Source organism: Neoarius graeffei, chromosome 9 (genome assembly GCF_027579695.1).
Source record: "Neoarius graeffei isolate fNeoGra1 chromosome 9, fNeoGra1.pri, whole genome shotgun sequence".
Lineage (NCBI taxonomy): Eukaryota > Metazoa > Chordata > Actinopteri > Siluriformes > Ariidae > Neoarius > Neoarius graeffei.
The window spans coordinates 40499156-40570742 of NC_083577.1; the positions used below are offsets into that span (position 1 = coordinate 40499156).

At 43.5% G+C, this 71587-nt stretch overlaps 4 protein-coding genes across 6 annotated transcripts in view; all 4 read left to right on the top strand.

Moving 5' to 3' along the window:
- Nucleotides 1–3738: 3738 nt before the first annotated feature.
- ercc1 (excision repair cross-complementation group 1) lies at nt 3739–23570 on the top strand. Of its 2 annotated transcripts, XM_060929481.1 has the most exons (9): nt 3739–3901; nt 13395–13829; nt 15237–15340; nt 15611–15710; nt 16340–16416; nt 19999–20098; nt 20183–20254; nt 22961–23029; nt 23174–23570. In XM_060929481.1, exons 1-9 carry the CDS (start codon nt 3839–3841, stop codon nt 23237–23239), a joined length of 1086 nt encoding a protein of 361 aa, XP_060785464.1. In that variant the 5' UTR covers nt 3739–3838; the 3' UTR covers nt 23240–23570. The 2 variants fall into 2 exon arrangements, with proteins under 2 accessions (XP_060785464.1, XP_060785465.1); XM_060929482.1 differs by lacking the exon at nt 13395–13829.
- Nucleotides 23571–36184: 12614 nt separating this feature from the next.
- Nucleotides 36185–37551, top strand: LOC132891220 (granzyme B-like). 2 transcript variants are annotated; one of them, XM_060928692.1, is made up of 5 exons: nt 36185–36261; nt 36357–36504; nt 36614–36767; nt 36849–37106; nt 37343–37551. In XM_060928692.1, the coding sequence occupies exons 1-5, from the start codon at nt 36186–36188 to the stop codon at nt 37490–37492; spliced, it is 786 nt and encodes a 261-aa protein (XP_060784675.1). In that variant the 5' UTR covers nt 36185; the 3' UTR covers nt 37493–37551. The 2 variants fall into 2 exon arrangements, with proteins under 2 accessions (XP_060784675.1, XP_060784676.1); XM_060928693.1 differs by having other exon boundaries at nt 36198–36256.
- Nucleotides 37552–64012: 26461 nt separating this feature from the next.
- On the top strand, nt 64013–66413 carry LOC132891221 (granzyme B-like). Its single transcript, XM_060928694.1, has 5 exons — nt 64013–64079; nt 64238–64385; nt 64477–64636; nt 64726–64983; nt 66129–66413. Exons 1-5 carry the CDS (start codon nt 64031–64033, stop codon nt 66276–66278), a joined length of 765 nt encoding a protein of 254 aa, XP_060784677.1. The 5' UTR covers nt 64013–64030; the 3' UTR covers nt 66279–66413.
- Nucleotides 66414–71456: 5043 nt separating this feature from the next.
- Nucleotides 71457–71587, top strand: part of LOC132891222 (granzyme B-like) — a 1351-nt gene continuing 1220 nt past the window's right edge. Inside the window, exon 1 of the mRNA XM_060928696.1 lies at nt 71457–71546. Coding sequence (XP_060784679.1) covers nt 71498–71546 — 49 coding nt within the window. The 5' untranslated portion in view covers nt 71457–71497. The remainder of the gene's footprint in view (nt 71547–71587) is intronic.

Sequence of the window (71587 nt, forward strand, 5' to 3'; positions counted from 1 at the left end):
GCACATGAATAAGGCATCTTTATTCTCCGCTCTGACCCATCCAATATGGTGGCGAGGATGACGTATGATTCTACGCGGAAGGCGGCGTCTTTAATGGTCCGGAATAAATTGAATGCTACACGTTGATGGATTAATTTGTTCTTCTACGCCCTTTTTGAGGAATGTATTGTAGGACTTAAACCAACATCTGAAGAGGTGAGATCGCTCCTTTTTTTCCCTGTTTTTGCTGGCGGGATTGACTCTGCCCTAAGGGCTATTCTCTCTCTCTCTCTCTCTCTCTCACTTTGCACCATTACACAATAAATATTCACAGTGAAAATATTTTGTAAGCGCGTTTCATGAACCAAGTTATAGGATTTGTTGACAACTCGCATCGAGTTCGTTACACTTCTACCCGGCGTGAAGCACATGTGGTTGTGACGTCATCGTAAACAAATCCGTTCTACTCATCCAGACGACTTCGCAATGGCGCTGTTGCCAGATCTTTCCACTCTGGAACCCGTTCTCAAAAGATTGCGTTTTGGGGCACCCAAAACGCCGGTGCCGTGTGGACGCCAGGCCGAAACGATAAACAATTTTATCGGATTCACCTAAATCCGTTGCCATGTGGACAGGGCCTAAGAATGACTGTTTCTTGCTTGGAATTTATCATTTTTGCACAACGTTGAATGGTCAAATTCATTAAATCATAGGATAACCCTGTCAATAAAAGACCCCACACTGACTAATTTATATATAGTAAGCTGTTATATTTTATACAACTTACAGAGTTGGTGTCTTGTATTCTTCTACACTGCAAATATTATATCTTAACAGGTTAGAATATCTTGAATATAGTTGAAACAATTGAGCATTTCCTATTAGAAGAATACAAGATACCAACTCTGAAATTATTAAAACTAGTCCTAGATTCTAACCAACTTATTCCAAGATGTCTTGTCAAGTAAATTTGTCTGTCCATGCAGCAAGATAATTTCACTAGTATTAAAGAATTTTCTCCTCAAATTCAGTTTTCAGTTTTTTTGCAGTGTATAATTATCATTACAGTTGTAGCTACAGTTGTAAGTTATTGGTATTGTGGGACTGGACAGAAGAACAAAAATTGCAAAAATAAAAAATTGCAAAACACAAGACAAAAACTTGTCTTTGTGTTTTGCAATTTTCCAAAGGTCCAAAATCAATCACTGTTTTTTTTTTTTTCTCAGATTATCAGAGATACTAATCCACATCCATAGAAAATGGCATTGGCTCCCTATCTGCGCGTGGCCTGAGCAGTGTCCCCATGGGCTCGGGATTACTTTGGCAAACCTTTGGCAAGCACAACAATATGGAGTTACATCCACAAATGCCAGTTTAAATTTTATTATGCAAAAAGGAAGCCTTATGTTAACTGTGTTTCAGAAGCGCTGTCGACTTCTCTGGGCTCAGAGGCATCTGGGATGAACCAGCACACAGTGGAAATGTGTATTGTGGTCAGACGAATCAGTATTCCAGGTCTTTTTTGTAAGAAATGGACACCATGTGCTTTGGACCAAAGACAAAAAGGACCATCCAGACTGTTACCAGCAACAATTCCAAAAGCCAGAGTCTGTCATGGTATGGGGTTTTATCAGTGCCCTTGGCAAAGGTAACTTACACTTCTGATGGCAGCATTAATGCAGAAAAGAGCATTGAGATTTAGGAGCAGCATATACTGCCTTCATGGCGACATCTTTTCCAGAGATATTTCAACAAGACAATGTAAAACCATATTCTGCACACATTACAAAGGCATGGCTGCAGAGGAAGAGGGTGCCTGTCCTGTCTGTCCCCAATAGAAAATGTGTGGTGAATTTTGAAATGAAAAATATGACACTGACAACCCTGTACTGTTATGCATTATCATTTTTGATAATTTATCATTTTTGCACAACAGTTAATGGTCAAATTCATTAAATCATAGGATAACCTTGTCAATTAAAAAAAAAGACTAAGGAATATACAGTAAGCTTTTATATGTGTAGGTGTAAGTGTAATGTTCAAAGGATTATTATAAAATACAAGCCAAGTGGTAGTAGTTAGGAGACAGCAGCACCTACAAGCAAACATCAAAATATTCAGGTAAAACTTTAGAGCACTTTAACCTGTGTAGCAGCCATTATATGATGCAGTTGGCCATCAGTGTTATATGACAACATCCTCACCGCTCCACCTCACCCCCAAAACACACACACACACACACACACACACACACACACACACACACACACACACAATCATGCCCTCTGTGTCTTTGTTTTTTAAATGGCATTGATGACAAACTCAGGGTCATTTTAGTGTGCCATCAACTGTGAACATTACATTACATTAATGGCATTTAGCAGACACTCTTTTCCAGAGTGACATACAACATACCCAGAGCAGCCTGGGGAGCAGTTGGGGGTTAGGGGCCTTGCTCAAGGGCACTTCAGCAATTCATGTTGGTCCAGGGAACCAAACTAGCAACCTTTTGGTCCCAAAACTGCTTCCCTAACAATTAGGTCATGGCTTCCCACAGACTATTTCAGCATAACTAGTCTTTGTGTTTTACAATTTTCCAAAGGTCCAAAATCAATCACTGGTTTTTCTCCGATTATCAGATATACTAATCCACATCCATAGAAAATGGCATTGGCTCCCTATCTGTGTGTGGCCTGAGCAGTGTCCCCATCGCCTGCCTAGCAAGCTGCAAAGACAATGAAGTAGGCTAGTCTTACTGACTGTGGTGGCCAGAGGGGCCCTTAGCTACACCTACACATAATATCAGTAACATCACCAAACGCGGGCGGCACGGTGGTGTAGTGGTTAGCGCTGTCGCCTCACAGCAAGAAGGTCCGGGTTCGAGCCCCGTGGCCGGCGAGGGCCTTTCTGTGCGGAGTTTGCATGTTCTCCCCGTGTCCGCGTGGGTTTCCTCCGGGTGCTCCGGTTTCCCCCACAGTCCAAAGACATGCAGGTTAGGTTAACTGGTGACTCTAAATTGACCGTAGGTGTGAATGTGAGTGTGAATGGTTGTCTGTGTCTATGTGTCAGCCCTGTGATGACCTGGCGACTTGTCCAGGGTGTACCCCGCCTTTCGCCCGTAGTCAGCTGGGATAGGCTCCAGCTTGCCTGCGACCCTGTAGAACAGGATAAAGCGGCTAGAGATAATGAGATGAGATTCCGGATCTTTTCAGTGAGTCAGATCATTTGGCCAATAAGAGTCGACTCTTTCATTTTCCACACCGCTCCTTGCCATTTTTCTTTTAAACTGGGTTTGTGATATTTTCACCAGTGATTATTCTTCTTATCCTTTAGAAACACCACTCAAACACATCTCACCTTCCACGAGTCGATTCTCAATCGGCGTTCAGTAAAAGAGTCGACTCGTTAGTGAACGACACATCGATAAATTGCACATTTTGTTTTATTTTGCTTTCTAATAATGTTTTAATTATTTTTATTACATTTGGACTATTACAGGACAAGACAGATACAAATGAACAATATTAAACAAGTCTTTAATGATGTTTATTAATCTTATCTGTACTTTGTCCCGCCTTCTTACTCCACGAGCAACTGCTCGGGCACTCATGATTGGCCGATACAAATTGTGACATACTATTATATGATTGGTTGATGCTGCAAGTGACGTCCAGTGACTCCTCCTACTGTTTCCAGTGTACAGAGGGACTAAAAAGAGAAGTCCTCTGGCGCCCTCTGTTGGACGAATACTAATGATGCAGTTTGTGGCCAGCGGTGTTTCTGCAGTCGGCACAGCGGCCTGGGCTGGATTGGATTACAGCCGGTATTGTTTGTAGTCCGAGGTGTTGGAGTGGTGGGAATGGAAAACAAGAAATTTAAAATTAATTTGGACGATTCTGCGTTCAACAGAGAAAGAAGTCCGGTAAGTAGGGAGTAATGTGGCTTAATTACAGATTTGTAACTGCTATAACTACAGCAGCACAAGCTAGCTAGCTATACTTGTTTGCAAGCTAGCTAGCTAACTATACTTATTTGCAAGCTAGCCAGCTATACTTGCTTGCAAGCTAGCTAGCTATACTTGTTTGCATGCTAGCTAGCTATACTTGTTTGCATGCTAGCTAGCTAGCTATACTTGTTTGCAAGCTAGCTAGCTAGCTATACTTGTTTGCAAGCTAGCTAGCTAGCTATACTTGTTTGCTAGCTAGCTAGCTATACTTGCTTGCAAGCTAGCTAGCTATACTTGCTTGCAAGCTAGCTAGCTATACTTGCTTGCAAGCTAGCTAGCTATACTTGCTTGCAAGCTAGCTAGCTATACTTGCTTGCAAGCTAGCTAGCTATACTTGCTTGCAAGCTAGCTAGCTATACTTGCTTGCAAGCTAGCCAGCTATACTTGCTTGCAAGCTAGCCAGCTATACTTGTTTGCTAGCTAGCTAGCTATACTTGCTTGCAAGCTAGCTAGCTAGCTATACTTGCTTGCAAGCTAGCTAGCTATACTTGCTTGCAAGCTAGCTAGCTAGCAATACTTGCTTGCAAGCTAGCTAGCTAGCAATACTTGCTTGCAAGCTAGCTAGCAATACTTGCTTGCAAGCTAGCTAGCTAGCTAGCTATACTTGTTTGCTAGCTAGCTATACTTGTTTGCAAGCTAGCGAGCTAGCGATACTTGCTTGCGAGCTAGCGATACTTGCTTGCGAGCTAGCGATACTTGCTTGCGAGCTAGCGATACTTGCTTGCGAGCTAGCTATACTTGCTTGCGAGCTAGCTAGCGATACTTGCTTGCGAGCTAGCTAGCGATACTTGCTTGCGAGCTAGCTAGCTATACTTGCTTGCGAGCTAGCTAGCTATACTTGCTTGCGAGCTAGCTAGCTATACTTGCTTGCGAGCTAGCTAGCTATACTTGCTTGCGAGCTAGCTAGCTAGGTATACTTGCTTGCGAGCTAGCTAGCTAGGTATACTTGCTTGCGAGCTAGCTAGCTAGCTATGCTTGCTTGCGAGCTAGCTAGCTAGCTATGCTTGCTTGCGAGCTAGCTAGCTAGCTATGCTTGCTTGCGAGCTAGCTAGCTAGCTATGCTTGCTTGTGAGCTAGCTAGCTAGCTTTACTTGTTTGCAAGCTAGCGAGCTAGCTAGCTATACTTGTTTGCAAGCTAGCGAGCTTGCTAGACTTGTTTGCTAGCTAGCTAGCTATACTTGTTTGCAAGCTAGCTATACTTGTTTGCTAGCTAGCTAGCTAGCTATACTTGCTTGCTAATTAGCTAACTATGGACCCTAGATATATGTGGTAGTATTTATTACACAGAATTATAAAGTCTCAGCCACAGCAGAGCACCGTTTGCTGCAAACTTGTTGCACTGCAGCTCAGACTGTAAAATGTTTTTTTCTGTTGCATTGGTGGTTTCTTTTGCACATGCAGGCACACAGTGTAGGCCTACTCTTCTGTGGCAATAATTATTTACTTTTGGCTGTAATTTGCTGTGTAAGTATATTATTGCACTGTAAATGAGACTGAAAAATGGTGCTCACAAAATAGAGCTTGAGGTTACCTGCTACTTACTGTCTGCCTGAAGGGTTCCTACACAGTATGGAAAAGGATGGAGTTTGATTTTAGTACTTTCCAGGTCTGTATAAGCTTGGAAAAAGGAGACTAGCGTATGGAAAAATATTTCTGTTTCCAGGCTATTGCCCCTACTTTTTTTTTGTTCCTAAAATATAAAATTAAGCCAAAATATTCAAATTGGTGTGAGTTTGATGTTGAATTTCAGCAAGGTGGGGCATCTGCCATCAGTGAGCTCTGACATCAGCACATTGGGCTACGTCGTACCAGTGCAGGACTGGGGGAAAAGTCCGTCCATTATCTCTAGCCACTTTATCCTGTTCTACAGGGTCGCAGGCAAGCTGGAGCCTATCCCAGCTGACTACGGGCGAAAGGCGGGGTACACCCTGGACAAGTCGCCAGGTCATCACAGGGCTGACACATATGGCCCTTTTCCACTACCCTTTTTCAGCTCACTTCAGCTCGCTTCAGCTCACTTCAGCCCGACACGGCTCGCGTTTCGACTACCAAAAACCAGCACGACTCAGCTCGTTTCAGCCCTGCTTAGCCCCTAAAACTCGCACCGTTTTGGAGTGGGGCTGAAGCGAGCCAAACCGTGCCGAGTGAGGCTGGGGGCGTGAGCAGACACTCCCCTGTGCACTGATTGGTGAGGAGGAGTGTCCTCACACGCCCACACACGCCCCGCGAGCGCGCTGGGATCTGTAAACGCCGCAAACCCGGAAGAAGAAGAATTACGAATTACGAGAATTTCTGAAGCCTTATGCGCCTCGCCTCATCTATACGCTCTTGCCAGTATCTGTTGGCGTTGTCGGTGACAACAAGCCACAGCACCAAGACCAGCAACACTAACGACTCCATGTCCTCCATGTTTATTGTTTACTATCCGGGTCGTGAGACTACCGCTGAAAAGCTCACTGAATCAGTGACATACAGAGCATCGTGGACGAGTTCGCGGAGCGCAAGGCTCGCCGTATGCCCTTCAAATAATGCGCGCAGTAGGCTATTGATGTTTTATTATGAGCCATGTACAGTATGTCGCCTAATGTTTTTTTGTTTCTGAGTTACATGTTCGTTTGAAGGACTTAATGTACAAAATAACATAGTTGCACCCCGTAGTGTTGAAATTGGTAAACACAGTGCATTCAGTGAGGTTTGCACCGCCCTCCTTTTATTTCTGACTCTTCCTGTCACCGTTGCAACCTCTGAGCGCTCATTCGTATGCCCTTCAAATAATGTGTGCAGTATAGGCTATTGCTGTTTTATTATGAGCCATGTACAGTATCCTAATGTTTTTTGTTTCTGAGTTACATGTTCGTTTGAAGGACTTGATGTACTAAATAACATAGTTGCACCCGGCAGTGTTGAAATTGGTAAACACCGCAGTTGCGGACATTTTGTAGCCTAAAATGATGTTATGATAAGCTTTAATAAAGGGCCCGGTCATTTGCCCCGCCCCCGGCCCGGCTCTGACTTGTTCTGCCACTGTCACTGATGTCACTGTTTGCGCTGCTTAACGACATCACGTGACGTCCACCCACTTTCGCTAACTCCACCCAATGTGTCCACCCACTTCCAGCCAGCACGGTTCAGCGCGGTTGTAGTCGAAATGCAACTCCAACAGCCCCGCTCAGCTCGACTCGGCACGGCACGGCTCAGCCGCGTTTGTAGTGGAAAAGCGGCATTAGACACAGACAACCATTCACACTCACATTCACACCTACGGTCAATTTAGAGCCACCAGTTAACCTAACCTGCATGTCTTTGGACTGTGGGGGAAACCGGAGCACCCGGAGGAAACCCACGCGGACACGGGGAGAACATGCAAACTCCGCACAGAAAGGCCCTCGCCGGCCACGGGGCTCGAACCCGGACCTTCTTGCTGTGAGGTGACAGTGTTAACCACTACACCACCGTGCCGCCCTATCTCAATCAATCAGAGCGAGCGCACTTTGCAACACCACAAGTGTGAGAATTTGTAATTGCAAGTTTTCTGAGAGCTGGCAAGTTTTGCTGCTGTTGTGGGGCTGCCCCTGGTGTGAATGATGGCAAATAGTGGTGTGTGTGTTAGTTTTAGAACAGTTTTGTGTGTGTGTGTGCGCGCATGCGAACATAGTTGCCCCTTACTTATTTGTGTTACACTTCTTAGCCTGATAACTGTCTTACTACCATGTTTTATCTTATTTGAACATGTGTGTGTATGGATGTCTCGGTCACTCACCCAGTTTGTACAGAGTTTCCCAAAAGCGTCGTAACGCAGAGATCTTCGTTATATGGTAGCGTCAGCAGCACAATGAACACACTCTCCTTGTTAAGTTGCTCTTAGTGTTAAGAGGCTTTTTGGGAAACCCACCACTGTGCAGCGCCTGGTTTCTTCTCTGTTTCTGTTGCTTACATACTTGCCAACTCTGCCGATTTTGACAGGTGAATACCGCTTCCCGCTTTTAGTTCTAAGAAATACAGCATCACAAAATAATTCATGAACACTGTTGGATTTGCTCTTCTGTTTTCGGTACAGGGGACCCAAATATACAGCGTCAAATAGTCATGTTATAAGTGAAGCCGAGAGCCAATGAAACAGCGCGATAATGTTGAGTCTAAATTGTATTGTTTTTATCACACCATTCCATTGGCTCTTGTTATGGTTCTAGTCAATCAGCAATGAGGTCACATACTACAACAAGTCACACTAGTGTTTGTAAAAAAAAAAAACATACTCTGGTGATCCTGAGTAATGAATTCTCCAAAGGAAAAAAGATTTGCTATGACAAAGTTCAAGGCGACTTGGTCGTCAGATCATCCGTGCATCGAGGCAAAATGAGTCTCAGCATTTTGTGAAGTATGTTAGTCTGATTTCACAATCAATTTTCTTCAAATATGGTGCTCAGAATGCACCGTTTAACACTTTTGTGTGTGTGTGTGCGCGTGTGTGTGTGACATGACTGTCACACAATCTGATCTACCACTTTTTATTTTCTCGGGGTTGGCGAGTGTGTGGGGGGGATGATAAAAAAAAGGCAAAGAAAGAGAGTGTGAGAGAGTTCTAAACTTTTTGTGGCCAATGATTTTACATTTTATTCTCAGTTCTATGTTAAGTTTTCAAAGTGCATTCTTTTAATGTCTGAATTTTTAGTTGGTTTATAGTTCTGTGTTAAGCAGCATTTGCACTAAACAATTTTACTGCATCTAAGGGTGTATTCAGACCAGGATAGTTCGATAGTTCACTTGCTTTGGACCGAACCAAATGTTTTTTTTATTTTTTCATTTTGGTGCGGTTCGCTTTCACACTGTACATTTTAGTAAGCGGACCAAAATCTGTCAACAAAGCCACGCGCCCTGAGGTCGTTCAGCTATTGGTCAGAGACGACACGCGCACAAAGCGTTAAGTTCAAAAGTAGTCATGGAGGCTTTCCGTGCTGTTATTCTTTTTAATGTCATCAAAGCTATATGTTTTTTCCAGTTTTTACTGTTTTCACAATTGTGCGATTACTATGCTGTTGTACAAGTAATTTATCAACGACGACGACAAAGGGCAAGGCGGCTACGGAGGATAGCGCTGATGAGCGCACACCATGTGACAGTTCTGGCTCTTCACGCAATAGATGAATTTCTTTTTTGCGTCGCTAGTACCGCCACTTTTTGAAAGAATGTCCCTGATTTTAATGTAGGTCTGATGGAGTTTCTTCACTTTTAGCCGACATTGTTCTGGGGAGCGCGTGAACCCCTTCATTTTCTCACTGAATACAGCAAACACGTTGGCATTTTTGTGTGTTCTCTCCAAAAGCTCAGATATGTGGACATCTGCCCATATATCCACAAGGGTACGCGTTTCTTCCTCGGCCCACGTTTGCCCCCTACTCATTTTTTGTACTCTCTAGTCTAGCCTACCACTGGTCTGAATGACTGAACGACTGTTGTAAGGTTCCCTTGACAACCGAAACAGTGTTTGCACTTTGCGGTGGAGTGTCAAGACTCTGTTTCCCATAATGCTCGACAAACGACAGACGCTCCCGAGGTACAAAAAAGCAAAACTGTCGGATTAGGTCCGGTCTGCTTTCACACCTCCAAAAGATCCGCACCAGGGTTCCTTTGGTCCGGACCGAGTCCGACCTTGCAGCTCGGTCTCGGTCCGCTTGTTTGGTCCGGACCAGAGTTCGGTGGTTTGTATTCAGACCAACCCAAAAGGTCCGGACCAAGGGAAATTTGGTTCGTTTGGTCCGGACCGAACAACGTAGGTGTGAATACGCCCTAATATTTAATGAAGCAAAAATCACTGGACTTCTGTTTCCTTTTCTTTTGATCAGGGGTGGGTTTCCCAAAAGCCTCTTAACGCCAAGAGCATCTTCACTAGGAGAGTGAATGTTCATTGTGATGCTAGCTCTACCATTTAATGATGATCGTTGTGCTACGATGCTTTTGGGAAACACACCCCAGTTTAATTTTTTAAATTTACGTGGCAGAAACAGAATAAACACTGCATTGTTTTAGCATTGCAGCTTGAATAAAATGCTGTGCATTGAACTTGTCATCTGGACTTGGCTTTAATTGATTTGTATGAGCTACAGTACCGTGCCACAGGGAGCCACTAGAAATTTTGGGCCCTATGAAAGAATATCATATCAGCAATCGCTTGCTTCTGGCAATTATTTGGCAACATGCTAGCTTGCATACTCACAACGTAACATACATATTAACAGTTGGGTTTTAAAATCATTTATTTAAATAATAAACATCTAGTTATTTGTTCTCTGGTGTCAGATATGGTCTGAAAAATGTACTGTGATGTCTGGAAATTTGAGTATGGCAAAAGTATATAAATTTGAAATGGGAACTGTGTAGGAACCCTGTACTTGTGTGGCTTCTCTTGGGCACAAAATGCACCCTCCTGTCTGAAAATGCATAAGTACTTACAGTGCCTTGCAAAAGTATTCCCCCCCCCCCCCCCCCGGCATTTTTCAGGTTTTGTTGCCTCACAACCTGGAATTAAAATGGATTGAGGGTTTGCATCATTTCATTTACAGAACATGCCTACACCTTTGAAGATGTGATTTTTTTTTTTTTTTTTTGTGAAGCAAACAACAAATAGGACAAAATAACAGAAAACTTCAACGTGCATAACTATTCACCCCCCCAATGTCAGTACTTTGTAGAGCCAACTTTTGCGGCAATTTACAGGTGCAAGTCGCTTTGGATAAGTCTCTGAGCTTGCCACATGTAGCCACTGGGATTTTTGCCCATTCCTCAAGGCAAAACTGCTCCAGCTCCTTCAAGTTGGGTGAGTTCCACTGGTGAACAGCAATCTTCAAGTCTGACCACAGATTCTCAATTGGATTGAGGTCTGGGCTTTGACTAGGTCATTCCAACACATTTAAATGTTTCTCTTTAAACCACTCCAGTGTAGCTTTAGCAGTATGTTTAGGGTCATTGTCCTGCTGGAACGTGAACCTTCGTCCCAGTCTCAAACCTCTGGCTGACTCAAACAGGTTTTCCTCCAGAAGTGCCCTGTATTTAGTGCCATCCATCTTTCCTACAGTCCTGACCAGTTTTCCTGTCCCTGCAGATGAAAAATATCCCCACAGCATGATGCTGCCACCACCATGCTTCATTGTAAGGATGGTGTTCTCAGGGTGATGGGTTTGCACCACACATGGCATTTCCCATGATAGCCAAAAATTTAAATTTTAGTCTCATTTGATCAGATAATCTTCTTCCACGTGTTTTGGAGTTTGCCCAACAGCATGTGGCAGACTCCCCAATGTGTTTCCTTAAGCAATTACTTTTTTTCTGGCCACTCTTCCATAAAGCCCCGCTCTGTGGAGTGTACGGCTTATTGTAGCCCTATGGACAGCTACTCCAGTCTCTGCTGTGGAACTGTGCAGCTCCCTCAGGGTTACCTTTGGTCTTTGTGCTGCCTCTCTGATTAATGCCCTCCTTGCCCGGTCCGTGAGTTGTGGTGGGCGGCCCTCTCTTGGCAGGTTTGTTGTGGTACCATGTTCTTTCCATTTGATGATGGATTTGATGGTGCTCTAGGAGATCATCAAAGATTTGGATTTATTTTTTATAATCCAACCCTGACTTGTACTTCTCAACAACTTTGTCCCTGACTTGTTTGGAGAGCTCCTTAGTCTTCATGGTGTTGTTTGGTTAGTGGTGCCTCTTGCTTAGTGGTGTTGCAGCCTCTGGGGCCTTTCAGAAAAGGTGTATATACTGACAGATCATGTGACACTTAGATTGCACACAGGTGGACTTTATTTCACTAATTATGTGACTTCTGAAGGTAATTGGTTGTACCAGAACTTTTTAGGGGCTTCATAGCAAAGGGGGTGAATACATATCAGGGCTTTCCACAAGCGCCGGCTGCCGGCCATACAGCCGACTACACAATTAAGTCCAGCCGGCTACTTTAATGACTATTATTTTTGTAGCCCACAGGCTCTAAATGTTAATTTTCTATTTTAATAAAATTAAATGTTTATCTAACGGACTGACAATAATGTCAAACTGAACCGCACTCATTTAAGTTGTGATTCGCGCTGTTTGTACCGATAATAACCACAAATTCCAAGCCGACTTCGTTGATTAAGGGAGAGTAACTCATCCGCGGCCCCGACATGCGGTGTGTGCGCGCGCACTCGGCGGAGGCAGTAGTGTGTCGGGGCCGTCGGAGGCGACATTGGAGGGAACAGAAGCAGAGATAACGCTTATTTTGTCTCCGGTAAACCAGTCTTCTCTCGTTCAATTACGTGCTGGCATCAAAAGACACCGTTGGTTGTAAATGAAACCAAACTGAGTGGTTGGAGTGTATTTTCATACACAAATGGAGAAATGTTCGCTGAGTGTGTAATTGTGTAGCCACCACTGCAGACCGCTGTCGTTGTTAATTCATAGCATGCTCAGTTGCGTGAATGTGTCATGCACCGAAAATAAGAGATTTACAAGCCAGGAACGCCTCATGATGCAATATGTGAGCTTGTATAGCCTATTACTGATTATTTTCGGTGCGCAAATCACAGTTTTCATTGGTGCATTAGCGTCTGGCATACACTAATGAATAAAAAAGATGCAATATGTTGTAGTAGTAATAATAATAATAATAATAATAGAGCAAATGTCTGAGAAATTAATATAGCTTGTCTATTATGCAGGCATACTTAGGCTAATAATAATAATATGAACGGTTTTTGAATAATGCTCTCCTGCAATAAATAAATGGTCTGTGGAAAATACATTTAATCCTGGGAACTGCGTGCACAGGAGTTTATTTTGTGTTTACTCCCCCCCCCCGGCTGGCTACTTATTTGTCATGGCTGGCTAGTATGAGCCTTAGTGGAAAGCCCTGCATATGCAGATGCCAATTTTCATTTTTTTTATTTAAAAATTTTTTACAAATATTTTTTCTCATTTCACTTCACCAACTTAGACTATTTTGTGCAGATCCATTACATAAAATTCAGATTAAAAAAAAAATTACAGGTTGTAATGCAACAAAATAGGTAAAAAGCCAAAGGGGGGGGGGGGGGTGAATACTTTTGCAAGGCACATTATCTAATGCTTGCCTGATTGCATCTTTTGCAGGAAATCCACAAGAACCTGTTAATCATGTAACCATACACAACATGTTTGTGTATGAAAAGTGGTGGCTTATTGGTTAACATGTTTGTCTACTTAGTATTTGTGAATTGTTGTGAGTTCAAATTCTGGCTCTGTTAAGCTTTTCTATGGTTCTGTCCCTAAGCAAAGTCCTTAACCCCTCAACTGCCCAGATGTCTAAACTGTATATTTGTGTGTGTGTTTGGGGGGGGGGATAAAAGTGTCCACATAATGGAAATGCAATGCAGTTTATGGTAACATATCTGATGTGCCCACACAGGTGGCTTCTCTTTTCAAGCCCTCTTCCAAAAAACCCAGTGCAGAGACCTCGACTACCCACAGTGCACCTCAAGCTGGTGGCCAGCCGCTGTCTTATGCCGAGTTCGTCGTTCAGAGCAAAAGCAGAGCTAAAGAGAGACCTGGAGATCTTCCTCAGGATGTGCATAGAGCTGCAGAACAGAGATCTGACACTGCTCTTGAATGTGGATCAGTCACAAAACCTTCCACAGATGCTGGGAAAGCTCAGACTAGCACAAAAGAGAGAATGAGTCCAGAGCCAACTATAGCAGGATCGGAGACCTCTGCAGTTCCAGGAAGGTTGGAGGAGGATGTGGGACAAGGGCAGAAAATGGATGAAGGTCACAGCACAGAGAAAGGCATCATTATGCCACCAGCGATAGGGTCAGGGAGCAGCATTATTGTAAGCCCAAGACAGGTACAGGATTGTTTCATCTGTCAGGATCATGCAGTGTAAATGTTTCTGGATTAGGTAGTGCTTCTTATATTTAAGAGGGTTAAACAATGGCGGCACGGTGGTGTAGTGGTTAGTGCTGTCGCCTCACAGCAAGAAGGTCCGGGTTCGAGCCCCGTGGCCGGCGAGGGCCTTTCTGTGTGGAGTTTGCATGTTCTCCCCGTGTCCGCGTGGGTTTCCTCCGGGTGCGCCGGTTTCCCCTACAGTTCAAAGACATGCAGATTAGGTTAACTAGGTGAGGGCCATATGTATATTATCATGTGATATTTCATGCCACCCTCGATAAATAAAGTTCATTATTATTATTATTATTATTATTATTATTATTATTAATGACTTGGCCATAAGTGGGGATTAGATACTAGGCATGTTTAATGTACAGTAAGACATCACTATCGCATATGAGTGTCATTTTGTCGAGCAGAGGTTTTGTGTTTTTTTTTAAAGTGGGCTATGACTCATCCCAAACTACTTACCATCTGAAAACATTATTTTTTTTCGGTTATTTTTTGGAGTTATGGATTTACAAGGTTGTAGTTGCCAGTTGCGATTTTAAATGATTTTTATTGAGCAGTAAACATTTGATCCACAATAAGTCCAAAGTTGATGCAACCTACTTTTTATACCATTAACACATTTTCATATCCAGTACCAATCAAAAGTTTGGATGCACCTTCTAATTCAGTGGGGGTTTTTGTTTGTTTTTGTTTTTTTTAAATTCCCTGCTAGTCGAAACCCCCGAAGGGGGATTATGTCGTGGCGATGTCCGTCTGTCCCAGGAAGGGTGCTCACCTTCTGAAATCAACTCCTCTCACGATTTTTGGAGGAATTTCACGAAACTTGATAGGATTCTTTATTATGTGTCAGTAATACGCATATTGCAATTTTGTTCATTTCAGTCACATTTTACCAGAGTTATGGCCCTTGATTACCAAACTTGTACTCTGACAATTTCATGAGGGTATATTCAGCACTTATAGCACAGATAGAGTTGCCAGTGTGGGATGTTGTGCTCTCGGAGTACTCTTGTCTTTATTTTTATTAATTAAAAGACACTTCATGTCTTAAAGTAATGATGGATGTCGTTTCTCTGTACTTAGTTGATCTCAAGCACATTAAGAAGGCAAGAAATTCCACAAATTAACTTTTAACAAGGCAAACCTGTTAATTTTTTGTTTACCACATCATTCCATATATGTTCCATATGTTATTTCATAGTTTTGATGTCTTCAGTATTGTTCTACAATGTAGAAAATGGTCAAAATGCAGAAGAACCTGTGAATGAGCATGTGTGTCCAAACATTTGGCACAATATTTATAACTGTTGTTTTACTTCATTCATTCTGTTTGTGTGTTAACGTCTATGTACAGAGAGGAAACCCTATTTTAAAGTTTGTCCGGAGCGTCCCGTGGGAGTTTGGAGAGGTACTGCCTGACTACGTCTTGGGTCGAACAACATGTGCACTCTTTCTCAGGTAGGTGTCTGTCTGTTCAGAAATGTTCCAGTGCCAGCTAAGTGTTAAACCACAAAGCATCCTTCATGCTTTTGCAAAGAAGTTTGTCAGAATTGAGGTGTAGGGTTATGAATAACAAAAAGGACGTATGTGTTTCAGCCCAAACTTACAAGCACAAACGTATTTTGTAACGCTTTATGCTATACTAACTATAGTATATTGCTAGAACTTAAATTAATTTGACTCCAATCTAATTTGGAGAAACTGCAGCAATAATCTGTATCTTTTCAGTGTGCGCTACTATACCCTGAACCCAAACTACATCCACGAGCGGCTGAAGCAGCTGGGCCAAACTTTCACACTCCGAGTACTGCTCGTGCAAGTTGATGTGGTGAGACTTGATGCCATACAAGCATATTCACATCCTGTCCCAATATCCGTGTCAATGACAATACACTGCAGTTTCACATTTCAGCAAAGTGTGTGCAGAATTAAGGGTTTTCCTAAGAACTGAAATATGCTTGTCTTTTCTGTGTATCTAAAACAACATAGCAAACAGTTATAATGTTTTAAAGTCTGGTTACAAATAAAAATGAAAAGGAAGAAAATCACATTCAGTCATTTCATTCTAATTCCACTATAATACGCTGCGTCTGGCTGTGCATTTATAACCTAATCACCGTATAGGGACACAAAGTTATGGCTGAATCTTGTACAGAGGCTCTTCTGTTCTCATGCTGATGTGATGGCACAGAAGCACTGAAGATGTTTGGACAGCCAGAATCTGATTACATATTGAATTGATCAGGAGTTATTTATTTATTTATTTGTCCATCTACAGATATTTTATACGCACATGTGCTGGTGTTGTCTGTGTGTCTTTTTGTCTTTTCCAGCCTTCTCTGCCCAGCATGCCCTTGTGATTTTGCTTATTCTATTCATTGCTAAACCTCTAACTTTTTCGTCTGTACCTCAGTGTTGTGGTGCTGAGAGCTTTACGTATTAACGCTGTTTCAATAGACAGATCCTCATCATGCACTGAAGGAGCTCGCTCGAATCTGCATCATGGCTGACTGCACACTTATCCTGGCCTGGAGGTGAGCTCAGAAAATCAGTTATTAGCACTTCATGTGCCATATTGCTGTATAACATACCACAACCACAGAAGCATACCATTTTGGTCAGAGGTTTACATATGGCCCTTTTCCACTACCCTTTTTCAGCTCAGTTCAGCTCGCTTCAGCTCACTTCAGCCCGACACGGCTCGCGTTTCGACTACCAAAAACCAGCACGACTCAGCTCGTTTCAGCCCTGCTTAGCCCCTAAAACTCGCACCGTTTTGGAGTGGGGCTGAAGCGAGCCAAAGCGAGCCGACTGAGGCTGGAGGCGTGAGCAGACACTCCCCTGTGCACTGATTGGTGAGGAGGCGTGTCCTCACATGCCCACACACGCCCCGCGAGCACGCTGGGATCTGTAAACACCGCAAACCCGGAAGAAGAATAATTACGAATTATGAGAATTTCTGAAGCCTTATGCGCCTCGCCTCATCTATACGCTCTTGCCAGTATCTGTTGGCGTTGTCGGTGACAACAAGCCACAGCACCAAGACCAGCAACACTAACGACTCCATGTCCTCCATGTTTATTGTTTACTATCCGGGTCGTGAGACTACCGCTTAAAAGCTCACTGAATCAGTGACATACAGAGCATCGTGGACGAGTTCGCGGAGCGCAAGGCTCGTCGTATGCCCTTCAAATAATGCGCGCAGTAGGCTATTGATGTTTTATTATGAGCCATGTACAGTATGTCGCCTAATGTTTTTTTGTTTCTGAGTTACATGTTCGTTTGAAGGACTTAATGTACAAAATAACATAGTTGCACCCCGTAGTGTTGAAATTGGTAAACACAGTGCATTCAGTGAGGTTTGCACCGCCCTCCTTTTATTTCTGACTCTTCCTGTCACCACTCTGAGCGCTCATTCGTATGCCCTTCAAATAATGTGCGCAGTATAGGCTATTGATGTTTTATTATGAGCCATGTACCGTATCCTAATGTTTTTTGTTTCTGAGTTACATGTTCGTTTGAAGGACTTGATGTACTAAATAACATAGTTGCACCCGGTAGTGTTGAAATTGGTAAACACCACAGTTGCGGACATTTTGTAGCCTAAAATGATGTTATGATAAGCTTTAATAAAGGGCCCGGTCATTTGCCCCGCCCCCGGCCCGGCTCTGACTTGTTCCGCCACTGTCACTGATGTCACTGTTTGCGCTGCTTAACGACATCACATGACGTCCACCCACTTTCGCTAACTCCACCCAATGTGTCCACCCACTTCCAGCCAGCACGGTTCAGCGCGGTTGTAGTCGAAATGCAACTCCAACAGCCCCGCTCAGCTCGACTCAGCTCGACTCGGCACGGCACGGCTCAGCCGCGTTTGTAGTGGAAAAGCGGCAATACAGTGACATAAATGTCATCTTGATATGAATGTCATGGCAGTATTTGGGTTTTCAGTAATTTCTCTGAACTGTTCTTTGTCTGTGGCAGAATGATTGCACAGCATACATTTTTAATTTTAAAAAAACACTAGAATTTGGTGCACAAGTGTTAATTTTCTTTGGGTTTTCTGAAATCAACACATGGTCAAAAATAAACATACAGAACACCTAATATTTGGGTAAAATGTCTCTTTGCAAGATTCACCTTGACCAAACATTTTTGTTTACCATGAACAAGCTTCTGGCAGAATTCTGGTTGGACATTTCACGCCTCTTCATGGTAGAATTAGTAGAGTTCAATTAAAGTTTTGTTTTTTTTCCCTTGGCATGGACTCGACTTATAAGCATGGTCCATATATTTTCATTAGGATTGAAGTTCGGACTTGTTTTAAGCTTAATGTTAGCCTGCTTTATCCTCCACAACCAGCTGTGATGCGTGTTTGGGTTCATTGTCCTGTTGTAACTCCCAAGTCATGTTCAAGTTTCTGATGGTTTATGCTGAAGAATTCTGAGGTAGTCCTCCTCCTTCATTATTCCATCCACTTTGTGCAATGAACCAGTTCCACTGGCAGCAAAACAACCCCAGAGCATGATGATCCTACCACCACCACCAGCTGATACAGTGTCTCTCTGTACATGGTGGTCATTGTGGCCAAACGACTCAGTCTTTGTCTCATCTGACCATACAGCTTTCCTCCAGAAAGCTTTTTTTCTTTGTCTGTGTGGTCAGCTTCAAACTGTAGTTAAGCTTGAAGGTATCAATTCTGGAGCAGGGGGTTATTTCTTGGATAGCAGCCTCTTAGTCCATGGTGATCTGAACTGTAGATAGTGATCCATCAGCTTCCAGTTCATGGTAGGGCTGTGCCATGGTGGATCCCAGGTTGTTCCTGACCATCCAAACTAATTTCCTTTCAGCTGAGGGTGACAGTTTGGGTTTTCTTAAAGTAAAATGGCTTGGCAAACTGACTACACCTCACAATAACTTGCATACAATTGTTTGAACAGATCTTGGAATTTGCAGTTGTTTAGAAATGGTTCCAAGAGACATTCTGGAGTTGTGTATATCTGCGATCCTCTTTCTCAGATCTGCACTGAGCTCCTTGGACTTTCCCATTTTACTGTGTGTTGATCAATCCAATGAGTGCTGTAAACAAACCCTTTTTATGTTGGCACAGAGAAGCTACCAGCTGTAGTCAATCATGATCACTAACAGGAAGTTAAGAGGCCTCGGTCCTGGCAAGATGAGAGACATTTGGGAAGTTTCAGCACCTCTGAATTAGTATAGGTAATCGTATGGAGTCGAGTAAAATTAAGGATTAATTTCACGAGTGATTTCAAAACTTTGAAATCACAAGTGAAATTGATCCATAATTTTATGAGGAACCATAGGATTACTTGTTTATAATATATAGGGCCAAATTCATACTTCGGAAGCCATTCAAGTTCACAACATTTGTCATTAATGTTTTCTGAACCAATCAGGGCGCAAGACTATCTTGCACGTTTGAATCGGTTTCTAAAGCGTCTTTCATCATGACACAAAAAAACTGCGATAGCACCTTGTCTAACTCACAGCATTCATATGCCACTAGAGAGTCGTTTATTTGTCTTTCTGCGGCCCATTTCTTAAACACGGAAAGCCAAAAATGTTTACTTTTTTTGGTATTTTCACTTTCGCTTGCAGCTTTCAACTGGTTTATCATTTCTTCGTCAAATATAGCACAACGCGGCATTGCTGAGTCAGCAGAGTCAGCCATTTTGTTGACAAAATTTGCTAATTTTTGTAACCGTAACCAAGCAACGAACTAGCCAATAGCGTTTCAGAAATACGGCCCCGTGTTAAGGAAAAAAGCCCGCCTTGATTGACTAATCAGAATTGAGTAATTTGGCCCTATGTATTATAAATAATCTAAGTGAGCATATGTAAGTTTTTGACCCCGTATGTATAATTTTGACCCTGTGTTGATTTCAGAAAACTCAAAGAAAATTAAAACTTGTGCACCAATGTCTAGTGTTTTTTTTTAATTAAAAGATGTATGTTGTACAATTATTCTGCCACAGAAAAAGAACATTTCAAAGAAATTACTGAAAGTCCAAATATTGCCATGACATTCATGTCACTGTATGTAAACTTCTGACCACAGAAACATAGCACTGTATGTGTTTGTGTTTTCTCTAAAGCCCTGAGGAAGCCGGTCGTTACTTGGAGACATATAAATCTTATGAGAAAAAGCCTGCAGATCTGCTTAAAGAGCAAGTAGAGAAAGATTACCTGTCTAAGGTCAGAGTGCAGCAACACCACCGCTCACTCACTGTGATCTCTGAACACACTGCTCTTGGGTAACTCGTGGTTTTGGTTTGGCAGGTTACTGATTGTCTGACCACAGTGAAGTCCATCAACAAAACTGACGCCATCACACTGCTGTCCGCATTCTCTGTAAGAACTCCCTTTTAATTTTTAAGCCTTTTATTAGGACATGCAGGGGCTTCAAAGTTTGGGAGAATAGCAGGGTACAAATAATTTACAGCAGGGTGCAAAATGGTAAAATGTCTGCCAGCGGCAGACATAATGCACGCAAAGCATGGATGGATGGATGGATGGAAGTACGAATTTTTCATGGGGCGGGATGGTTTGGAACAGGCCATCTAAAATTGGGATAACATTTACCCGGGACGGGTATTTGAGGCGGGTCGTCTAACTTAAGCTTGATTAGCGTTGTTACGAATGCCAGTGTTTCCCACAGAAATTTTGGAGACTATGGGGGAGGCGCGGGGGTTGTTTAAAATTGAGTGATATGTTAAATATTAAGCTATTACTGAAAAACTATTGATTAAAAAAATAGACTGTGAGAAATGGTCCTATAAACAACTTTACCAATATAAAAGATCACCAGGACTACAAAAATGCAGAAAAATAGGCTTTACTTATCCAAATGCACCTGTTGGTTCAAAAGTTAAAGTGCAGAGAACCTCACAGCACAACATGAAGTTACCTTAAAATATAATATAAATGCCTCAGCTTTCATGTAAGAAAAAAAACTATTAATACTAGTACTGTGTGCAGGCAGTCTCTCCTGAAGACTAAATTAAACAATAATTATAAACTAAAATAAATGGCTCAGGCTTCATAGAAGAAAAAAAAAAATTTGAACAGAATCTCACAGTAGGATGCTGAAGCTGCCTAAACAATGGAAAATAAAATACCATTTTGGCAAAAACGTTGGCATCCATTAATTTCTTGTATTAAGTAAAAAAAATATGTTGCCAGATACTGCTGACGTTTTACAGCACAAAATATGTTCAAAACCCGCCAAAATGCACTTAAAACCACCCTAATTGGGCGGGAAACCGCGCAATCTGGCAACACAGGCGGCAGTAATGGCTGCACTCGTGTCGAGGATGTAAACACAGTTGACGCAGCAACGGACATAGGGGAGAGCGGGGTAAGATGAGCCACTTTTTACATTTTTCATCATAACTACATGTTAAAGCCATTTTTGCTTCCAGTCTACACACCATACCAAATTTCAAAGTGTACTGTTACTATCTGAGCAAAAAATAATTGATAAGCTCTTATGGTTAGAGTGATATTACCTCTTGAAAAAAAAATGTCAAGTGGCTGAACTTACCCCATGCACGGGGTAAGATGATCCACTGTGTGGGGTAAATTGAGCCAACACAAAACATGTTAGGTTAACAAAGTAAACAACTTTTATTATTAGAAATGCAATCAGTGAATCAAGTCAAGTCAATCAAGTGGGGGATAGGGCCGTTGCATAGAGAAGGGGAGATGAAGAGAGAGGTGATAGAACGAGATGGGATAGGGAGGGATAGATAGATGGATAGAGAGAGAGAGATATGCATAGATAGATAGAAAGAGGGATGGTTAGAGAGGGAATGAGAGATATACTATATTATAGAAATTACTAAAACAGTAGAACAGTGCCAAAAAATCTTATTTCTTTCAGTAGGTTAAAACATTGCTAAAACATGCAGCAATCATTCCATCAATCATTTCATCATTATTCAATGTTCCAAGCGTTCAAATTGCAAGGGAACACCATTTGCCTCTCCCTCCGTGCTGTCCCCCCAACAGTAAAGGGGTGGGGCAATTTTTTCACAATATCCTGTCTTGACAGGACAGCCTTATCTTTCTCTTTGAAGACAAAGGTCGGCTTTCTTGCAGAGCCATGGCATGACCGGCTTCTTTTGACAAATCTTGCCTCTATTTCGAAGACATCCAATTTGATTATCTGGCCAATGAAGAAATGCACTTTCTTCTTCCCCGTGAATTTTGCCACAACATAATCCCCCACATCTAACAACTGGTCTTCCTCATCTGATGTCATATATATATGTTGTTGTCATATATGACCAGTAAATGTGAAAACTTAAGTGTCATCCATATTGGGTAAGCTCAGCCACCAATGGGGTAAGTTGAGCCAGTGGCTCAACTTGCCCCACATCTAATGGCTCGTCTTACCCCGTGGCCACCATTTTGTAGAAAAATGCTAATAAAGGGGATTAGGCTAATCAAAATTATTTTTATTAGCATTCATATCATAGCTTAGAAAGCCACTAACTTAACCCTAATGTGTCTAAATATTATTCTACTTTTGTCTTCTCTAAATCATCTTCACTGTGGACAAACATGGAATTGACTTAGAAAGCACAAAAACACATTTTTATAAATATCTCCCTCACCTAGTTTGACATGTGGTGCTCCTCTCCACAAGTGTAAGTAAATGGTCCCGCCCCCCTTTGAATGTGGTCACATGGTCACATTTGTTTACTGTTTCTTAGAAACAGGGGGTGGCTCATCTTACCCTCTGGCTCATCTTACCCCGCTCTCCCCTACATGACATAGTGGATGTAATTTACGTTCACAACTTTTTTTGCTGTCAGAAATATTTAATATTAAATTTTGTGACTCGACTGACAATAGCCGGCGGCATAACAAGCCATAGCCGGCGATTTGCCGCCGGTGACCGGCTACTTTTGAGACCGCTGACATGCTGTGAGAAAGACTACAGTACTTTCTGTTGAGTAATATTTTAATGTAACATGCATATTTGTGTGGTTCTGTTCATAAATACTGGATGAACCTTGTGTGTTCTTTCCTGTTGAATTCTGCTCTCTGTAGTCTTTGGGGGGCATCATTAATGCATCAAAGGAGGAGCTGGTTCTGTGTCCAGGACTCGGCCCACAAAAGGTTAGTTCTAGTATCTGTGAGTGCAGGATTTCTTTATAATAATAATAATAATAATAATAGTGTACAATTTGTAGTTATGCAAATGATTTTTCATTTAATGAACTTTAATACACTCTGGGCTCAATTGTCGTCTGCTTTATTTAGGCGAGAAGACTGTATGATCTGCTTCATCAACCTTTTCTGAAGTCTAAAAAGAAAGAAAGCAGATGAGACTTGGACTCTGGTCAGAAAAGAATGAACCATTTTTTTTTTAAAAAAGGAGCGTCCCATCTTTAAGTGCGCATCACAAGCCAATTAAAAACCCAATATGGTACTGATGCTCACAACTGTGACTGCAAGAGAGCAAAGGATGGAGGGATATGAGAGATCTGTAGAAATCTCTCTCACATCAGACCTTCTCTCTGGATCGAAAAAAAAAGCACTCTCAGGATAGTTTGAGTGCTCTTATGAACCTAATGATGTTTTACTTTCAACATTATGTATCTGCAAAAATATTTTGATATAATTCTGTGCATTGTTACAATAAAGATGTATATTTTTATAGCAAGAGTCGGTTTTTAAAAAGTATTAAAAAAAACGAGTTCATGTATGTGTATACACACACACCTGTGCATGTACATTTAAGTTATTCCGTGAAATCGAGTCGTACATGAGCTGATAGCCGACAAGACGCGTAGCACCGAGTTGGCTATAAGCCATGTATGACAAGATTGAGTGGAATAACTGCTTTATTATATCCACTTTCACTGGATTTTGAGAAACGGAGCTTTTTTTTTCTTGCACATTCGATAAATAAAAACTTAACACAAAACGTCCAACAAACTCATTTCTGCTTAGAATGTAAACAAACTGGTTAAATGACAGGAGCAATTTGTGAAAAATGCTATAATAATAATTCTTGAAAAATAGAGAGAGATTCTTACCATCAAATACTTTCTTTCCATATTTTGTTCCTTTTTTGTATTTTCTGAGGTTTGGTTTTCAAGTAGTTTTTATTTTGTCAATTATTCATGTGAATAATTGAAAATAAGGAACTCACACAACTAAGATATCCATCTTCAAAAGTCAGTTTCTATGCAGAATGGACAATTTCATGGATGCCGCCATTGAAAATATTCAGGGATGGGAATTTTCCGCGGAATTCCGCGGATTTTATCAACCCAGGGGTCATTTTTGTGAATCGTCTAAATCCGAGGAGAAAATATTTAGGGGGGGTTAGGTATGTGTTGACCCGGTCAACCATCGGGAACAAGGCTCTGTTTACATCGGCAGTTCAGAACGTACACTGTATTTGATTGGCCGTTGAGAGAGAAATATCGCGATTTGACCAATGGTAAACGAGCATAGATAGGAAAGGCCAAAATGTCACATGTAAGCTTCGTTCTGATTGGTTCTTTGCATTTCGCTTTCTTACTCATTCAACATGGCGCTCCACGAGGCCGGAGATTGAGGATGTAACAGCGAATAAGAGCTTCAAAATGGTGAAAATTATCACAAAAGAAAACGAATCGCTTATTCAGATTAGCTGCTAAAAGGAAAAAAAACATCTCTGCAATGAAGCATTCCTAGAAAAAGAACAAGTACTTTGTAAATATGTTGAAAACTTAGAGTAGTGTTGCTAGTTATATGTGATTGTGACTTTGGGAGCTGAGAGAACTGTTCAACAGGGAAATTGTGTTTCTGTTGAGACAAGTTCACTGCAAAAGAGTTAACTGCATTCTTTAATAAAGTAACTGAAACATTTACAGGATTATGTCAAATATTCTGTCTTTATGTGTTTAATTTATATTCATCATTCCTTTCATTCTAGCATGAAGTTAAAAATTCTTTTTAGCTGAGCATTATTGAGACTATTTTTGTTTATTAGTGTCCAAAACTCAAGTTTCTTTGGACTGAAAATATTATTCAACTGAGCAATCTGAGACCATTTCTAGTGGTCTAAAATGTATAAAACTCATTAGCTTCCGGGGGCCTTTGGCCCCCTGGACCCCCGACCAGGCTCCGCCCTGGACCTGGCTGGGGGCCGATGGCCCCCAGACCCCCAATTAAATTTTCAGCTGAAAATACAATTTCTCATTCTCATCCCTGAATATTTTAACCAATCAGAAAAATCCCCCCGATCGTTTCCGGCAGTGCTCTGACGTCATTTGGGTGCAAGACATGGAAGCCCCACATAGCGAGTAAGACTTGAAGCTGCCCCTGGCTGGAGATTATTTAATTAAAAGTTTATATGAAAAAAAAATTTGAGATTCCATTTCTCTAACAAAAAAGTGGAGGGGGAAAGATAATACTGATGTCACTGATAAACAGTGAGGGAATAGTGAACAGCTGATGTACGCCTATGTGACTGAATGGGGGAGGTAACTTTTCATATTTAGATCAAGTAGTGCTGCTGTGACGGCCTCATTCTGCAGACTGAAACCTTGCTAGACTACCTACAAACAGATCTGCATACAATCTAACTAACTTGGCTAAATCTGTTGAAGAGGCAAGTGCGCAAGTTTTTCCACGTTCCTGTAAGCACTCGTTAGCACGCTTGGTATGCTCTCGACTCATTCATGAAAAACTTCAAGATGTCACCAGGCTAGCCTACCGTAATTACCGTAGTAGACAGTCCAACCCCCACAGCAACACACAAAGAGGGTAAACAAACACTGCTTTACACAGCTCGTGTATTCGGAACATTTTGAAGAAAATTGTTTCGCTCAAACAACTCTGATGTACCGGGCATTAGGAATACCGTACAAGCCAGCGCTGAATCCAGATGCGGTTCCCACAATCTTCGGCCAAAAAGCGGACAAGACAAACAAGACAACACGGTCAGTAGTCCGCAAAAGAGAAATTCAAAGAGTAAGAAAACACTTTTTATGCCTTCCCTAACTTTTTTTATTAAGCGTGATTATTTTGAGTTCCTTTGGGCGTAAACGTAATGATTGCTGATGCAGCTAAGCAGTTTGATGTTTGTTGGGTGTCTTGCTTTGATTCAGTGTTGTCAGAAAAGCCTCAGTAATGGCTAACTAAAACAACTATTAATATTGTTCACTTGTGTGTAACTAATTGATATGGTAATACTTGTTTATCATCATCATCATCATCATTATTCGTGTCAAAATACTTGAGGAAATCAGTGAAGAAATGTCGCTGGCACTATGGTCCATTTTGTCGAATACGACCGTGTATTTTAAGTGACATCACGCTTTTACGTAAACCATTCAGAGTTCTTTTAGGTATACAGGAATTTGTTTGTGGAATAGCTGACCTCAATCAGTGCAATCTAGTCAAACATATGATAATTTTAAGAAATGGGTGAAACAGTTTTTATGGAGTAAATTCCAAACCCAGTTTTATGATGTGTATATAACTAATTTTTAATCATTTTGGTGCCATTTCTGTAATCTAGTTGTACTCTGTGATAATTACAGTTAGCATATTTTTGTTTGGGCGGCACGGTGGTGTAGTGGTTAGCGCTGTCGCCTCACAACAAGAAGGTCCTGGGTTCGAGCCCCGGGGCTGGCGAGGGCCTTTCTGTGTGGAGTTTGCATGTTCTCCCCGTGTCCGCGTGGGTTTCCTCCGGGTGCTCCGGTTTCCCCCACAGTCCAAAGACATGCAGGTTAGGTTAACTGATGACTCTAAATTGACCATAGGTGTGAATGTGAGTGTGAATGGTTGTCTGTGTCTATGTGTCAGCCCTGTGATGACCTGGCGACTTGTCCAGGGTGTACCCCGCCTTTCGCCCGTAGTCAGCTGGGATAGGCTCCAGCTTGCCTGCGACCCTGTAGAAGGATAAAGCGGCTAGAGATGATGAGATATTTTTGTTTGACTTTCAGCATTGTTTATACAATTGTCAATTTACTATTGCCTTTTATATTTTATTGTTTCCTGCTGTCATCAAGAGGACCACACTGAAAATAAGTATTTTATACTTTGTGTTATCCTCGGTGCTATTTATACTGTATCTTTTTACATGTATGAATTTTACCAAATAAATCCATACCATACCAGCAGCGCGGGTGTTTCTGGCAATATTTCCACCTTTTTCCGTACAAGTACATCTTCCTGTAATGTTCACATGAATTCTGTATAGTAAAACAGTGTTTGTTTACCCTCTTTCTGCGTTGCTGTGGGGGTTGGACTTACTATGGTAATTACGGTAGGCTAGTCTGGGGACGTCTTGATGAAGTTTTTCATGAATGAGTCAAGAGTATGCTAAGCATGCTAGCGAGTAGTATAACGCATAGTTTCAGCCTCGTTTTACAGGTAAAGAGTTCAGGTTTGTCCATAAGTCAGAGTTGCCCCTTATTAATACACTATTTCAGATGTATAGTGAAAAAAATCGACATTGTCACCTTAGTAGACCTTTTGCTTTTCCCCTTCAGTACTGAAGTATACACTCAGCCTTGCGCCCAAATGACGTCACATATCTCCCTTCCAACAGGCAACATGGCAGCCTCCTGGTGGCATTGGAGTAGCAATACAAAAACGCTCATAACTTTCTTATAAATTGTCAAACATGCCTGAAGCTTTTCTTACGGGCTCTCAATATTACAAGCTACCAACCCATGCATGTATTTACTTTGCATTTTCTATTCCTTTAAACAGCTTGTTGATATGAAGGCAGCATTCTGAATACTGATTTTAAAACTTGCCAACTCTGGGAAACCTAATAATGCAAATACAAAACACCTGTACTTTGGGTTGCTTTGGGAGATACTGTAAATATTGTAAAGCAATAGTGCATTGTCCACTGTGCAGAGATTGCAGTGTGAGTGGTGTGTTCAGCAGTCGGTATCAGTCCAGTCCAAAAGAGCTGAGAAGTCTGATGGCATGAGGAATTGAGGTAGTATATGAAAAAGGGAATAAATAAATGTAAACCTTGTGTGTGAGACATTGTAACATTCTAAGCGATAGTGCATTACTGTCCACTGTGCAAATACAGTATGAGTGGTGTGTTCAACAGTCCATGAGAATCAGTCCAGTCCCTCAGAGTTGAGGAGTCTGATGGCATGTGGGAAGAAACTGTTACAGTCTTGCTGTGAAGGCCGGAATGCTTCGGTACCTTTTTCCAGACGGCAGGAGGGTGAAGAGCTTGTGTGAGGGGTGTGTGGGGTTGGCCACAATGCTGGTGGCTTTCTGGATGCAGCATGTGGTGTAAATGTCCATGATGGAGGGAAGAGAGACTCCGATGATCATCTCAGCTGTCATCACTATCGGCTGTAGGGTCTTGCGACCTGAGACGGTGCAATTCTCAAATCAGACTGTGATGCAGCTGCTCAGAATGCTCTCAATAGTCCCTCTGTAGAATATTGTGAGGATGGGAGATGGGTTTTCCTCAGCCTCCGTAGGAAGTAGAGATGCTGCTAGGCTATGGAGCTGGTGTTGAGGGACCAGGTGAGGTTCTCTGCCAGATGAACACCAAGGAATTTGGTGCTCTTGACGTTCTCCATGAGTGAGCCATTGATATACAGTGGAGAGTGGTCACTCTGTGTTTTTCTGAAGTCAACAACCATGTCTTTTGTCCCCATTCAGAGACAGGTTATTGACTCCGCACCAGTTCGATAGCTGTTGCACCTCCTCTCTGTATACTGACTCATCATTCTTACTGATGAGATCCACCACAGTCATGTCCTCAGCAAACTTGATGTAGTTTGAGCTGTGAGTTGCTGCACAGCTGTGAGTCAGCAGAGTGAACAGCAGTGGACTAAGTACACAGCCCTGAGGGGTCCCAGTGCTCAGCATGGTGGTGCTGGAAGTTCTGCTCCCAATCCGGACTGACTGAGGTCTCTCAGTCAGGAAATACAGGATCCAGTTGCAGAGGGAGATGTTCAGGCCCAGCAGGCTCAGCTTTCCAATTAGTTGCTGAGGGATGATTGTGTTAAATGCTGAAATGAAGTCAATGAACAGCATTCATACGTATGTGTCCTTGTCCAGGTGGCTAAGGGCCAGATGAAGGGTGGTGGCTATGGCGTCATCTGTTGACCAGTTACGGTGATGCGTGAACTGTAGGGGGTCCAGTGAGGGGGGCAGCAGGGTCTTTATGTGCCTCATGACCAGAGGTAGAAAAACCCGGGTGCAGAAAGTAAAAACCCTGCCACATTTTTGCTCCTGCCAATTCAATGAACCAGCTGATCCTAATTACCACATCCCCTAAGCCAGGTTGATGAGCTAATTGGTGAAATCACCTGTGTTGAGAGCACAGGCAGAAGGAAAACCTAAGCAGGACTTTTACTTTGTCAATCCAGTTTTTCCACCTCTGCTCATGACGAGCCTCTTGAAGCACTTCATAATGATGGGTGTGAGTGCAACGGGACGGTAGTTATTAAAGTAGGACACTGAAGACTTTCTTCTGAATGGGGACAATGGTAGTGGTCTTGAAGCACTTTGGAACAATGGCGTTGCTCAGGGAAATGTTGAAGATGTCAGTGAGAACATCTGCCAGCTGGTCCGCACATCCTCTGAGCACTTTATCGGGGATGCTGTCTGGTACAGCAACCTTCTGTGGGTTGACTCTGTGTAGAGTTTTCCTCACATTGGCTGTGGTCAGACATAGCATCTGGTCATTGGGAGGAGGGATAGTCTTCCTTGCTGCCACACCGTTCTGTGCCTCAAACCGTGCATAGAAGCTGTTCGGTGCGTCTGGAAGGGAGGCATCATTATCACAGGCAGGTGGTGGTGTCCTGTAGTTCATGATGGCCTGGATGCCCTGCCACATGCGCTGTGTGTCGCCACTGTCCTGGCAGTAGTTGTGGATTCTCTGGGCATGTACACACTTTGCTGCTCTGATGGCCTGAGACAGTTTAGCCCTCACTACTCTTAGGGCTGCCCTGTCACCTGCTCTGAAGGCAGTATCTCGGATCTTCAGTAGTGCATGCACCTCTGCAGTAATCCACAGCTTCTGGTTGGGGCGAGTGGTGATGGTCTTAGAGGCAGTAACATCATCAATGCATTGATGATGATCTGGCGACTTCTTCAGAGTGTACCCCGCCTCTCGCCCATAGTCAGCTGGGATAGACTCCGGTTTGCCCGTGACCCTGAACAGGACCAGCGGTTATGGATGGATGTACTTTGGGTTTTCTTTCACTCCCTCAGTGTCACCCCGTGTGTGTGTGTGTTTTATTTATATATATATATATATATATATATATATATATATATATATATATATATATATATATATATATATTACATACACAGTGGTGCTTGAAAGTTTGTGAACCCTTTAGAATTTTCTATATTTCTGCACACAAGTCCTAAAAGTAGATAAAGAGAACCCACTTAAACAAATGAGACAAATATTATACTTGGTTATTTATTTATTGAGGAAAATGATCCAATATTACATATTTGTGAGTGGCAAAAGTATGTGAACCTTTGTTTCAGTATCTGGTGTGACCCCCTTGTGCAGCAATAACTGCAGCTAAATGTTTCCAGTAACTGTTGATCAGTCCTGCACACCGGCTTGGAGGAATTTTAGCCCATTCCTCCATACAGAACAGCTTCAACTCTGGGATGTTGGTGGGTTTCCTCACATGAACTGCTCGCTTCAGGTCCTTCCACAACATTCTGGTTGGATTACGGTCAGGACTTTGACTTGGCCATTCCAAAACATTAACTTTATTCTTCTTTAACCATTCTTTGGTAGAATGACTTGCGTGCTTAGGGTCATTGTCTTGCTGCATGACCCACCTTCTCTTGAGATTCAGTTCATGGAGAGATGTTCTGACATTTTCCTTTAGAATTCGCTGGTATAATTCAGAATTCATTGTTCCATCAATGACAGCAAGCCATCCTGGCCCAGATGCAGCGAAACAGGCCCAAACCATAATACTACCACCACCATGTTTCACAGATGGGACAAGGTTCTTATGTCGGAATGCAGTGTTTTCCTTTCTCTAAACATAATGCTTCTCATTTAAACCAAAAAGTTCTATTTTGGTCTCATCCGTCCACAAAACATTTTTCCAATAGCCTTCTGGCTTGTCCACATGATCTTTAGCAAACTGCAGATGAGCAGCAATGTTCTTTTTGGAGAGCAGTGGCTTTCTCCTTGCAACCCTGCCATGCACACCATTGTTGTTCAGTGTTCTCCTGATGGTGGACTCATGAACATTAACATTGGCCAATGTGAGAGAGGCCTTCAGTTCCTTAAAAGTTCCCCTGGGGTCCTTTGTGACCTCGCCGACTATTACACACCTTGCTCTTGGAGTGATCTTTGTTGGTCGACCACTCCTGGGGAGGGTAACAATAGTCTTGAATTTCCTCCATTTGTACATGATCTGTCTGACTGTGGATTGGTCGAGTCCAAACTCTTTAGAGATGGTTTTCTAACCTTTTCCAGCCTGATGAGCATCAACAACGCTTTTTCTGAGGTCCTCAGAAATCTCCTTTGTTCATGCCATGATACACTTCCACAAACATGTGTTGTGAAGATCAGACTTTGATAGATCCCTGTTCTTTAAATAAAACAGGGTGCCCACTCACACCTGATTATCATCCCATTGTTTGAAAACACCTGACTCTAATTTCACCTTCAAATTAACTACTAATCCTAGAGGTTCACATACTTTTGCCACTCACAGATATGTAATATTGGATCATTTTCCTCAATAAATAAATGACCAAGTATAATATTTTTGTCTCATTTGTTTAACTGGGTTTTCTTTATCTACTTTTAGGACTTGTTTGAAAATCTGATGATGTTTTAGGTCATATTTATGCAGAAATATAGAAAATTCTAAAGGGTTCACAAACTTTCAAGCATCACTGTGTGTGTGTGTATATATATATATATATATATATATATATATATATATATATATATATATATATATATATAAACAGTTAAGCAAGTTGAAAATGATCTCCAAAAGGCATAAAGTTAAAGATGACTCATTCCCTTTATATTTTAAGCAAAAACAATTTTTTATTTTCATCTTTTACATTTTCAAAATGACAAGAAAGAAAAAGGGCCCGAAGCAAAAGTTTGGGCACCCTGCATGATTAGTACCTAGTAACACCCCCTTTGGCAAGTATCACAGCTTGTAAACACTTTTTGTAGCCAGCTAATAATCTTTCAGTTCTTATCTGGGGGATTTTCATGCATTCGTCCTTGCAAAAGGCTTGTAGTTCTACAAGTTTTTTGGGCTGTCTTGCATGCACTGCTCTTTTGAGATCTATCCACAGATTTTCAATGATGTTTAGGTCAGGGGACTGTGAGGGCCAGGGCAAAACCTTCAGCTTGTGCCTCTTAAGGTATTCCATTGTAGATTTTGAGCTTTGTTTTGGATCATCGTCAGAGGTGGGTAGTAACACGCTACATTTACTCCATTACATTTACTTGAGTAACTTTTTGGATGAATTGTACTTGTAAGAGGAGTTTTAATGCAGCATACTTTTTACTTTTACTTGAGTATATTTGTGAAGAAGAAGCGGTACTTTTACTCCGTTACATTGGGCTATATTCTGCTCATTACTCACTACTTTATTTTTATTGATCCGTGCAATGCGTGCTCTGTTTATGTTTTGTTGAGACTTCCAGCGGTCCTGGGTTCGAGCCCCGGGGCCGGCGAGGGCCTTTCTGTGCGGAGTTTGCATGTTCTCCCCGTGTCCGCGTGGGTTTCCTCCGGGTGCTCCGGTTTCCCCCACAGTCCAAAGACATGCAGGTTAGGTTAACTGGTGACTCTAAATTGACCGTAGGTGTGAATGTGAGTGTGAATGGTTGTCTGTGTCTATGTGTCAGCCCTGTGATGACCTGGCGACTTGTCCAGGGTGTACCCCGCCTTTCGCCCGTAGTCAGCTGGGATAGGCTCCAGCTTGCCTGCGACCCTGTAGAAGGATAAAGCGGCTAGAGATAATGAATGAATGAATGAATGAATGAGACTTCCAGCAGAGGCTCTGTCACATGACCGCATCTCACCGATCAAATGTAGCAGCCAGAGCCATAGTGGGAGGAGCTATGGTTTAACTCCGATTCGCCAATCAAACAGAGCCAAGCTGCCGCGCGCGCCTGCACATAAAATTCCTGCGGCAAGAGCAGTCCAGGTGGAAAAGAGCACGGAAGCAGAAGAAAAATGGCAGAGACAGCGGCCAGCGTTTCTCATCAAGCCGAAGAGGCACACCCCTGGCCACACATACAAACCATGTTCACTCTCCAAACAACAAAAAATAATAGTTATGTTATGCGGTGTCACATATGTCTCCCGAAACCAGTGGATGTTTCAGCTTATAAAAACTCAACGCCGAATTTGAGGAAACACATTGCATTAAGTAGACTATGTGCTTTTGGCTGTCTTTGTAGGCAGACATTAGCCCTGTTGTAACATCATAAATAACTGTAAAATACATTGTTTTGTGGAAATGTATTGACGCACTGCGGCCTCAGACGGCAAGATAACACACACACACCAGAGAACCAAGAAATAAAACTACAAAAAAATCTTCCTAACAATCACTTTTTATTGATGTGAAACCAAAAAATGCTCATGAAAATAAGGTTGCTCGCCTAATGTCAGCTCCTCAATAGCGTTACAGTTGTACACAGCTCTGGTCAAAAACTGGGAATGGAAGACTCGTGAAAACTTACTAAATAACAAAACGCGTAACATATCGTTTGTGAAATCTCCATTTTTCAAGCTACTGTATTTGTTGTGGATTAGAGGGATTTGTGAAGACTTTAGGTTTTTTTTTTTGTGAGATTTGTTTTGTGTCTACAAGTGCTTGTTCACAAAAGGAAGGGCATTAGCTTGTTAGCTTGACCGCTTGCTAGCAATCCCCACCACCACCCAGCCAAGCTGGGCACTGGCAGCTAGTTAGCAACCTTTTTGCTTGTTACTTCCACTTGCTAACTCCTCTGCGAGATGGATCCAGTAAACAACTTTTTGGGAGATGAAAGGATTAACATCGTTGATCGCATCTTACAGGATTATTTCCATTCTTTTTCGTACGAGGAGATATTACATGTGATGTTCAGCTGCTGTTAAAGCTCAACAGTCACTTCATGGAGTGAACATGCACGCGCACACACACAGTGTTATGGTTTATGTGCAGACTGCCTTTTTCTTCTTTGTAACCTCTACCCATTGTTTTGTTGTGTTACTTTGTAAAGACTTAATTAATTAATATTTAATTTATTATTGTTTTCACCTGTTCACAGCTAAAAGGTCACAGCTTCACAGTGCAAAATTGAGAGCCAGCTGCTGTTAAAGCTGAACAGTCACTTCATGGAGTGAACATGCACGCACGCATGCACACAGTGTTATGGTTTATGTGCAGACTGCCTTGAGCTTCTTGTTGTTATTGTTAATACACAGAACTACACACACACAGTTTGTGTGAAATATATATGAAATCTCTGCCTGTTATGACATCCTGATCAATAAACAAAGTTACTCAGCAGTTACTCAGTACTTGAGTAGTTTTTTCACTTAGTACTTTTTACTCTTACTCAAGTAATTAATTTGACGACTACTTTTTACTTTTACTTGAGTAATATTATTCTAAAGTAACAATACTCTTACTTGAGTACAATTTTTGGCTACTCTACCCACCTCTGATCATTGTCTTATTGTAGGACCCATCCTCTTTTTAACTTCAACTTTTTTACAGATGGTGTGATGTTTGCTTCCATAATTTGCTGATATTTATTCGAATCCATGCTTCCCTCGACCAATGAAATGTGCCCTGTGCCACTGGCTGCAACACAACCCCAAAGCATGATCGATCCACACCCATGCTTCAGAGTTGGAGAGGTGTTCTTTTCCTGGAATTTGGTACCCTTTTTGCTCCAAACATACCTTTGCACATTGTGGCCAAAAAGTTCTATTTTGATTTCATCAGTCCACAGGACTTGTTTCCAAAATGCATCAGGCTTCTTTAGATGTTCATTTGCAAACGTCAGACGCTGAATTTTGTGGCTAGGACGCAGGAAAGGTTTTCTTCTGATGACTCTCTCATGAAGGTCATATTTGTTCAGGTGTCGCTGCATAGTAGAACAGTGCACCACCACTCCAGGGTCTGATAAATCTTTCTGAAGGTCTTTTGCAGTCAAACAGGGGTTTTTATTTGCCTTTCTAGCAATCCAACGAGCAGTTCTTTCAGAAAGTTTTCTTCATCTTCCAGACCTCACCTTGATCTCCACTGTTTCTGTTAACTGCCATTTCTAATAACATTACAATCTGAGGAAACAGCTACCTGAAAACACTTTGCTACGTTCTTATAGCCTTCTCCTTCTTTAAGAGCAATTATTTTATTACTCAGAATGCAAGGGAGTTGCTTAGAGGAGCCCATGGCTGTTGATTTTAGGGACAAGTTTGAGGAGTCAGAGAATTTATACAGCTTTGAAATCTGCATCATCTGACCTTTCCTAACGAATAATTTGAACAAGCCACAGCTCAATAAGCTAATTAAGGTCTGGAACCTTGGTAAAAGTTACCTGAGAATTCAAATGTATTGGGGTGCCCAAACTTTCGCATGGTGTTCCTTTTCTTTTTTCACTCTCCAATTGTACAAAACAAAAATAATACACAAATCTCATAGAAAACGCTGAAATGAAATGTGTCGTCTTTACCTCTATGCCTTTTGGTGATCAGTTCATCTTCTGCTTACTTAACTATTCACAGGAACAGACATTTTCAGTAAGGGTGCCCAAACTTTTGCATGCCACTATGATAGACTTTTTTTTTTTCAGTAAAGGTCAACAACTGGTATGAGTAATTTTTAACTGCAAATAATTAATATAAATAATTGTCAGTGCTTTTTTTTAAATATTACCATAATTAAAATGATCAAAGTTCTTTTGAGAATTTTTTTTTGAAAGAAATGTGTTGAATATTTACTGCAAGCTGATTTACTGCTGTTTACTTTCAGTTTGTCCCAATATTTTAAAGTGTGCCAGTAATTCTGTATTTAACTTTATAATGCATAAAAGTAAATAAAATTCTTTAAGCTTAAGTTGAATATTACCTTGAACCGTTTTTCCCCAAACAAATAACATTCTCACCAATTGTTTCCACTCACCTCTAATTTCATTTTGAGTAATTTCTGCACCTCAAACACCTCAAAAGACCCCTGCATGCACCGTGCACCACTTGAGAGGTGAGTAGTGTGGGAGGTTTACAGGGGAGGGGCTATGATGGAAAGTTTGTTGAAATGTAGGGCAACTATGTGGTTTGGGTGCACAGCAGGCATGGTGTTCTTCAGCATCTCTCTACTTGTTCTAGCTGTCCTCCCTTTGTGCGGTAATGTATTCTGTAATATTTGTGTGTGTTTTATTTTTTAGATATATAAAACTGCAATTTGTTTAACATTATGTCCCTCGTGTTTGCTTCCTCAGGGGCAGTGGAGAATGGTATTATTGGAGGAAAGGAAGCGAGAAAGCACTCCCGACCCTACATGGTGTCTGTTCAGATTAACAGGGCACACGTGTGTGGTGGTATGCTTATAAAAGAAGATTATGTGCTGACTACAGCCCACTGTGTAGAGTAAGTTTTTGTGCATTTGTACAAGTATTAAGACTATGTTAGCATTTTCAGCGTGTCGTCATAAAATATAATAAAATCTGACGTGTATTATCTGTGACACTCACAACAGTGCCTTTACTGGAAACGACAAGTTGGAAGTTGTACTGGGAGCTCACAACATCACACAAAAGGAGCCCCAGCAACAGAGAATCCATGTGCAGAAATACATAAAGTACCCGTGTTACAAGAAGAACAAACGTCCAGATGATATCATGCTACTGAAGGTACTACTTTCTCCTTTCACTTTTGTTTTTGGTCATTTCATGCATCCAGCTCTCAAACACTCAATAATGAATCTGTTACAGCTGAAGACTGCAGCCAAGCTGAACAATGCCGTAAAGGTTCTTGATCTACCTAAGAAGAATGAGAACATTCCAGCTCGTCAGAAGTGTTCCATAGCTGGCTGGGGCAAGACATCTCAGAACAGCTCCTGGTCAAGTGTGCTACAAGAGGTCACGCTTGTAGTACAGTTTAACTTTGAGTGCAAGAAGATTTGGAATGACACATTTGACAATCCTAGCATGATCTGCACTGTTCCTGATGGGAAAAAAGCTTTTTGTCAGGTAACACAGTGTAGCATTCAATAAAGACAAATCAATATCCAAATAAAAATTTATTATTTAGGATTCTATAGGATTATTTTCATATAATAGCATGCCCAAGGTGTTTTATTTCTCTTATAATTTGCTAAGATGTAAAATTTAATCCATTCATCAGCAATGCATTATACTTCTCCATTTTGCTTGTTGTAGCATATGAGTGTTTTTTTTTTTTTTTAATTACTTTGGTCTTTCTACAGGGTGATTCAGGGAGTCCTCTTATCTGTGGAAATGCAGCAGAAGGAATAGCTGCATATACTTTTCGTGAAAACTGCTTAAACCGCAAGTACCCAGAGGTATATATGAAGATCTCCTACTTTAATTCATGGATTAAACAAGTAATAGGCTAGAAAGTTAACACAATGGAAGTAACCACAATCTAATAAAATATACATTTACATATATGAAATATGTGTCTTCTCTTCTATGGTATACCTCTCATATAGGCATTTATGTTAAAGTAGAAATTAAATTCCAGCATCCTTTTGTAGGTAAAAGGAACTTTGTTCTCATCTCATTATCTCTAGCCGCTTTATCCTTCTACAGGGTCGCAGGCAAGCTGGAGCCTATCCCAGCTGACTACGGGCGAAAGGCGGGGTACACCCTGGACAAGTCGCCAGGTCATCACAGGGCTGACACATAGACACAGACAACCATTCACACTCACATTCACACCTACGGTCAATTTAGAGTCACCAGTTAACCTAACCTGCATGTCTTTGGACTGTGGGGGAAACCGGAGCACCCGGAGGAAACCCACGCGGACACGGGGAGAACATGCAAACTCCGCACAGAAAGGCCCTCGCCGGCCCCGGGGCTCGAACCCAGGACCTTCTTGCTGCGAGGTGACAGCGCTAACCACTACACCACCGTGCCGCCCAGGAACTTTGTTGCCTCATTAAATTATTACTATAGTGAAAGGTTTAAAGAGAACAAAAAATTTAACTATGCAGTTTTAACCCCACTGTCGGTACCACAGGTCTGATCACAGGAGCAAAAAAAAAAAAAAAATCCACAAGCCTTACTTTATACAAGTTCAGCCACTCACTCCAAAGATTTTTTTTTTTAGCTTTTTTTATACAGTGGAGTTTGAAAGTTTGTGAAATCTTTAGAATTTTCTGTATTTCTGCATAAATATGACCTAAAACATCATCAGATTTTCAAACAAGTCCTAAAAGTAGATAAAGAGAACCCAGTTAAACAAATCAGACAAAAATTATAATACTTGGTCATTTATTTATTGAGGAAAATGATCCAATATTACATATCAGTGAGTGGCAAAAGTATGTGAACCTCAAGGATTCACGGTTAATTTGAAGGTGAAATTAAAAGGTGTTTTCAATCAATGGGATGACAATCAGGTGTGAGTGGGCACCCTGTTTTATTTAAAGAACAGGGATCTATCAAAGTCTGATCTTCACAACACATTTGTGGAAGTGCATCATTTCTGACATATAAGACATAAGAAAGGAGATTTCCGAGGACCGCAGAAAAAGAGTTGTCAATGCTTATTAGATTGGAAAAGATTACAAAACCATCTCTAAAGAGTTTGTGCTCCACCAGTCCACATTCAGACGGATGGAGGAAATTCAAGATCAACGTGACCCTCCCCAGGAGTGGTGGACAAACTCACTGTAAAAAAAAAAAAAGTTACGCCAACTTAAAAATTCAAGGCAACTTACTGCACAGGATTTTTGAGTTTATGTGACAACTAAGATTTTTAAGTTTTGAAGAAAGTTGTGCCAACTTATACTTTTGGTCTCAGATAACTTAGCCTTCATATTCACACAAACTTAATTTTTTCAGTTTTACATGATAAGAATTCAACTTTAAAGCCACTAATCTTAACAAAAAAGCACTGCCACTACAGTTTTATAGCAGTTTTGCTACCATCATGTTAAAATAAGCATGCTATTTGAACTGGATTGTTGTTTTATTGTGGGATAAAAAGAAAATTGAACTCAAATTTTGAAGTTTTTACTTGGATGAAAGATTAGTGGCCTTAAAGTTGAATTCTTATCATGTAAAACTGAAAAAATTAAGTTTGTGTGAATATGAAGGCTAAGTTATCTGAGACCAAAAGTATAAGTTGGCACAACTTTCTTCAAAACTTAAAAATCTTAGTTGTCACACAAACTCAAAAATCCTGTGCAGTAAGTTGCCTTGAATTTTTAAGTTGGCGTAACTTTTTTTTATTACAGTGTAAGAGCTAGGTGTGTAATAGTCCGTGAGGTCATAAAGGAACACAGAGTAACTTCTAAGCAACTAAAGATAATAATGTTAAAGGGTACCTGCAACGAAAAATAAACATAGGCTAGAAATATTACGCACTTTGCCCAAATGCATTTTGACTGCCCCGTATTGTCACACTGTGACATAAAGCAGTGCTTTAAAATTCTTTTGTATTCTTGCTCACTTAAAGGTGCCACCATAATGCCATTTTGTGGACGGTGTCGCATGACGTTGTATTGACGTCGCATTGATTAATTTCCTGTATCTTGATTGGCTCACTGCTCTCGACACCGTGATGTAGCTGGATGTACAAAACATTCTTGATAAATGGCAGAGTACAAAGCCTATGGTTGAAAAAATAATAAATGTAATAATGAGGGAAAGCATTTTTTCTATGTTCCATTGTCGACAACCAAGCGACATAAATGACTTGCTAAACTGTGACTACACAACTTGGGAACAGGTCACACTTTAGAAACACTGTCCTTTGGTAGAAATTCTGTTGTTTGCGACAACCATTTTGAGCCTGATTGCTTTGAAAGGAATCTACAGGCCGAGCTCTTGGTTTACGCAGGTTGGGTTAGACTCAAAATCGATCCTGTGCCAATAATATTCCAACACTATCCACGGAAAAGGAATTTAGGCCATGCAAGCCGATTAGCTAGAATAGTATAGACATTCAAAGCTAATACACACTGCAACCCCACTACAACAGACTCCTTGGTGGACGTCCAAATAATTTGTTATACCGGAAAGTTTGTAATACTGAAATAAATCCACTTGTCACACCAAACATTCATGTTATGTGCAAAATTTTAGGCACATTCTCCTTCTCGCAAATTTCTCCTTCTGAGTCACTATCGTGGTTCATTGACTGAGTTACAGGATCACGAACGGAGGCAATGATTTCTTTGTCTGTTATGGAAATGACGGAGGTTACCGGTGTATCATCAACTGACTCACTAAATCTTCACCATTCAGTTCATTCATGTATTGTAAATCAATCAAGGCAAATGGTTATTAGAACCGATGGTGAAGGAGTATCATATCAGAGGGTGAGGACCATCTACATGATGGCCAAGCACTCCTTCTCCTTTGTACTGTACATTCTCTCCTTACTATGTGCTTCCAGCTGATGTAGGGCACTGGGTGCTCCTCCCCCTCCACTATCTGAGACAAAATGGACCTCAACCCACTCTCCAATGTGCCCGCGTACCCACACACAGAACTGCTTTTGCCTAGCTGTAAAAGCAGGTAGAGGCCTTTTCATACAGTTCTGTCCTCTACAAGATCTGGTGCTCCCTTGTTAGGAGGCCACTCAAATAACTGGTGATGTTTTGCTCTCAGGTCCAGAAGGGATTTAATTTTGTTTTTACTCTTTGAAGCTCCCAGTGTTTTTAAGGATGTTTAAGGCTGGTATGAATCAAATTAATCCCTAATAATTAATATAGCTTGCTTAGTTTCTGTGATATGAACATAGTCGTCAATCAGAAATTCTTTCTGGAGATTTCACTACACAGTGCCTCTGCAACACTACACTATATGGCCAAATGTTTGCAGACACCTGACCATCACTCCCGTATGTGCTTTTGAACATCCCATTCTAGATTTAGTCTCCCCTCCCATCAGGACGCATGCTACAGAGCATCCGAGCCAAGTCTTCCAGAATTCCCAACAGTTTCTTCTTGCAGGCAATCAGGCTGCTGAGCAGAGCACTCTGAAGTCTGAACATCCACCTCAGCCCTATTCTCATCTATTGCACGACCTACTGCACCCAGCCATTTTACACTTCACTCACTTTATATGCACAGACACTTTAACCTGTAAATATTTTATGAACTTCTGACAATGTGAAATTCACTATAAAGACTATGCCATTGTCCACGAAAGACAATGTTGCTAAGTCGTCTACTGTCTAAACTCGATTGTCCTGTGCTTACTGGTTGTACAGTCTATGGTATAGTGTTGTGTATAGTCTATTGTCTGACTATCTGCTGCTGTTTCATGTTAAATGTACGGTAGCACTGTGTACTGGAGAAACTATATTTTGTCCCTCACACAACATATCTATGAAGAGAAAGAATGACAATAAAGTTGAATTTGACTTTGTTGTTATATGTCAGGGTAGTGCCAAAGGTACAGAACTACAATACCAATCAGCCACTGTACAGTACACGACAGACCTCCCAAGTGACCTGCAAAATAATATCCAAACCAGCTGATCCGCCAAGACATGAAAAAACCTGCATCAGAAAAATCTGGAGAATAATCTCAATGATCTGTCAGATTTTATAGGGGAGCAAAGCTAAGAATATGGTAAAGCATCCACTGGAGTTTTGATGGCTTTTGTGACCACAGGGAACCCAATCATAAGTGCAAGGCAATGTATCTCAAAAACACTTGTCCACCAGACAATGAAATTTGTATCTTTATTTACATAAGATAAATAAGTTTTTGTTCAGTGCTTAGTTTTAATTTACTTTTTCAAAAATAACATGGGATTATTTACGAATACATTTTATATCAGGAGCTCCGCTTTTAGGCAGTGCCTGAATATCTATGTTCTAAGCTTAAACTTGCCGATTTTCTTCTTCTTCTTCTTTTGGCTGCTCCCGATTAGAGGTCGCCACAGCAGATCTTTCGCCTCCATTGCTTCCTGTCTTCAGCATCCTTCTCTACCACACCTGCCACTTTCATGTCCTCTCTCACCACATCCATGTATCTCCTTTTTGGCCTTCCTCGTTTTCATGTGCCTGGCAGCTCCATCCTCAACATTCTCCTTCCAACATGCTCTGCATCTCTTCTCAGGATGTACCCAGACCATCTCAGTCTCATCTCTCTTAGCTCAATTCCCAAGCTCTCCACATGTGCTGTCCCTCTGATGTGCCCGTTCCTTATCCTGTCCAACCTTGTCACTCCCATAACAAACCTTAACATCCTCAACTCCGCCACCTCCAACTTTGCCTCCTGTCTCTTCGTTAAGGGTCCGGTCTCCAATCCATACATCACAGCTGGTCTCACTACTGTCTTATACATCTTACCTTTCACTTTTGCTGGGACTTTCCTATCGCAAATGACTCCCGAAATCCTTCTCCAACTGCTCCACCCTGCCTGCACTCTTTTTCTCGCCTCACTATCGCAGTCCCCTTTTTCCTGCACAGTTGACCCCAGGTACTTGAATTCACCAACTTTTTTTATGTCTACTCATTGCATCTTCACTACACTTTCATCCCCATTCTCATTGGTACACATGTATTCTGTTTTGCTACTGCACACCTTCATTCCTCTTTGTTCCAATGCATACCTCCATCTCTCCAAACCCAACTCAACCTCCTTTCTACTTTCACCACATATCACAATATCATCCGCAAGCATCATGTTCCATGGTGACTCTTGCCTCACTTTGTCCGTCAAGCTATCCATCACTATGGCAAACAAAAAAGGACTCAAAGCAGATCCTTGATGGAGTCCCATCTTCACCTTGAACCATTTGGTTGTTCCAACTGCACACCTCACTGCTGTTTCACTGTTCTCATACATGTCTTGCACCACTCTAATATACTTCTCATTCACTCCACTCTTTCTCATACAATATCATAACTCATCTCTCGGCACTCTATCATATGCCTTCTCCAGGTCTACAAACACACAATGTAGCTTTCTCTGGCCTTCTCAGTACTTCTCCATTAACATTCTTAAAGCAAAAATTGCATCCGACATGCTCTTCCTTGGCATAAACCTGTACTGCTGTTCACAGATTGCTACCTCTCTTCTCAATCTCGCCTCCAATACCCTTTCCCATAGCTTCATGGTGTGGCTCATCAGTTTTATTCCTCTGTAATTACTGCAGCTCTGTACATCTCCCTTATTCTTGTATATTGGGACTAGCACACTTTCTCCATTCATTTGGCATTTTCTCATTCTCTAGGATCTTATTAAACAATCTTGTTAGGAACTCCACAGCCGTCTCACCCAAACATCTCCAAGCCTCAATCGGGATACCATCTGGTCCGACTGCTTTCCCAGTCTTCATTCTTTTCATGGCTGCCCTCACCTCATCCTTACTAACCAACTCTACTTCCTGATTTGCTGTCTCCAACAAATCTGACCTTTTCTCTCTTGGATTCTCCTCATTTAATAAATCCTCAAAGTACTCTTTCCACCTTCTTAATACACTCTCTTTGTTTGTCAGCACATTTCCATTTACATCTTTCATCACTCTTACCGGGCGGCACGGTAGTGTAGTGGTTAGCGCTGTCGCCTCACAGCAAGAAGGTCCGGGTTCGAGCCCCATGGCCGGCGAGGGCCTTTCTGTGTGGAGTTTGCATGTTCTCCCTGTGTCCGCCTGGGTTTCCTCCGGGTGCTCCGGTTTCCCCCACAGTCCAAAGACATGCAGGTTAGGTTAACTGGTGACTCTAAATTGACTGTAGGTGTGAGTGTGAATGGTTGTCTGTGTCTATGTGTCAGCCCTGTGATGACCTGGCGACTTGTCCAGGGTGTACCCTGCCTTTCGCCCGTAGTCAGCTGGGATAGGCTCCAGCTTGCCTGCGACCCTGTAGAACAGGATAAAGCGGCTAGAGATAATGAGATAAGATGAGATCACTCTTACCTACTGTACATCCCTCGTTTCCCTGTTTCCCTGCCTAGCTAGTCTGTACAGGTCTTTCTCTCCTTCTTTGGTCTCCAGTCTTTCGTACAACTCCTGGTATGCATCTGCTTTCGCTACCGCTCTTTTTGCCTTCTGTCTCATCTCTCTGTATAACTGCCTGCTTTCCTCATCTCTCTGATCGTCCCAATTCTTCTTTGCTAGCCTCTTCTCTTTTATAATTTCCTGCACTTCTTTGTTCCACCACCATGTCTCCTTGTCTTCCTTCCTCCTTCCCGATGACCACCCTAGCACCTTCCTTGCTGCCTCTCTTACTAGTACAGCAGTAGTATCCCAATCTTCTGGCAGATTTCCATTACCGCTCAATGCTCGTCTTATTTCTTCCCTAAACTCCTTCTGATATTCAACCTCTTTTAGTTTCCACCACTTAATCTTTGGCTCCACTATTTCACGCTTCCTCTTTTTCACTTTCAAGCTTATTCTGCACATGACCACTTGATGCTGTCTAGCTACACTCTCCCCTGCCATCACTTTACAGTCTCCAATCTCCTTCAGGTTACCCCTTCTGCAGAGTATGTAGTCCACCTGTGTAGATCTTCCTCCACTCTTAAACATCACCCTGTGCTGCTCTTTCACTACTCACCTCTCAAGTGGTGCACAGTGCATGCAGGGGTCTTTTGAGGCATTTGAGGTGCAGAAATGACTCAACGTGAAATGCCGGCCGCTGGACTCAAACCCAGAACCTTCTTGCTGTGAGGCGACAGTGCTAACTACTACACCTGTGTGTGTGTGTATTAAAAAAATATAAAAATACCCCACTCACCCTTCCTTCAGGTGGTCTTTATTTACTATCAGTTTGTCCCAAAATTTCAAAGTGTGCCAGTAATTCTGGAATTAACTTTATAATGCATAAAAATAAATAAAGTTCTTTCAGCTAAAGTTCAATATTACCTTGAACCTTTTTTTCCCCCAAACAAATAACATTCTCACCACTCACATCTAATTTCATGTTGAGTCATTTCTGCACCTCAAACACCTCAAAAGACCCCTGCATGCACCACTTGAGAGGTGAGTAGTGTGGGAGGTTTACAGGAGAGGGGCTATGATGGAAAGTTTGTTGGACATTCATGTGGTTTGGTGCACAGCAGGCATGGTGTTCTTCAGCATCCCTCTACTCATACTAGCTGGAGACCATGACTCAGTCTCTCTGTTCTGCTAACATCATTCCTTCCCCTTGGAATATGTCACTTCCACCCTCTTGCTTTGAGGAGGATGTTGCTCCACCCTCTGGCTCCGTGTATGCCATGCTGTTGCTTCTAGTTGATTCTTGCCTTGTGTCTATAGTTCATGCTTATGGTTCTTATGCTCACCATTGTGTTTGTCTTGTTTGTACTTTGTTTAATAAATCATCTGCCATTATAATAATCTTCACTCTTCTTGGATGGCTTTCCACTAGATTTTGAATTGTGACTCTGGGAATTTGCTCATTCAGCCAAAAAAGCATTAGTGAGGTCAGGCACTGATGTTGGTTGAGGAGGCCTGGGGTACAGTCAGCATTCCAATTCACTGCAAAAGTGTTCAGTGGGATTGAGGTCTGGGCTCTGTGCAGACCACTCAACTTCCTCCACTCCAACCTTGACAAGTTATGTCTTCATGGAGTGCACTTTATGCACAGGAACATTGTCAAATTGGTTTGGACCTCTTGGTTCCAGTGAAGGGAAACTGTAATTCTACAGCATACGTACAAAGACATGCTATACAATTATGTGGTTTCAACTTTGTAGCAACATTTTTGGTCAGTTCCACAAACTTTGGACTAGTGTATTTCTTAGAAACACTGCTTCCAGTGCTTTCTCTCTAATGTCCTGTGAGGTCCATACAAATTCTTTCAAATGGGACCTTGATTAATGCTAAGGGGCAAAATGGTGCAATTGGGGTGGCCAGAGGACTCACTAGCTGAAATTCGTGGCTACACATCACCTGTGCACTCCATAAATCTCCATAAATGTTGATCTAATAAAAGGTCATTGAGTGTTTTATCCTGGCTGAGATGCCCAGTCATGGGACTATGATGAGCCACATGAAAATGCAGCTCATTTACAGACATGTACAATATTTATTGTTATGGTGAATATTTCTTTACCAATGTGTTATTTTTTTATTATTGTTGGCAAATTTATGTGATATAAGAAGAATACCACACATTATGACATTATTATTATTATTATATTAAATTTATCAATTCACGGTTGTAACAAATCCCAGCACCCCATCAGTGACTACTTTTCTATAGCAGCATGTCATATAATGTTATTCATCATAACTGTTATGATTATACATATTTGATATCATTTTTCTGTGGAGATTTCCTTCCTAATCAATTTTCTGCCAAATCTATTGAGGAAGGTTTTTTTTAAATTATTATTATTCATCTAATTGATGTGAACATTATACTGTATACACAAGTACAATTTGCCAATATAACAAATGTACACATTTATAAAACTGCATGAATTACAAAGATTAAAAAAAAGAGAAAATGCAGGTTATTTTTCTTCATCTGTCTCCATCATGTTATACGTTTAACACATCCACTCATACTGGAAAGAAGATTGTGGGTGGATGAGTATGAGTCTTATTTTGTAGTTTTACAATCTCTTGCTAAAGAAACAGAGCATGAGACTTCTTTTAGAATAGAAAAGAATAGATACTTTATTGTCCCCATAGGGAAACTATTTCTCAGTGAGTAAACATGTCAGTTTTACTGGTTAGTTTAGTGGTGTTTGATTTTTTTTCCATTTTTTAAAAAAGAAAGATGACAAAATGTTTGCTATAATTTACAATTTTCTTCAGGAGTGTCAATAATGCTGCGATACATTTTAAGAGAATACTATCAATACTAAAATACTATAATTAAAAAGATGCTCTTTTGAGAATTAGCTTGTTTTGGAAGAAAGTTTTTTTGTTTTGTTTTTTCAAAATGGTTGCACAGATAATTTCAATAATTTGGTTAATGATATTTGTTGTAAACATGCCATTTTGGAACAATATTTTGAAGGGTGCTAGTAATTCTGGATTTAACTGTATAATACGTACAACCCCAATTCCAAAAAAGTTGGGACGCAGGGGCGGAGCTAAGGGGTGGCCGGGTGGGCATGGCCACCCCAGGGCACGCTTTGGCCCCGCCCTGGCCACCCCAGGACCGGACAATAAAATGTATTAAACCGATATGTCCCACAAAATGTTAGTTCTGCCCGCTGGATTTTTGTTCCGCCTATTTGGTTTCTGCGGGGATGCATATTATCGTAGCACATAAACATTTCGCGCGTTCAAGCAGCAGGTGGGATCAGATAGTCATGCTCTAGTCCGACAACACAACAACCTACGAACTATGTGAACATGCAATTAATTTGGGATGCAAGTTATTCATCTCTTATACTCTCTTCAAGTTTTCTCACTTTGTAGACATACAGTTACAATTCTGTCCTCAGACAATTCAGAGTTTCCGAAACCTCCCGAGTTTCCAGGAATCTCCACTTTGCCCGGAGTTTTTGAAAGTATCCGTTTTCAGTGACTGAAACCTTCGTTTACATGTAAACGCAACCGTATAGATAAATATGCGTCTTTACAGATATCCGGCTACAGTGGGATTTGTGCTGTGTGCACACATAGATAGATACTAGATAGATAGAAAGCAAAACGTCGGTGGTTTTCGATTGTATGACTCAAAAGAGAAAATTACGTCGGCAAGTTAGCTGTCTGTGAATCACTTTGCTCACTCTAACCGCAGAATACAACTTTTAAAGTTAATGTTTGTCTGTTACATGAAAATATAGAGATGTTGTGTGTTACTGGTGGGAGTACACATTGATTAATAATTGTCACACTCATACATACACAACACTCATGCATTCTCTCAACACACACTCTCCTCCTACCCCTCTCTCTCACACACACACACGCGCACCACTCATGCACCACATTTCTATATTTACATGTAACACACTCACTCATACACAACACTTATGCACTCTCTTAACACACTGTCTACCTCACTCTCACACACTCACGCACACAATTTGTGCACTACATTTCTATATTTACATGCAGCATACATACACTCTCAACACAGACACAACTCGTGCACTAAATTTTTATATTTAAATGTAACACTCATGCACTGTCTTAACTCTCTCTCACTCATATATGAACACATACTTCACTCTCTTAACATACACTGTCTTTCTCTCACTCACTATAAGATACAACTCATGCACTCTCGACACACACCCTCTTACACACACACACACACACACCACTCATGCATGATGCACTACATTTCTATATTTACATGTAACACACTCACTGGTATACACAACACTCATGCACTCTGAACACGCACTCACCCACACACCACCCATGCACTACATTTCTATATTCACATATAACACACACAACACTCATGCACTCTGAACATACACTCTCTCTCTCTCACACACACACAACTTATGCACTTCATTTTTGTATTTACATGTAGCATATCTTCACACACACACACACAATTCGGATACTACAGCTCATCTATATCTACATGCAGTGCACATACTTTTCCCCTCTCTCTCACACACACACACCACTCATGCACTACACCTCATCTATGTCATGTGTTACATCAGTGTAACACTTTCTCTCACACACACGCACATGCACACACACACAAACACATTTTGTAACTCAACACATTTAGTTTGTACAGTACTTACAATGGACAATATCACAACATGTTGTAAGTGTTTACATATGTTGTATGTATGAGTTAAGTATACAAGTATTTTCCTTTTCCTGAGCAAAGCACTCTTTATTCAAGCCTGACTAATATCCTTACTACTTCCCAGGTGCCTGGGACAGGTGATCTTTTAGTTTTTACTTTTGCATTTTAGTAGTGATCGTTAAAATCCTGATGCTTAACTAGGGTAAACAAGTTGGATGGTTTCTTTGTTTTGCAGATGCTTTATGTTACATAAATAAATTAATACATTAATTTCTGACCTCTTGGCTCACATGGGTTTTGTTCATGAGTTAGGCACCAGATATGCCACCAGATACATCAGAATACAGGAAATCAAATCTAGCTAATTCAAAATTTCCCGGGGGAGGACCCCCCGGAACACCCCCCCCCCTTTATTTAGTCACAGCATGGCCACCCCTTGTATATCCTTGGCCCCCCTTTGGCCACCCCATGTAAAAAATCCTGGCTACGCCACTGTTGGGACGCCATGTAAACTGTAAATAAAAACAGAATGTGATTATTTGCAAATCACGGAAACCCTATGTTTCATTACCTTGCCCGCAATGGAGTAAGCGGGGTGAGGTATTGTAATCAGTGCAGTTTGTTTGTGTGTCTGTCTGTTAACAATCTAGCGTCTAGACGGTTGCACCGATTGACTTCAAATTTTCAGGGTAGGTGGGTGTAGCGTGAATCGCGTGTGGGTGGAGCACAGAGGACGGCAGGACAGAGATCAGGTTTGTTAACCGGCTTTATTGCCACACTTTTCAGAGTTGCAAAAACTGTTTTCACTAGCGCGAGAGAGAGACACACACACAGCGTCTCGTCCGGTTCTCCCTCTGCTCTCGCTCTCCCTCCTTAAATAGGGCGGTTTACTGGGGAGAACACACAAAACACAGGTTAATGACACTCAGGTGAAGCGATTCTGCCACTTACCTTCCCCAACTCCGCCCTCCTGTCACAGACCGGTGCTTGACCACGCCCCCGCTGCCACATACCCCCACCGCCCGACTCAGGCCGGGCGCCCGTCCGGCCCGCAGCCGACTCCCCCCCCCCTTGACGGGAGAGGAAGTCCGCCACGACCATCTGCGCCCCCGGCCTGTGGACCACCTTGAAGTTGAAAGGTTGGAGCGCCAGATACCAACGGGTGATCTGCGCGTTGGCATCCTTCATGCGGTGGAGCCACTGGAGGGGCGCGTGGTCCGAACAGAGGGTGAAAGAGCGCCCCAGCAGGTAGTAACGGAGGGCGAGGACCGCCCACTTGATGGCCAGGCACTCCTTCTCGATAGTGCTGTAGCGCCCCTCACGCACTGACAGCTTCCGGCTGATGTACAACACTGGGCGGTCCTCTCCCCCCACCTGCTGGGACAAAACGGCCCCCAGCCCTCTGTCCGACGCATCCGTCTGTAACAAAAAGGGGAGAGAGAAGTCAGGGGAGTGCAAAAGTGGCCCCCCACACAGTGCAGCCTTTACCTCAGAGAAAGCCCGCTGGCACTGCTCCGTCCACTGGACCGGATCTGGCGCCCCCTTTTTAGTGAGGTCAGTCAGCGGGCTGGTGACGTCCGAATAATTAGGTATGAACCTACGATAATAGCCAGCCAGCCCCAGGAACTGTCTCACCCCCTTTTTGGTCTTGGGTCTCGGGCAGGCCGCAATCGCTGCTGTCTTATTAATTTGGGGACGCACCTGCCCGTTACCCAAGTGGAAGCCCAGATACCGTACTTCCACCCGCCCAATCGCACACTTCTTCGGGTTGGCAGTGAGCCCCGCCCACCTCAGCGACCTAAGGACGGCCCTCAGGTGTTGCAGGTGCCGCTGCCAGTCATTACTATAAATGATTATGTCGTCCAAATAAGCGGCCGCATAGGTGGCGTGGGGCCGGAGGATCCGGTCCATCAGCCGCTGAAACGTAGCGGGCGCCCCAAACAGCCCAAACGGAAGTGTGACGAACTGGTGTAAGCCGAACGGTGTGGAAAAGGCCGTTTTTTCCCGGGATAATGGAGTCAAGGGGATCTGCCAATATCCCTTCGTCAAATCCAGTGTCGAGTAAAAGCGAGCCGTGCCTAGTCGATCAAGCAGCTCATCAATACGAGGCATTGGGTACGCATCGAATTTAGACACCGCATTGACTTTTCTATAGTCCACGCAGAACCGGACCGAGCCGTCGGCCTTGGGAACCAAGACCACCGGGCTGCTCCAGTCACTGTGGGACTCCTCGACGATGCCCATTTCGAGCATGGCCTGAAGTTCTTCCCGAACCACCTTTTTTTTGTGTTCGGGTAATCTATAAGGTCGGCTACGCACTACCACCCCCGGGGGCGTCTCTATGTGGTGTTCTATGAGGTTGGTGCGTCCGGGCCGGGGCGAGAACACATCCGAAAACTCGGCCTGCAACTGGGCGACCTCCGTGAGTTGGGTCGGGGAGAGGTGGTCTCCACAGGGGACCGGAGAGGTGCGAGATGCCAATGACCCTTTTTGGATCTCCGGCCCCAGCTCCGCCTTCTCCGGAACTACCGACACCAACGCCACGGGGACCTCCTAATTCCAGAGCTTCAGCAGATTGAGGTGGTAGATCTGTAGCGCCCCCTCCCTGTCCGTTCGCCTAACCTCATAGTCGACATCCCCGACTCGCCGTGTGACCTCGAAGGGCCCTTGCCACTTGGCGATTAATTTGGAGCTCGACGTGGGCAACAGGACGAGTACCTTATCTCCCGGAGTGAACTCTCTAAGGCGCGTGCCCTTGTTGTACAGGCGGGTTTGCCGTTCCTGGGCCTGCCGCAAATTCTCCTGAGTTAAGTGGGTGAGCGTGTGGAGTTTTGCGCGCAGATCCATAACGTATTGAATTTCATTTTTGCTCTGCGAAGGTCCCTCCTCCCAATTTTCCCGCAGTACATCTAAGATGCCGCGCGGCTTACGCCCATACAGTAATTCAAAGGGGGAGAACCCCGTGGAGGCTTGGGGGACCTCTCGCACTGCAAACAACAAGGGTTCGAGCCACTTATCCCAGTTACGTGCGTCCTCACTTACGAATTTTTTGATAATATTCTTGAGGGTGCGGTTGAACCGTTCGACTAAACCGTCCGTTTGTGGGTGATACACGCTGGTGCGGATCGGCTTAATACCCAGTAGCCCATACAGTTCGGCCAGTGTTCGTGACATAAACGAGGTGCCTTGATCAGTCAGAATCTCTTTCGGGATTCCGACCCGGGAGATGACGTGGAAGAGAGCCTCTGCAATACTACGTGCGGAGATATTGCGAAGAGGCACCGCTTCCGGGTATCGCGTTGCATAGTCCACCAGAACCAATATAAAGCGGTACCCTCGTGTTGACCGATCTAATGGCCCGACGAGATCCATCCCAATTCGTTCAAACGGGGTCTCGATTAATGGTAGGGGGCGCAAGGGCGCTTTTGGAATGGCCGCTGGGTTTACTAACTGACATTCGCGGCACGCCGTACACCACTTACGGACGTCGCCGCGAATCCCCGGCCAATAGAATCGGGCCATTATCCGGGCGAGTGTTTTATCCTGCCCGAGGTGTCCCGCCATGGGATTAAAGTGAGCCGCCTGGAATACCAATTCCCGACGGCTCTTTGGAATTAACAACTGGGTGACACGTTCCTTCGTCTGAGTGTCCTGCGTCACTCGGTATAACCTATCTTTTAAAATGGAAAAATAGGGGAAGGTCGGGGTGGCATTCGGCTGGAGCGTTTGACCATCGATTACTCTCACTTGGTCAAACGCGTGTCGCAGAGTTTCGTCTCGCGATTGTTCCAGTGGGAAATCCGTGAGGGATTCCCCAATAGAAAGAGGAGGAGCCGGGGGCCCCTCACTCTGTCGCGGAGATGACGTAGACGGCCCTGCGACCGCAGCTCCAGCCAAAACGACACCGGGACCCCCCCCGGCTAACCGGCAGGACCCACTCTTTACTAGGTGTGCCATCAACCCCCGGAATCCCGGCCAATCAGTCCCCAAGATTAAAGAGTGGGTAAGGCGAGGATTAACCGCCGCCTTCACTATAGATTTGTCCCCTCTGAAATGTATGTGGACCGACACCAACGGGTAGCAGTGAACATCCCCGTGCACACACAACACCTTCACCCCTTGTGCTCCCCCCAATGCCTCGTCTTGCACCAGGCTTTGGCGGATCGAGGTCTGGTTGCAACCCGAATCCACCAACGCCTGATAGGTCGCCCCTTGTACACTTACCGGTATGCGATATGCTCCGGCCTGATCGAGGGCAGCCTCTGGCGCGTCGGGGATCCGCACCACCGCCCCCACCTCCATCGCGGCACACTGTTGCTGCAGGTGGCCCGGTTCCCCGCAGCGCCAGCAAACCGGCCCGGGCCTCCCCTCTGCAGCTGTGGACTGGGGGTCACTCACCTGAGGGGGGGGAGAGACAGACATAGAAGGGAGAAACGGGAGGGCACCACGGGTGCGGCGGGCCGGCTGGGGTGGGGCCGGCCCCCGCCTCCGTGGTGGGGGAATGGGGCGAGGACGGGACACGGGAGGAGGGGGGAGAGAGAGAGAGAGAGAGAGAGAAGACATCCGTTGTCCTGCCGCCGGGACAGCCGCCAGATGATCCTCCGCCAGTCCTACGGCCTGATCCAGCGACGCCGGGCGGTGGCACTGGACCCACTCCGCGGTTCCGGCGGGTAGGCGGGCGATGAACTGCTCCAGCGCCACCTGGTCGATGATCCCCTCGGCGTCGCGATCTTCGGCCCTCAGCCACCGCCAGCAGGCGTCCCGGAGCTGCTGGCCGAACGCAAACGGGCTGCCGACTTCCTCCATTCGCAGCGCGCGGAAGCGCTGGCGCTGCTGCTCCGGCGTGCGCCCCACGCGCTGGAGGACAGCCCGGCGAAGGTCGGCGTAGGCCAGCCGGTGGTCGGCGGGGAGCTGTAGTGCGGCTAACTGCACCTCTCCCGTCAGGAGGGGGAGGAGGCGCGCCGCGCGCTGTTCCATCGGCCACCCCGAGGCTTCGGCGACCTGTTCGAATAATGCGATGAACGCCTCGGGGTCGTCCTGCGGGCCCATCTTAGTCAAGGTGATGGGAGATGGGCCCGCGGCCGGGGCGCTGGTGGACCCCGCCGACGCGAGGAGGCGCCGGAACGCCTCGCGGTCTTCCTGTTGAGCCAGTACCAGGGCTTCGAAGCGGCGCTCCTGCTCCTTCCGGAGTGTGACGAGCGCCTGGTGCTGGCTCTGCTGGGCCGTGGCGAGGGCGTGGACCAAGTCCGCGAACGGGGAGGATTCCATGGGGCTGCAGGACAGGTGCTCCACGGTCCCGGGTTTCGGCACCACTGTAGCGTGAATCGCGTGTGGGTGGAGCACAGAGGACGGCAGGACAGAGATCAGGTTTGTTAACCGGCTTTATTGCCACACTTTTCAGAGTTGCAAAAACTGTTTTCACTAGCGCGAGAGAGAGACACACACACACACACAGCGTCTCGTCCGGTTCTCCCTCTGCTCTCGCTCTCCCTCCTTAAATAGGGCGGTTTACTGGGGAGAACACACAAAACACAGGTTAATGACACTCAGGTGAAGCGATTCTGCCACTTACCTTCCCCAACTCCGCCCTCCTGTCACAGACCGGTGCTTGACCACGCCCCCGCTGCCACAGTGGGCAATGGTCCGTAGATTACCTGATTAAACTTTGGGGGTAATCGGGTCAAGGGTGCAGGTCAAGGTCACCAGAAAGGCCAGGAGAGGTTTGTTTTGCCTGGCAAGACTTGTTGAGAATAGTACAAAGACAATCTATCAAACGTTGAAACTGAGAAATTTTATTGTTTTTTGAAAAAATATATATGCTCATTTTGAATTTGATGTCAGCAACATGTTTCAAAAAAGTTGGGACTGTCAGGGTGCAGGCACTTACGGATGCAATCGCAGGGGAGAGTGGGTACGTCGCAAACTGAGCCACATCAGGAAACTAGAATCATAGTCAGGGACGGGCAGAGGTCAGTCAATCAGCAAATAGGATAATGCAGGAAAGACAAGTAGACAAAGTCAGAACTAAACGTAAACAGGGTTCTCAACGGGAAGTCAGGCAGAAATCAAATGGCTCGAAAAAGTCAGATGCAGGGACAGAACGATACTTCACAGTGACTGAGTGTGACAGCTGAGTATATATAGGCTTGATGATTGCAGGCAGATTGGTAACAGGTGATGTGACTAGAATTCTGGTGACGGGGGCACTGTGGCTCTTGGGAAGTGTAGTCTGGAGTGGCCATGTTTGGAGGCTCCTCCAAACTCAGGCTTTCAGTGTCGTTACTGACAGGGACAGGGGCATGTTTACCACTATGTTGCATCACCTCTACTTATAACAACACTCTGTAAATGTTTGGGAACTGAGGAAACCAATTGCTGTAGTTTTGAAAGAGAAATGTTGTCCCATTCTTGCCTGATGTACAATTTCAGTTGTTCAACAGTTTGGGGTCTCCTTTGTTGTATTCTGCACTTCATAATGCACCAGATGTTTTAAATGGGAGATAGATCTGGGGCCTCATTTATAAAACTTTGTGCAGGATTTACGCCAGAAGATGGTGTGCGCACGAAACTCAGAATGTGCGTGCGCACAGAAACATTCTGATTTATAAAACCGTGCGCACACACGTTCCACGCCAATTTCCCTTTATAAATCACAGTCCACTCTAAATTTGCGGCACCTGTGCATACCTCAAGACACACCCACAATTGCCTATAAATATTCAGCGAAACGCCCTGTAGCAGTTCGTATGGATGGGTGGAGCACAGAGGACGGCAGGACAGAGATCCGGTTTTGGAATAGGGCTTTTATTGCCACACTTTTCAGTGAACAATATTTATCTCAAACAGGTAGACACACACACGACAGGCGTCTTGTTCGGGGATCAGCTCCTCTGCTCTCACTCTCCCTCCTTAAGTAGGGCGCGGTCACTGGGAAGACACACAAACACAGGTTAATTGCTCTCAGGTGTAGTGATTCTGCCACTTACCTTCCCTGACTCTGCCCTCCTGTCACAGACTGGCGCTTGACCACGCCCCCGCTGCAACATACCCCCACCGCCCGACTCAGGCCGGGCAGCTGTTCGGCCTGCAGCCAACTCCCCCCCCCCTTGATGGGAGAGGAAGTCCGCCACGACCATCTGCGCCCCCGGCCTGTGGACCACCTTGAAATTAAAGGGTTGGAGTGCCAGATACCAATGGGTGATCCGCGCTTTGGCATCTTTCATGCGGTGGAGCCACTGGACGGGCGCGTTGTCTGAACAGAGGGTGAAAGGGTGCCCCAGCAGGTAGTAACGGAGGGCGAGGACCTCCCACTTGATCGCCAGACACTCCTTTTCAATGGTGCTGTAGCGCCCCTCACGCACTGACAGCTTCCTACTGATGTAGAGGACGGGGCGGTCCTCCCCCTCCACCTCCTGGGACAAAACTGCCCCCAGCCCTCTGTCCGACGCATCGGTCTGCAACACAAAGGGGAGAGAAAAGTCAGGGGAGTGTAAAAGTGGCCCCCCCACACAGTGCAGCCTTTACCTCTGAAAAAGCCCGCTGGCATTGCTCCATCCACTGGACCGGATCTGGGCCCCCCTTTTTAGTGAGATCAGTCAGTGGGCTGGTGATGTCCGAATAATTAGGTATAAACCTACGTTAATAACCGGCCAGCCCCAGGAACTGTCTCACCCCCTTTTTGGTCTTGGGCCTTGGGCAGGCCGCAATTGCTGCCGTCTTATTAATTTGGGGACGCACCTGCCCGTTGCCCAAGTGGAAGCCCAGATATCGTACTTCCACCCGCCCAATCGCACACTTCTTTGGGTTGGCTGTGAGCCCCGCTCGCCTCAGCGACCTAAGGACGGCCCTCAGATGTTCAAGGTGCCTCGGCCAGTCATTACTATAGATGATTATATCATCTAGATATGCGGCTGCATAAGTGGCATGGGGGCGGAGGACTCTATCCATCAGCCGCTGAAACGTCGCGGGTGCCCCAAACAGCCCAAACGGAAGTGTGACGAATTGGTGTAAACCAAACAGTGTGGAAAAGGCCGTTTTTTTCTCGGGATAGTGGAGTCAAGGGGATCTGCCAATATCCCTTCGTCAAATCCAGTGTCGAATAAAAGCGAGCCGTGCCGAGTCGATCGAGCAACTCATCAATACGAGGCATTGGGTACACGTCAAATTTAGACACCGCATTGACTTTTCTATAGTCCACACAGAACCGGACCGACCCGTCGGCCTTGGGTACCAAGACCACCGGGCTGCTCCAGTCACTGTGGGACTCCTCAACAATGCCCATTTCGAGCATGGTCTCAAGTTCTTCCTGAACCACCTTTTTTTTGTGTTCGGGTAGCCTGTAAGGGCGGCTATGCACTACCACCCCCGGGGGCGTCTCTATGTGGTGCTCTATGAGGTTCATGTGACCGGGCAGGGGCGAGAACACATCCGAAAACTCGCTCTGCAACTGAGCGACCTCCGTGAGTTGGACCAGAGAGGTACGGGATGCCAATGCCCCTTTTTGAACCTCCGGCCCCAGCTCCGCCTTCTCCGGAACCACCGACACCAATCCCACGGGGACCTCCTCATTCCAGAGTTTCAGCAGATTGAGGTGGTAAATCTGTAGCGCCCCACCCCTGTCCATTCGCCTCACCTCATAGTCAACGTCCCCGACTCGCCGTGTGACCTCAAAGGGTCCTTGCCACTTGGCGATCAATTTGGAGCTCGAAGTGGGTAACAGTACGAGTACTTTATCTCCCTGTGTGAACTCCCTAAGGCGCGTACCCTTGTTGTACAGGCGGACTTGCCGTTCCTGGGCCTTCCGCAAATTCTCCTGGGTTAGGTGGGTGAGCGTGTGGAGTTTTGCGCGCAGGTCCATAACGTATTGAATTTCGTTCTTGCTTTGTGAAGGTCCCTCCTCCCAATTTTCCCGCAGCACGTCTAGGATGCCGCGTGGCTTACGCCCATATAATAATTCAAATGGGGAGAACCCTGTGGAGGCTTGGGGAACCTCTCGCACTGAGAACAACAAGGGCTCGAGCCACTTATCCCAATTACGTGCGTCCTCGCTTACAAATTTTTTAATGATATTTTTGAGGGTGCGGTTGAACCGTTCTACTAAACCGTCCGTTTGTGGGTGATACACACTGGTGCGGATCGGCTTAATCTCCAATAACCCATACAGTTCGCGCAGTGTTCGTGACATAAACGTAGTGCCTTGATCAGTCAGAATCTCTTTCAGGATTCTGACTTGGGAGATGACGCGGAAGAGTGCCTCTGCAATACTGCGTGCTGAGATATTGTGCAGAGGCACTGCTTCCGGGTATCGCGTTGCATAGTCCACCAGAACTAATATAAAGCGGTACCCCCGTGCTGACCGATCTAATGGCCTGACGAGATCCATCCCAATTCTCTCAAACGGGGTCTCGATCAATGGAAGAGGGCGCAAAGGTGCTTTTGGAATGGCCGCTGGATTCACTAACTGGCATTCGCGGCATGCCGTACACCACCTACGAACATCGCCGCGAATCCCCGGCCAATAGAATCGGGCCATTATTCGGGCTAGTGTCTTATCCTGCCCTAAGTGTCCAGCCATGGGATTAAAGTGAGCCGCCTGGAATACCAATTCCCGGCGGCTCTTCAGAATCAAAAGCTGCGTGACTCGCTCTTTAGTTTGAGTGTCCTGCATCACTTGGTATAACCTATCCTTCATAATTGCGAAGTAGGGAAGGACGGGGTGGCATTCGGCTGGAGCGTTTGGCCATCGATTACTCTCACTTGGTCAAACGCATGTCGCAGAGTCTCGTCTCGCGATTGCTCTAATGGGAAATCCGCGAGGGATTCCCCAATAGAGAGAGGAGGAGCCGGCGGCTCCTCACTCTGATGCGGAGATGACGTAGACGGCTCTGTGACAGCTGCTCCTGCCAAAGCGACACTAGGACCTCCCCCTGTCAAATGGCAGGACCCACTCTTTACTAGGCGTGTCATTAAACCCCGAAATCCCGGCCAATCAGTCCCCAAAATTAAAGAGTGGGTAAGCCGAGGACTAACCGCCGCCTTCACTATAAACTTTTCCCCTCTGAAAAAAATGTGGACCGACACCAAAGGGTAGCTGTGAACATCCCCATGCACAGACAACACCTTCACCCCCTGTGCTCCCCCCAGTGCCTCGTTTTGCACCAGGCTTTGGTGAATTGAGGTCTGGTTACAACCAGAATCCACCAACGCCTGATATGTATCCCCTTGGATACTCACCGGTATGCGATACGCTCCGGCCCGATTGAGGGCGGCCTCTGGCGCGTCAGGGATCCAAACCACCGCGCCCACTTCCATCGCCGTGCACTGCTGTTGAAGGTGGCCCGGCTCCCCGCAGCGCCAGCAAACTGGCCCGGGCTTTCCCTCTGCACCGGTGATCTGGGGCTCACTCACCTGAGGTGGGGGAGAGACAGACACAGCAGGGAGAAACGGGAGGGCACCGCAGGTGCAGCGGGCCGGCTGGGGTGGTGCCAGCCCCCACCTCCGTGGTGGGGGAATGGGGCGAGGACGGGACACAGGAGGAGGGGGAGAGAGAAAGAGAGAGAAGAGGAGAGAAGAGAAGATGCCATCTGCTGTCCTGCCGCCGGGACAGCCGCCAAATGGTCCTCCGCCAGCTCCACTGCCTGATCCAGCAACGCTGGGCGGTGGCACTGGACCCACTCCGCGGTTCCTGCTGGCAAGCGAGTGATGAATTGTTCCAGCACCACCTGATCGATGATTCCCTCGGCGTCGCGGTTGTCAGCCCTCAACCACCGCCAGCAGGCGTCCCAGAGCTGCTGGCCAAACGTGAACGGCCGGCCGACTTCCTCCAAGTGCAACGCGCGGAAGCGCTGGCGCTGCTGCTCTGGGGTGCGCCCCACGCGCTGGAGGATGGCCCGGCAGAGGTCCGCGTAGGCCAGCCGGCGGTCGGCGGGGAGCTGTAGTGCAGCTAGCTGTGCCTCTCCCGTTAGCAGGGGGAGGAGGCGCGCCGTGCGCTGCTCCATCGGCCACCCTGAGGCTTCGGCGACTTGCTCGAAGAGCGTGATGAACGCCTTGGGGTCATCCTGCAGGCCCATCTTGGTGACAGTGAGGGGAGACGGGCCCACGGTAGGAGCGCTGGTGGACCCTGCTGACGCGAGGAGGTGCCAGAACGCCTCTTGATCTTCTTGTTAGGCCAGCACCAGGGCCTCGAAGCGTCGCTCTTGCTCCTTCCGGAGGGTGACGAGCGCCTGGTGCTGGCTTTGCTGGGCCGTGGCGAGGGCGTGGACCAGGTCGGCGAATGGGGAGGACTCCATGGGGCTGCTCGGCTGGTGCTCCACTTCCCGGGTTTTGGCACCACTGTAGCAGTTCATATGGATGGGTGGAGCACAGAGGACGGCAGGACAGAGATCCGGTTTTGGAATAGCGCTTTTATTGCCACACTTTTCAGTGAACAATATTTATCTCAAACAGATAGACACACACACGACAGGCGTCTTGTTCGGGGATCAGCTCCTCTGCTCTCGCTCTCCCTCCTTAAGTAGGGCGCGGTCACTGGGAAGACACACAAACACAGGTTAATTGCTCTCAGGTGTAGTGATTCTGCCACTTACCTTCCCGAACTCCGCCCTCCTGTCACAGACCGGCGCTTGACCACGCCCCCGCTGCCACACGCCCTTAATGAATATTGATATCTGTGGACAACATGCCCAAAACAGAAGGAAAGACAAAAGAAGCGCAACTTCACCGACTGTGAAGTTGAAGTGTTAGTAGATGAAGTGGAGCAGCGTCAAGCTGGTTTGTTTGGAGGCCATAATACGGAAGTTACAAATGCGAAAAAAACGTGTGAATGGCAGCATGTGGCCGCATGTCCGCGTCACATATAACTTGGACATTGAGGGAATGAAAATGCTTCCTGTTAACAAAGGCAAATTCATTTTCACTCGGTGCCCTTATAGCAATATGAGTGCAGTCAATAGCACCGATCACATTTGGGAAATTGGACTTTGCTGCAAATTGCGCTTTTTTATTTGCCTGTTCACCCACCGTGTAAGGAAACTTGATGTAGTTTGGTGATAAACCAATTACATCTCCTAACACTTCTGGCAAAATGCGGCTGAAGGTTGGCTGCGATATCCCAGACTGGTCAGCCAGTTCTCGCTGAAAAGTGCCAGTGGCCAGAAAGCTGATGCAAGTCAGCACTTGCAGTGAGACTGGGATGGCATGATTCCGGCAGGTACCTCTCTCCAATGCTGGGCCCAACTCAGCTATCAGGTGTAAAAGGACAGCTCGTGGCAATCTGAATCAGCTCATGAGCCACTCATCGTCATTGGCCAACAAATCTTGTTGGTCTCTGAAGACTCGCTCTCTCCTAATTCTTCCATTTGCCACATCCTCCAGCAATGCCAAATATGCCATAGTGCATCATAAGACATACCATGGCAAATCCCTCTTATATACTATTTACAGAGTAGGCAACCTAACAAGCAACATGTGTGATAGCCTAATGATCAATATTGAAAAATGACACAACATGCATGAAAGCCATAAGTGGATAATTAACAAAACTTAGCCTACTGCTTATGTTGCAAAAACATACAATGTATAGCCTATCAATTTGTCTTTATTGCCTTAAATAAGATGTTATTTTTGACAAGTGCACAAAATTAAGGATTATAAATGTTGTCAGTCACATCTTTGATACGCAATGTTATGTTTGTGTTAAACTTCGATTATTGAACCAATTTCGGGTCATTCTCCCTGTTTCCTCCTGAGGCCGCACTTTCCACATTTCCCTTTTTTTTTGTGCGTACACATGGGTCAGAGCTTGCGTGGAGGTGCGCACATTTTACCGTCAAGTTCACGTTTTATAAATACTGAAGCTTGCGTAGAACGTGGTGTACGCATTCTTTTGTGCATACGCATCGTTTATAAATGAGGCCCCTGGACTGCAGGCAGGCCAGTTTAGCACCTGGACTCTTTTACTATGGATCTATGCAGTTTTAATATGTGCAAAAAGTGGTTTGACATTGTCTTGCTGAAAGAAGGAAGGCCTTCCCTGAAAAAGATTTTATCTGGATGGCAGCATATTGCTCTGAAACATGTATATATCATTCAGCATTAATGATGCCTTCCCAGATATACAAGCTACCCATGTTATGTGCACTAATGCACACCCATACCATTACAGATGCTGGCTTTTGAACTTTGCACTGATAACAAGCTGGATGGTCCTTCTCTTTAGTGCAGAAGACATGGTGTCCATGATTTCTAAAAAGAATTTCAATTTATGATTCATCAGCCCTTGAGACAATTTTCCACTTTGCCTCAGTCCATTGTAAAATAGCTCGAGCCCAGAGAAGGTGGCAGTGTTTCTGGATATTGTTTATATATGGTTTTACCTTGCATTTGTGGATGCAGTAATGAACTGTTTTCACAGACGATGGTTTTCTGAAGTGTTCCTAAGCCCATACAGTGATTTCCACTACAGACACTTGTCTGCTTTTAATGCAGTGTCGCCTGAAGATTACAGGCATCCGGTGTCAATTTTCAGCCTTGTCTCTTGCATACAGAGATTTCTCCAGATTCTCTGAATCTTTTAATGATATTATGTACTGTAGATGGTCATTCCCAAATTCTTTGCAATTTTATATTGAGGAATGTTATTTTTAAATTGTTGCACTGTTTGCCCACGCAGTCTTTCACAGAACGGTGAATCCCTCCCCATCTTTACTTCTGAGAGATTTCGCCTCTCTTGGATGCTTTTTTTTATACCCAATCATGTTACTGACCTGTTTCCAATTAACCTATTTAGTTGTTTTTTTTAGCATTACACAACTTTTTCAGTCTTTTGTTGCACCTGTCCCAACTTTTCTGAAACATGTTGCTGACGTCAAATTCAAAATGAGGATGTATTTTTTTTTAAATGTATTGTTAATATAATTTAATTTCTTTGTACTATTTTCAGTGATATATAGGGTTTCCATGATTTGCAAATTACCAGATTCTGTTTTTATTTGTGCTTTATAGTGTCCCTACTTTTTTGGAATTGGGGTTGTATCTTCATAGCAATAAAATAAAAGAAATAAATGTAAAAGTACAGCTTAAAGATAATTTGCATATTATTTGGAACTGCCTTCACCAATTGTTTCCATTCACCCTTACCTTAATTTTAAGTCATCCCCCCCCCCCCCATCCCTATAGAGGAAATGAAGCGAAAAAACACTCCCGACCCTACATGGTGTCTCTTCAGATTAACAATAGACACGTGTGGTGGTATGCTTATCAAAAAAGATTATGTACTGACTGCAGCCCACTGTGCAGAGTATGTTTTTTGTGCTTTTGTACAAGTTTTAAGACTATGTTAGCATTTTCAGTGTATAGTCACATAATATAGTAAAATCTGATGTGCATTATCTGTGACACTCAGAACATTCAATGTTCTGGAAAGAACAAGTTGGAAGTGGTACTGGGCGCTCACAACATCAGACAAAAGGAGTCCAAGCAGCAGAGAATCCATGTGTAGAAATGAATAAAGCATCCCTGTTACAAGAAAGAATGGCAAAATGATATCATACTACGAAAACAGTGGTGCTGAAGTGCTGCTGTCGTTTCAGCACTACAGGTGCGGTTGTGCGAAGAGCGATGCTCTGCTTAGGCAGCAGTCTCCTGGGACCGCCGTCACAATGGAGGCCAGCATTAAGACAAACATCTCAAGTTTGGAGATGATGTGGTCATTTCAAAGATGTCTTTGATTTAGAAACATGATTGTTTGCATAATCTTCACCACATGAACACCATCATACACCTTCCATGATATATTTCATTTTAAATGATTAATCAGACAATTTGATTGGTGAAGTCAAATCAATCAATCAGCAAGCAAGCACCAAATCAGGAAGTTCTCAGCATTAAGTTAGGTATTATGTTAGTTAGGTAGGCTTTGGGGAAAAGCTCGCTAATTAAAGAACATTCTGATAAATAAGATGACAAACATTTTGAGAAATCCATTCCAGTTTGGCCCAGTCTTTGGAAGGTTAAAGCTAAATTTCAATATGATCTGTAACTGTGTTCTTCAAGATATCGCCACCACTTCTTTCAATTTCAAGTTATTTTCTCTCTGAAAAAGAATGCACCTTAAGTTCTGTGGGAGTGCCCACTGTGCATGCACTGTGCACCATGCAATGAGAAAAGTGTATGTAAGTTCAAAGCCCTTAAAGAGGAGGGGCTCTGATTGAAAGGTTGTTGAAATATAAGAGAAAAAAAAAATCATGTTGCACAGTTCCGTCAGTGTGGTGTACTACAGACATGTTCTTCAGCATCTCTCTCCTTGTACTTTCTGTCCTCCCTTTGTGTGGTAATGTATTCTGTATGAGATATGTAAAGCTGATAATTGCAATTTACAAAAGAATTGTTGTTTTTTATGGTTTAAAACTGTGATCGAAACATTACAGTATTCTCAACATTATGTCCTATAATGTTATAGCTCTATAACAATATTGTTTGTTTTCTCAGGGGCAGTGGAGAGTGGTATTATTGGAGGAAATGAAGCAAAACCACACTCCCAACCCTACATGGTGTCTGTTCAGATTAACAGTGCGCACGTGTGTGGTGGTATGCTTATCAAAAAAGATTACGTGCTGACTGCAGCCCACTGTGTAGAGTATGTTTTTGTGCTTTTGTACAAGTATTAAGACTATATTAGCATTTTCAGTGTGTAGTCACATAATATAGTAAAATCTGATGTACACTAGCAACATTGAATGCTCTGGAAAAGACAAGCTGGAAGTGGTACTGGGAGCTCACAACATCAAACAAAAGGAGTCCAAGCAGCAGAGAATCCACGTGAAGAAATGCATAAAGCATCCCTGTTACAAGAAGAAACAACCGCAAAATGATATCATGCTACTGAAGGTACATTGTGCTACTTTCATAACTTTTGCTTCTGTTCATTTCATGCATCCAGCTCTCAACTCAAACACTGCCTAACTAATCTGTTACAGCTGAAGACTGCAGCCAAGCCGAACAATGCTGTAAAGGTTATTGCTCTACCGAAGAAGAATGAGAACATTCCAGCTCGTCAAAAGTGTTCAATAGCTGGTTGGGGCATGACATCTCAGAACAGCGCTGAATCAAGTGTCCTACGAGAGGTCACACTCACAGTACAGAATAATTCTCTGTGCAAGGATCTTTGGCAGGTCTATTTTGACACAGACAGCATGATCTGCACGGTTTCTGATGGAAAAAAAGCTTTTTGTCAGGTACTGCAACATAATATTCAGTAAAGACAAATATACAAATAAAAAGTTGTTCAAGTAAAGAAAAAAAAAGGGTTGTGCTATTAAAGTAAAATAATCCATGGCACAGTGGTGTGATGTGGTGTCATTAGGACCTCAAAGTTGACCATTTTCCAATAACATCAGTACCCAAGGTGTTTTCGTCGCACAGTGCTCTTCTACCACAGTGACTTGCCAACATTTTTTTTCATTAAAGAAAAACTCAACAACTCATATTTTATCCATTTATAGTTTAATTTAATATTGTGGTATGTCATCAAATCAATTCATTACTTCCTTTATAACCGCTATAAATAGTCCTGAAAAAAATCTGTTATTAATCTTATATTATGTATTCAAGTGAATTAGCATTTACTACTGAAACAGTAAGGTATTGGCATGAGTGCATTAAAATAAACCCGTGATTTGCCTTCAGTACAGTTGGCACTACTGTCAGAGCTGTGCTGTTTTAGAAAATTAACAACATTAGATTTAAGTATTCAACAGTGGTGCTGTGGTATAAAATCTGGTAAGATCAAACTTGGCCTCATCTCATCTCATTATCTCTAGCCGCTTTATCCTGTTCTACAGGGTCGCAGGCAAGCTGGAGCCTATCCCAGCTGACTACAGGCAAAAGGCGGGGTACACCCTGGACAAGTCGCCAGGTCATCACAGGGCTGACACATAGACACAGACAACCATTCACACCTACGGTCAATTTAGAGTCACCAGTTAACCTAACCTGCATGTCTTTGGACTGTGGGGGAAACCGGAGCACCCGGAGGAAACCCAGGCGGACACGGGGAGAACATGCAAACTCCGCACAGAAAGGCCCTCGCCGGCCACGAACCCAGACCTTCTTGCTGTGAGGCAACAGCGCTAACCACTACACCACCGTGCCGCCCCAAACTTGGCCTTTTAGAGTTATTATTTAGGATTATATAGGATTATTTTCCTATAATAGCATGTCCAACCTGTTTTATTTCTCTCATACCACTACAATTTCTAAGATATAAAATTTAATTCATTCATCAGTAATGCATCACTTTTTTCCCCACTTTGCTTTTTATAGACCCCTTGTGTCAAAGCACAAATAATTGTGTATTTTTATTCTCTTGTTCTCTCTACAGGGTGATTCAGGGAGTCCTCTTATTTGTGGAAATGTACCACATGGATTAGCCGCATATACCTACGATGGTAACTGCTTAAATCGCGAGTACCCAGAGGTATATACGAAGATCTCCTACTTTCTTCCTTGGATTAAACAAGTAATAGGCTAGAGAATGAACACAATGGAAGTAATCCCAATCTAATAAAATAGACATTGAACATGTGTATGAAATATGTTTCTTCTCTTCTCTTACATGGATAATGATGTTATAAAGTAAAATAAAGAAAATAAAATCTCCTAATAAGTTGTTTCGATTTATTATATATTTATGATAATAGTTGTTAAAATTATTGCTATACAAAAAGGTTTATACTTAATAAAGTAATGCAAAATGCAGCTTCAAGTCTGATACAAAGATGTACGGGTAGTGGGCTTGGGCATAACGGTCAAAAACAGGAAAAAAGCCACAATCCTTTGTAATGTTTGCACACTCAGACTCTATCTCAGTCACACAGACAGAAATGAGTCAGGTCGAAAATGAATCAGGGGAAAATCATAAGCAATCTATGCTTATTCTTATACTTGGGGCCAAGCAGAGAAGCCGCATAGGTACATATTGTGTTTCTACCTTTTCTTATTAATCATCATTTTCTTCTTCTTCTTCTTGCAAGGATGTTTATGGTAACACATAGAACTGTATGAGTTTTGAATGATGGCACACTGTGGACAGTCCCCTGATTCTTTTCACCAGTTTTCATGTTTGCATTTTGAGTACTCCATTGCCACCAACAGGTCAAACTTGGAGGTGCGTTTATACATGTAACTTAAAGTGCTGATGACACGTTTTTGACATCTTTGGCGATGTTTTATAACATAAAAAGTAATTCCCGATGATCCATATATTAATTCACGAAGGCGCCTATTTTACAAGTTATGATAAAAAACGCGGCTATTTGGGCAAATTTGACGGGGCTGCAGAACCCAGGAGACGAAGGAGGAGCTATATGACGTCAGCGAAAGAACCTTCCTCCTAACTTACCAGTTTATTGTTGATGCGACAGGTGTTCAGTTTGTCATTATTAGTATTTTATATATATATATATATATATATATATATATATATATATATATATATATATATATATGTGTGTGTGTTATTATGCCTTCGCGTTGTGTTGCCGGCTTTTGCTCCAAAACCCACAAGGATGGGGTAAGTTTATTCAAGTTTCCCAGAGATCCCGAGCTGCATGCGAAGTGGGTGAAGCAAGTCAGGCGCACTCGTGACAAGTGGGAGCCCTCACCAACATCCGTCCTGTGCTCTGAACACTTCGATTTGGATTGTTTTGACACCCTTCCCAGCTTAAAGGAATCTCTTGGGTGTTCAGTTCAGCACAAACATGTGTTACTACCATCAGCAGTGCCTACACAGTGTTGCTAGATTGGGATTTTTCCCGCCCAGTTGAGCGGTTTCAAGTGCATTTTGGTGGGTTTTGAACATATTTTGGGCTGGAAAACGTCAGCAGTATCTGTTGCCATATTTTGGGCTGGAAAACGTCAGCAGTATCTGTTGCCATATTTTGGGCTGGAAAACGTCAGCAGTATCTGTTGCCAGATACTGCTGAAGTTTTCCAGTCCAAAATATGTTCAAAACCCACCAAAATGCACTTGAAACCGCTCAACTGGGCGGTAAAAATCCCAATCTGGCAACACTGCCAGTATTCCGGAGGGGGTCTACTAGTAGCTATGCCGGATCCAAAGACAGTCCTCCTGTCAGAACATGTGTTGTGAAACGACATAAGATAAAGGTACGTAGAGCTATAGATTCTACATGATAATCATAAATGTAATCATAAAGTCGGCGTGATATCAGTCATGTATTTGCTTGTGAAAGCTTGCGGCTTTCATGTAACTGCCGCCTAGCAACGAGAGGCAAAGGGTAAAGAGGGTAGGCTATCATAGATTCTATTCGGAAGAGATCAACACAATTCTAGACTCCCAGAAGAGGAAGAGCTAGCACTAGAGAGTTCACCGGCGTTTTCATGCGCCTTTCCATTGAGTAGAACAAGAGTAGAACAGCCAGTGAACCGCAGCGTGTTCTTCCGCTGACGTCACAACATGGCCGCGAGCCACGGACCCAGTTTTCTTGCGCTGTGCAATTAAAAGTTGGATATTTGCGTAACAACAGCTTCTTTTCATGTAATTATAACAGAAATCTAACATGTTTGCCATGTTGTATAGTTTATTTAAGAAATTGCATAGAGTCATGTTCGTGTCATCAGCACTTTAAACCACATGGCTCAAGCCAGATTTAACGCACCGCATGAAGTGAGGCCACATGTTTTGTCCAGTTTTCACCACATTTGCTACAGGTGATCTTCAGACCAAGCTTGACAAAAGTTATCTTTTGGATGAAACCGTTTGTCTATTACAGCCAAACGAAATAAGTGTCAAAGCCACCAAACAAGAAACGAGGTCATATCCCAGAAGCTATTTTATCTGTCGAAACCAAACTTGGTCCACAGACTGTAAACCTTCCTGAAGACACGAAGAAAAACTTGAGACATATGACCACTGGGGGTGGCAAATAAATGTTAAAGCATTTTGCTGAATAAATGTTAATGTGCTTACCTTAAAAAAGTAATTGTTATGTGGAGTTGTTTCATGGGAGATCCCTAGGCAAAGACAAAAGCAGTTATCCATTACAGTTAATCAAAAATTATGGCAAAGCCAACAAACAGGAAGTGAGGTCATACAGTGGTGTTTGAAAGTCTGTGAACCCTTTAGAATTTTCTATATTTCTGCATAAATATGACCTAAAACATCATCAGATTTTCACACAACTCCTAAAAGTAGATAAAGAGAACCCAGTTAAACAATAACTGCAACTAAACGTTTCCGGTAACTGTTGATCAATCCTGCACACTGGCTTGGAGGAATTTTAGCCCATTCCTCCATACAGAACAGCTTCAACTCTGGGATGTTGGTGGGTTTCCTCACATGAACTGCTCGCTTCAGGTCCTTCCACAACATTTCAATTGGATTAAGGTCAGGACTTTGACTTGGCCATTCCAAAACATTAACTTTATTCTTCTTTAACCATTCTTTGGTAGAACGACTTGTGTGCTTAGGGTCGTTGTCTTGCTGAATGACCCACCTTCTCTTGAGATTCAGTTTATGGACAGATGTCCTGACATTTTCCTTTAGAATTCGCTGGTATAATTCAGAATTCATTGTTCCATCAATGATGGCAAGCCGTCCTGGCCCAGATGCAGCAAAACAGGCCAAAACCATGATACTACCACCACCATGTTTCACAGATGGGATAAGGTTCTTATGCTGGAATGCAGTGTTTTCCTTTCTCCAAACATATCGCTTCTCAGTGAAACCAAAAAGTTCTATTTTGGTCTTATCCATCCACAAAACATTTTTCCAATAGCCTTCTGGCTTGTCCACATGATCTAACTGCAGACGAGCAGCAATGTTCTTTTTGGAGTGCAGTGGTTTTCTCCTTGCAACCCTGCCATGCACAACATTGTTGTTCAGTGTTCTCCTGATGGTGGACTCATGAACATTAACATTAGCCAATGTGAGAGAGGCCTTCAGTTGCTTAGAAGTTACCCTGGGGTCCTTTGTGACCTTGCCAACTATTACACGCCTTGCTCTTGGAGTGATCTTTGTTGGTTGACCACTCCTGGGGAGGGTAACAATGGTTTTGAATTTCCTCCATTTGTACACAATCTGTCTGACTGTGGATTGGTGGAGTCCAAACTCTTTAGAGATGGTTTTGTAACCTTTTCCAGCCTGACGAGCATCAACAACGCTTTTTCTGAGGTCCTCAGAAATCTCCTTTTTTCATGCCATGATACACTTCCACAAACATGTGTTGTGAAGATCAAACTTTGACAGATTCCTGTTCTTTAAATAAAACAGGGTGCCCACTCACACCTGATTGTCATCCCATTGATTAAATGCACCTGACTCTAATTTCACCTTCAAATTAACTGCTAATCCTAGAGGTTCACATACTTTTGCCACTCACAGATATGTAATATTGGATCATTTTCCTCAATAAGTAAATGACCAAGTATAATATTTTTGTCTCATTTGTTTATCTGGGTTCTCTTTATCTACTTTTAGGACTTGTGTGAAAATCTGATGATGTTTTAGGTCATATTTATGCAGAAATATAGAAAATTCTAAAGGGTTCACAAACTTTCAAGCACCACTGCAAATTAACCACACTTTTACATATCAAAACTAGACTTGGGTTGTGGACCAGGACTCCATTCTGAGAAAACAGAAAAACTTTTGTCATTTGAATACTGGGGGCACTGCAATAAGCAAAGATGCATTTTGGCTTATAACTGCTGCTGTGTTTGCCTTTAAAAACTGATTCACACTTGATGCCATAGAATACCGAGACATCGCAATTTTTCATGTCAAGCTAATTGATGTGGCTGCCATATTGGGTTTTTTGAAAAAGTTTTAAGAAGGGGATAAAGTTTGTATCATTTTCACCACATTTGCTACAGCTGATCTTCAGATCAAATGTCAGAAAAGTTATCAGATGACTTTCTGATTTTCAAAACCATTTGTTTAGAACAGACATTCGAAATCTGTGGTGAGACCACCAAACAGGATGTAAGGTCTTATGTGAACAATAGCTTGATGTGATGACACCAAATTTCGTATGTGCACATACGATGGCTTCCTGAGGGCGTGCAAAAATAAATAAATAATTAAATAAATTTGTGTCATTTGACCTCTGAAAGGAGCTTAAATAACCATGGGCCTTTGGTTCATGCTCCTTTTATACACAGTCATGTTCCCAGTTAACCTGCTTATTTTGGAATCTTCCAAAATGGTGTTATTATGAACTTTTCTGTCTTATTTTGCATCTGTCCCAACTTTTTTTTTTGAGTGTGTTGCAGGCATCAAATTCTAACTTTGTTTATATTTACAAAATACATTAAGTTGGTCAGTAACTTTATTTTTAGGTATTATGTTATTGAGGTAGGGTTTTGGGAAATGCTCGCTAATTAAAGAACATTCTTATAAATAGGATGGCAAATATTTTGAGAAGCCCATTCCAGTTTGGTCCAATATTTGGCCCAAGGTTAAAGCTAAATTTCAATATGATCTGTAACTGTGTTCTTCAAGATATCTCCACCACTTCTTTCAATTTCAAGTTATTTTCTCTCTGAAAAAGAATGCAGTTTAAGTTCTGTGGGAGTGCCCACTGTGCATGCACTGTGCACCATGCAATGAGAAAAGTGTATGTAAGTTCAAAGCCCTTAAAGAGGAGGGGCTCTGATTGAAAGGTTGTTGAAATATAAGAGGAAAGAAAAATCATGTTGCACAGTTCCGTCAGTGTGGTGTACTACAGACATGTTCTTCAGCATCTCTTTCCTTGTACTTTCTGTCCTCCCTTTGTGTGGTAATGTATTCTGTATGAGATATGTAAAGCTGATAATTGCA

Bases quoted from the DNA above. Each gene is read 5' to 3' on its own strand.
- LOC132891221 (XM_060928694.1), top strand. From the start codon at position 64,031: ATGTTCTTCAGCATCTCTCTCCTTGTACTTTCTGTCCTCCCTTTGTGT. The intron at 64,386-64,476 runs GTATGTTTTTGT...GATGTACACTAG, and splicing joins ACTGCAGCCCACTGTGTAGA to CAACATTGAATGCTCTGGAA. The intron at 64,984-66,128 runs GTACTGCAACAT...TTCTCTCTACAG, and splicing joins GAAAAAAAGCTTTTTGTCAG to GGTGATTCAGGGAGTCCTCT.
- LOC132891220 (XM_060928692.1), top strand. From the start codon at position 36,186: ATGTGGTTTGGGTGCACAGCAGGCATGGTGTTCTTCAGCATCTCTCTA. The intron at 36,505-36,613 runs GTAAGTTTTTGT...CACTCACAACAG, and splicing joins ACTACAGCCCACTGTGTAGA to TGCCTTTACTGGAAACGACA. The intron at 37,107-37,342 runs GTAACACAGTGT...GTCTTTCTACAG, and splicing joins GGAAAAAAGCTTTTTGTCAG to GGTGATTCAGGGAGTCCTCT.
- ercc1 (XM_060929481.1), top strand. From the start codon at position 3,839: ATGGAAAACAAGAAATTTAAAATTAATTTGGACGATTCTGCGTTCAAC. The intron at 15,341-15,610 runs GTAGGTGTCTGT...GTATCTTTTCAG, and splicing joins ACATGTGCACTCTTTCTCAG to TGTGCGCTACTATACCCTGA. The intron at 20,099-20,182 runs GTCAGAGTGCAG...TTGGTTTGGCAG, and splicing joins AGAAAGATTACCTGTCTAAG to GTTACTGATTGTCTGACCAC.